The sequence below is a fragment of the Mustelus asterias genome, chromosome 18, assembly GCF_964213995.1.
Source record: "Mustelus asterias chromosome 18, sMusAst1.hap1.1, whole genome shotgun sequence".
In the NCBI taxonomy this organism is placed as follows: Eukaryota; Metazoa; Chordata; class Chondrichthyes; order Carcharhiniformes; family Triakidae; genus Mustelus; species Mustelus asterias.
The window spans coordinates 55,451,952-55,524,040 of NC_135818.1; the positions used below are offsets into that span (position 1 = coordinate 55,451,952).

General features: G+C 44.9%; 1 protein-coding gene across 1 annotated transcript; it reads right to left on the reverse strand.

Annotated features, from left to right (window-relative positions):
- Nucleotides 1–656: 656 nt before the first annotated feature.
- Nucleotides 657–39,467, reverse strand: LOC144506837 (uncharacterized). Its single transcript, XM_078233193.1, has 4 exons — nt 39,342–39,467; nt 17,971–18,001; nt 8,873–9,017; nt 657–1,168 (listed from the first exon to the last, which is right to left on the reverse strand). Exons 1-4 carry the CDS (start codon nt 39,350–39,352, stop codon nt 969–971), a joined length of 387 nt encoding a protein of 128 aa, XP_078089319.1. The 5' UTR covers nt 39,353–39,467; the 3' UTR covers nt 657–968.
- Nucleotides 39,468–72,089: the final 32,622 nt, after the last annotated feature.

Genomic DNA, 72,089 nt, shown 5'->3' on the forward strand with positions numbered 1-72,089 from the left:
TTCCCCGACTGGAAGGGAACACTCCTGCCTGGCGATTGTCGAGCAGTGTTCATTCATTCATTGTTGTAGCGTCTGCATGGTCTCCCCAATGTACCATGCCTCGGGACATCCTTTCCTGCAGCGCATCAGGTAGACAATGTTGGCTGAGTGGCAAGAGTATGTACTGTGTACCTTGTGGATAGTGTTCTCATGTGAAATGATGGCATCCGTGTCGATGATCCGGCACGTCTTGCAGAGGTTGCTGTGGCAGGGTTGTGTTGTGTGGTGTCGTGGTCACTGTTTTCCTGAAGGCTGGGTAGTTTGCTGCGGACAATGGACCATTTGGACACAACAGAATTATAGAATCCCTACAGTGCATTGTCCGCAGCAAACTACCCAGCCTTCAGGAAAACAGTGACCACGACACCACACATGCAGATACGATAGATACGATTGTGAGTTTTAAAGGGGCACCTGGACAAATACATGAATAGGATGGGAATAGAGGGATATGGTCCATGGAAGGGTAGGGGGTTTTAGTTCAGTCGGGCAGCATGATCGATGCAGGCTTGGAAGGCCGAAGGGCCTGTTCCTGTGCTTTAATTTTTTGTTCTTCACAGTAACTTCATAGTAGCGATAATGCAAGATAACTTGTGACAATAATAAATAAATAAGTTACTGCTTTAAGTGACTTTATTGTGCAGTACATTAATCAGTTTATAACACTGAACGTAGGGATCAGGTATGGATTGACTGTATGGCATTTTACTGAATCGCAATGTTTGAATAACAAAAGCAATCTAAAACAGCACTTTTACCATCCAATACTTTTGCTTATTGTCATTTCCCTTTCCTTTGCATCTTTCAACTCACTGGTTGTTAAAAGAAGTCACTTACGGCAGGCATTTCTGTATTTGCAGGTGAAGATTATTCTGCGTACGGATCCTTCCAGAGTTTGTTCTCCGTGCTCGCGACATTTGATGGATATTTTAAATTTTCCTACTCCGAGCCAACCAGCTGAAAGTCAGGTGCTTCATTTCCAGGTAACAGCTGTGGAGTTTTGACTGAAGCAGCTCGTAGAGGGATGATGCAGTCTCACTACAATACAGCAATATGAGCACCAGACTCAACAAAATGATCATCAACAAGTTGCGAAGCATTGCTGGCAAATGGGCATTACATCCGTTAGCTGGTTAAAGACAAAAAACAGATGGTCACAAAATTGTAATTCTTGTATCGTTACATCTTTGCAAATCGTATTAAAGTTCTGAATATACCTTATTTTATTAGACCATAAGATATAGGAGCCGAATTATGCCATTCGGTCCATCGAGTCTGCTCCGCCATTCAATCATGGCTGATTCTCCCACCTTTTCCCCATAACCTTTGATTCCCTTACCAAACAAGAACCTATCTATGTCTTAAATATACTCAATGAACTGGCCTCCAGCGTCTATCTCCAGGGCTCAAAATTGCTTGCAATATTCCAAATGTGGTCTGACCAGAGCCTTATTAAGCCTCAGCAGTACATCCCTGCTTTTGTATTCTAGTCCTCTCAAAAATCAATGCTAACATTGCATTTGTCTTCCTAACTACCAGGTTGTGGTGAACCATTGTTGGTTCCCACCAGGTAGTGCTGAGCCAGGGTCTGGCCAGTACTATGAGTCTGTATATATGTTACTGTTGGGGTTCGGGTTGGGCTGTTCTACCTGTAATATAGTTCTTATGGTACATCCCAGTCGGGCTCCGCCTCCTGGGAGAGGTATAAAGGTCACTGCTCTGTCTGGGACCCTTTAGTCTGGGATCCTGTATTATATATGGTAGCTCTATTGTTGTAGTCAATAAAAGCCTTTATTTCCCCGAGTACCTCTAGCCTCGTGAGTTATATCACGCATCAATTTTATTGACTACAACAATAGAGCTACCATATATAATACACGATCCCAGACTAAAGGGTCCCAGACAGAGCAGTGACCTTTATACCTCTCCCAGGAGGCGGAGCCCGACTGGGATGTACCATAATAACTATAATACAGGTAGAACAGCCCAACCCTAACCCCAACAGTAACATATATACAGACTCATAGTACTGGCCAGACCATGGCTCAGCACTACCTGGTGGGAACCAACAATGGTTCACCACACAGGTCAAGTTAACCTTAAGAGAATCCTGAAGTAGGACTCCCTTTGTGCTTCCGATTTCTGAATTCTCTCCCCATTTAGAAAATAGCCTTCGCCTGCATTCTTCCTACCAAAATGCATAACCTCACACTTTCCCACGTTGCATTCTAACATTAGTTGCATGAAGGATAAGCCAACAGTTTGATAGTGGGCAGTACAGGCGGAGACTCTGATTACTGAACCAAACAGACAGAATTCAGCGGCTGATTGCAAACCAGGGCTCATGAGTTCAGGACAGTCAATTTAATGATACTATTTGTTTTTTCATCGTCTGGTTTTAAAGTTAACTGGAAACCTGACAGGCGCACTTATTTCACTGTAGGTGCCTCCCTCCATCTCCCTCAGGAGGTGTCAGGGGAAAATTATTGTCACTGTAAAAAGTTACATTGATAACATTTGTCAATTGCATTCAATTTCAACATTGTTATTTAATATGTTCACACATTCCCATTAAAGACAACACAGCTTTGCTGAGCCATGAAGATACAGGAGAGATATACAAAGAATTGTGCCACTTTTTACACATGTTTGCAGAATTAAAACCTGGATCACCTCTGAAGAAATAGGATTCTTTCATTACAGCAGGGCAATGTAGCAATCTGAATTAGTTATTTAACGTATCTATTTTTATATATGTTGCAATACCTTTATTCAACAATTAAACAGCGGTTTAATCAGTTTCCAATCTAGTTATTTAAAGTCTATCATCAACTAACCCTGTAATTTTGGAATGCGTTTTTGGTGTCTTCTTGAATAACTAAGCAAAAAGTCTTGCATTTATACCTTTCATAACTTTAGGGTGTCCCAAAGCTCTTTACAGCAATTAAGCATTTCTGAAGTATAGTCATTGTTGTAATGTAGAGAAAGTAGCAGTCAACTTGCACACAGCAAACCCCCACAAACAGCAATGCGATAATGACCAGATAATCTGTTCTTGTGATCTTGATTGTGAACTTAGTATTGGGCAGGACACCGGGAATAACTCCCAGGATCTTCTTTGGAATATAGTATTAAACGCATTGAAAATCTCCAACCTCATCTGCGGCTGGAATTCTCCGGTGCTGCCAGAGCTTTGGCTGAGCGCCAAAGTCTCCATTCTCGGTGGCAGTGAGGACGGTCACCGACGAGGTCGGGGAATCCCACCCATGATCTTTTATGTCAACCCGAGAAGCCAGACAGGGCCTTGGTTTAATGTCATCCAAAAGAGGACAACCATGATTGTGTCGCACTCCCTCAGTACTGCACTGAAGTGTCCGCTGGAGTGGGAGTTGAACCCACAACCTCTGACTCTAAAGATACTAGGGTCGTACCCTATTGAGTAGCATTGAGACACGGCCGAAAAAGTTATATACATGTCATGATAATGCTTTTTGGGATCTTTTGCACCACTCAAACAGAAACTGGAGGGAATTTTCCCATCCTGCCCGCCATGGGAATTGTAACGGGTGGGACAGGAACATGCTAAGATCCGTTGACCTCAGGCGGGATTTTCCGGTTTTGGGACGAATGCAGCCGGAAAATCCCACCCTGGATTTTGTTTTGTCACATCTGAAAGACAAGAGGTAAAGCCAAGCTGAGAATAAAAGTAGCTGAACCAAGAAGCTATGATCTGTGCTGCATGATCCACTCTGAATTAGGTGCGACAGTTGACTGCTCTGAAGAAGAGTCACACACACTCAAAACATTAACTGAGTCACTGTCTGTGCGGAGTCTGCACATTCTCCCAGTGTTTGTGTGGATTTCCTCCAGGTGCTCCGGTTTCCTCCCACAGTCCGGGAGATGTGTTGGTTAGGTGCATCGGCCATGCTAAATTCTCCCTCAGTGTACCCGAACAGGTGCTGGAGTGTGGCGACTAGGGGATTTTCACAGTAACTTTATCCAGCGTGACTGCAGTGTTAATGTAAGCTGACTTGTGACACTAATTAATAAACTTTATCTAGAGCATAAAAACGATTCCAGTTCTAAAATGTGTATAAACCAATGGGAACCAAGGAAGGAGATACTTTGCAGAGAAGTCAGACAATCGCAGAAATGATAGCTGACTTACAGGAGAAATACGACGGTTTTGCACAGCAAGAGGAAATAAATTTTTCGCTCAGCAGTTTATTTCGCACGTATAATGACACCAAATTTAATGCGGGCGCTGTGTGCTTATGTCTTGGATATTAGCTCCAGGCCATCTGGACTGTCGCCCGTAATGAAAGCAAGTTGCCCGTTAAAATGGTATTGAGACATGAGCACAGTTACAGACAAAAATTGATAGTGGAAAGGTGCTGCATTGATTGGGCACTAGAAAGCCAGATTCATGCATCTGGAGTGCCATCATCAGAGGTCCTTTAAAAATGTAAAAAAAAAAGCAAAAGGATATAAAACGATAAAGAGTAATGTTACCCTCGAGAGGACCAAATAGATTAGTCTGGAGGAATACCCCCCTGTGGTGTAGTGAATGCCAAACGAAAATCAATAGCAAGCAGAATGTTATATCTCTTTAAAAGTTATTTAAATTGCATGGTGGAAGATTACCTCATGTTTAAGCATAATTCTTACAAGTTCCCCTTTATGCCACTCCGTTTAGAAATGTTCCCATCGCTTGCTATACTATGCACTATGTCAATTTTTTATAAACTCAATATTTTATCCTCATTATTCTCTGCATATTGCTGACCAAAGGGAGGGAATTTCCTCATCCCGCCCGCCATGGGACTCGTAGCGGGCGGGACAGGACCATGCAAAAGGTCCGTTGACTTTGGGCGGGATTTTCCAGTTTTGGGGTGAGCGCGGCCAGAAAATCCTGCCCCAGAAGTTAGAATTCCATCGGCACGGTGGCACAAATGGTTAGCACTGCTGCCTCACAGCACCAGGGACCTGGGTTCGATTCCCAGCTAGGGTCATTGTCATTGTGGAGTTTGCACATTCTCCCAGTGTCTGTGTGGGTTTCCTCTGGGTGCTCCGGTTTCCTCCCAGTCTGAAAGATGTGCAGGTTAGGTACATTGACCTGAACAGGCGCCAGAGTGTGGCAATTAGGGGAATTTCACAGTAACATCATTGCAGTGTTAATATAAGCCTTACTTGTGACTAATAAATAAACATTTTTTCTCCCCTAATCACACAGGATTAGGGGCAAGGACTGATCAGATCCATCACCAACGTCTCTCTGAAGCATGAGATTCAACCAGGGTGGATAATTGGTTACAATATGGTTAGTGCCTGTAATATCTGATTGAGAAAGGGTGTGTAATATGTTTCAGAATCAGCACAACTGGGATGCTGAAAATGTGCACGAACATCTCAGTCGCACAAACAGTTGCCTCAAGTGAAAACTGCAAAATCAAAGCGGAACTTGACCTTAGAGTTACAATACTGAAAATCTTTACGTTTCTCGAATGCCCTAATAGGGTTGCCAATCCTCCAGGATTATTCTGGACTCTCCAGGAATTAAAGATCAATCCCCAGGACACAGCTCTGAGCAATCCTTGGAGGAAAATGGTGGCACAGTGGCACAATGGTTAGCACTGCTGCCTCAGTGTCAGGGACCTGGGTTCGATTCCAGCATTGGGTGACTATCTGTGTGGAGTTTGCTCACTCCAACCTCTACTTCTGTCACTGGATTTAGTCTCTGGGGCAGAAAGATCCAAGGTGGCACAGTGGTCAACATTGCTGCCTCACAGTGCCAGGGACCAGAGTTCAATTCTGGCCGCAGGTGACCGTCTGTGTGGAGTTTGCACGTTCTCCGTGTCTAGCGCGGGTTTCCTCCGGGTGCTCCAGTTTCCTCTCTCAGTCCAAAGATGTGCGGGTTAAGTTGATTGGCCGTGCTAAATTGACCCTTCGTGTCAAGGGAATTAGGAGGGTAAATGTGTGGGGTTATGGGGATAGGACAGGATCTAGGTGTGATTATTGTTGGTGCAGGATCGATGGGCCAAATGGCTTCCTTCTGCGCTGTCAATTCTATCGAGACATTAAAAAAGATTAGGTGCGCAATCTACCTGTCGTCCACGCCACGCTCCCGCTGCAGTGAAGTCAAAGAATTTGGCATCCAGCTAAACTTCCGTTCACTGTGGCGGGATGGGAAAATTCCAGTGGTAAGATTACAGCCTGGGTTGGTTGTCCCCCCGACAGGTGGTGTGAACAGCATTTGAATTCATTTGTATCTCAGGAGTGTTCGCCAAAACAGCTGTCTGCCGCTGTCCTGTTAGGCCTTCCAATCTTGTGGCACTTCAGCGGGAAATGTTGGCGTCAAACCTAATTGCTAAAGAATGGTGTGCACAAGATGGTCCTCAGTTGGAAGTGACTTCAGCATGAGTGCAACAAAGCTTTCTGCCATAGTGCTGTGCTGTTCACCACTCTGCCAGGTCAGACTGGTTCCTGCCCTCTATCTCCATGCCAAGCTGGTCTTCATGGAGAGCACCGTGCTGCTGGACCCATGAACCCTCCTGTGTCAGTTCAGTACTGTGCCTGGAGTTGAGGAGTACAGGGGTCTCCTACCCCATCAGCCAGGATTCTCTGGCCATTCACGTTGGCCAGATTCTCTAGTCATGCAAGTGGGTCAGCCTGTGCTGGGGCACCGTGGGGTGGCTTCAATGGGAAATCCCGTTGATAGTGGCGAGACCAGAAGATCCTGCCAGCAGTAAACCAAAACCAAACTCTTCTTGCAATTCTCATCCTGTGAGAAACGTAACCACTGTCCTTCCTTGTCATGTTGGACCTCTTCCTCAGCCTTCAGCCAGTGAGAAAAATGCGGAGGAGAGACCAGAGAATCTTGCCCTTTGTCTCAAAATGGGAGAATTGCACCCAAAATCTTGGGAATCAGAGACCCAGTTAAGTGCAAGGGAATCCAGGCTGGTAATGGAGGGAAGGCCTGGGGGATCGTGTGAGGTGGGGGGAAAACAGGCTCTTGGGGGAGAGGCTGTGAGGGAAGAAGGTCCTGAGGTCACTGGGCCTTTTAGGGAGGGCAGACCCAGATAGTAGGGGATTTCTGATGCAAGTGCCCGCGACCGCATACCTCCACTTCCCACCCGAGATCTAACTTTCTTTATTTTTGGATTATCTCACGGAGGAACTTCAGCCTGCCAGCCAGCATAAAAACTGAGGCTGGGGAGGAAATGGCCCTTAAGTGGCCTCCATTATTTGGCCATTTACGGACTTCAGTTAGAGCAAGGGCAGGCTTCCTACTCGAGGCCTGGCCAGACCCAGCAGAAAATCATTGAGATCTCAAGATGGGCAGGAACCCAAAGGATCTCCCGCCATCCCTGCTAATTTCATGGCAGTTCATGCTCCACCTGCCACCTCCCAACCCCGCCCAGCCTAAAAACCTGCCAGTGGGTGGGGATCAAAAATTTCTCAGCATGTAATAGAGAAAGAGTGCGCACACCACTTAAAATAACATTGGCGATAATCACATAACAATTTCTAATGGAGCTACCAAGACATCATCTTTACCACAATGACAGCATTGCACTGAGAGGAGGGAAAGAACTATCCAATGGTCACCTGGTGTTGTCTATGTAGAGGAAGTTAACGACTAACATGGGATCTGAAAAGAATATAAAGATTCTGCTGACAGAAATAGATGCAGAGCTAAAATCATTTGGGAAAAGCCAATCAGAAGGATAATGAGATTAATGCAGCCCATCATACAGTTGACTGCTGGCTAGTGTGAGCCTAGAATCTTATTTTTTTTTGTTAGACACTTAATAAATTCACTCTCTCTTGCACCAATAATGTGTGTTAATACCTTTGCTCTTCCAATGCAGTAAATTAATCTAAAATATGTCTATAGAGTTTATGTATAAACAAATTAATACCAGCAGAGCTGTCAAAATAACAAAACTGAGAAAGTGGAATGTTTCAAATAAAAATAAATGTTCTGGAAATGGGCAGATGGACAAATATTTGAAGTAGTTCATGCTTTGACTGTCAGACCTGCTGTAAATATTTCCAGCAATCGGTTGCCATTTTAGTCGATGGAATTTGCTATGTGTACATATGAACATGGCAAGAAGGTAGAAATGAACACATAGCAGCCAAATAAAAAACAGCATAATTAATGAGCTTCCAAGAGCAGAAACAGGGACAGGATCCTGCCATTCTTGTTGGACGGGCAGGTGCTGCTGGAGTCACCCAGCACCACACTGCGGCCAGAATTCTCTGGCCGGTCACACTGGCCAGATTCTCTGGTCAGACAAGTGGATCAGACCGTGCCGTGGCTTTCCTGGCAACATGGGGCGGCTTGAATGGGAAATCCCATTGATAGCGGTGAGACCAGAGGAGCCTGCCAGCAGTGAACGGCACGCCTCCTTCAGCCAGTGAGAAAAACACTGAGGGGAGACCAGAGAATCTTGCCCTTAGTCTCAAAATGGGAGAATTGCACCCAAAGTCTTGGGAACCAGAGACCCAGTTAAGTGCAAGGGAATCCAGGCTGGTAACTTTTCTTCCAAAAGTTTAAAATTTAGAAAACTCCTATAATACAATTTGCATCGTGAGCACTATTCCCAATGGGTAATCCATTCTGTGGATCAAGCTAAGGGATCAAACTCTTATGAAATAGAGAGAGTTATTAAGCCAGAAATAGCATAAGAAAACGGCAGGGATGAAAAAAAAAGACATTTAGTTCATCGAGGCTCATCCCTTTCCCCCAACTCAATATTGTACATCTTATCCATTTGCTTCACCTTTTCATACAATGCAAAATGGTCAAAATGCAGTCAAAACGTACTGTGAAAGATGATCTCATCCAATTCGCGAAACCGAACTCTTCTTGCAGTCCTCGTTCTGTGAGAAACGTAACCATCGTCCTTCCTTGTCGTCATGTTGGATCTCTTCCTCAGTATGGACGTTGGACATTTCCGTACAGTTACCTGCTGGTTTAAAAAATATTTATCAAGCTCTCGCTGTATCTGCCATCACACTGCAAGAAGTTTAACAACACCAGGTTAAAGTCCAACAGGTTTATTTGGTAGCAAAAGCCACACAAGCTTTCGGAGCTCCAAGCCCCTTCTTCAGGTGAGTGGGAATTCTGTTCACAAACAGGGCATATAAAGACACAGACTTAATATGCATATGCCCTGTTTGTGAACAGAATTCCCACTCACCTGAAGAAGGGGCTTGGAGCTCCGAAAGCTTGTGTGGCTTTTGCTACCAAATAAACCTGTTGGACTTTAACCTGGTGTTGTTAAAACTCTTACTGTGTTTACCCCAGTCCAACACCGGCATCTCCACATCATGTCTGCCATCACAAACATACTTCTCTATTTGTGGTTGACGTGATTTAATCTAAAACAAAAAGGTACATTCTTTAAGCAAACAGCTTTAGAATATTAACTCCAATTCAGATATCGTTTTTTTTTAAAGTTGCAAGTTTATTTATTAGTCACAAGTAAGGCTTACATTAACACTGCAATGAACTGTGAAATTCCCCTAGTCGCCACATTCTGGCACCTGTTCGGGTCAATGCACCTAACCAGCACATCTTTCAGACTGTGGGAGGAAACTGGAGACCCGGAGAAACCCACACAGACACGGGGAGAATGTGCAAACTCCACACAGACGGTGACCCAAGCCGGGAATCGAACCCGGGTCCCTGGCGCTGTGAGGCAACAGTGCTAACCACTGTGCCACCGTGCCGCTCATCGTTTCACTGAATCCCCAGTTTGTCCTCTTGAAATCCATGTAAACTTGAATCGTGCCATTAAATTTTCATCAAAGCGATAACCTGCCAGGGGAAACATGGGTCAATATTGACCCTTAACTGAACTCTTGAGTTGAAAATACCTGATCCAGAAGCTAACACTACTTGGCCTGATCTGATTTTTATTTAATGATGGGTATAAATATAAATGACAACTAATCCAGTCTGTAGCCCTAGTTCATTCGCTTTAATGGCAAGATCAGGAACAAATACGAATGATCCATGGAAGCCCACGCTGACATGTTGAGTTACCTCCGGTGCGCAACACATTTTTGAAGATAACACATTTGCTTTCAGTCTTCTAGTATCTGGTGTGTTTTCAAATCTCTGCGGCAAAAGCTTATTTGAGAGATCTCAGATCTTGAGAGAAGGGACGGCAAGGTGCCACAGTGGTTAGCACTGCTGCCTCACTGCCCCGGGGACCTGGATTGGGTCACTGTCTGTGTGGAGTTTGCACATTCTCCCTGTGTCTGTGTGGGTTTCCTCCGGGTGCTCTGGTTTCCTCCCGCAGTCCAAAGATGTGCAGGTTAGGTGGGTTGGCCATGCTAAATTATCCCCCGGTGTCAGGGGGACGAGCTAGGGTAAATGCACTGGGTTATGGGGATAGTGTCTGTGTGGGGATTGTGGTCGGTGCAGACTCAAATGGCCTCCTTCTGGGATCCTATGATCTAGCAGGAGATCAGCAGCGGAATCCTGGCAGATGGCTAAATTGTAAGGTTTTAAAGAATCTAGAGGAAGTTGGTGGATATAATGCATAAAATTAGCAATGATGTTTCAAATAGAGTACACTTGGTCAGCAAACAAAAATAATGGCTGCAAAATTTGGCTCTGTGGTGGCAATTATTACTGGTGTTGCAGAGGCTGCTTTCAAACTAAAATGGCGGCCAGGGTACTTCTGTACATCTCCAACAGCTGGCAGCTGCCGCCATCTTAGTGAAGGCATTAGTGTGTGTGCCTGCGCTGGATGTACGCAACACGAGTAAATGATGATGTCAGTCAGCTACTATTGACACCACTGCTAACATCCTGGAATTCAGTGCTCCAGTTAACACCCTCTCAAACATGTACATTTGAACATGCATTTCGCGGCAGGAAGAATCTCCCTTCACCAGCATTGTTTAAAGTGATCATAGAATCCCTACTGTGCAGAAGGCGGCCATTTGATCCATCAAGCCTGCACGGACAACAATCCCACACAGGCCCTACCCCCATAACCCCACATATTTATCCTGATAATCTCCCTGACACTAGGGGGCAATTTAGCATGGCCAATACACCTAACTCGTACATCTTTGTAGTGTGGGAGGAAATCAGAGCACCCAGAGGAAACCCACACAGATACGGGGAGAACGTGCAAACTCCACACAGACAATGACCCAAGCCAGGAATTGGTCCCTGGCAGTGAGGAAGAAGTGTTAACCACTGTGCCGTCCGATCATCAACAACTTGCAGGTTACAGTTCCCGATTGCTTTCTGCCAGCTCTGTGCTGTGTGTTTGGAGATGAAATTTGCAGGGAGTGGTGCTGCAAATATGGAACAAATTGCTCCCCGTTATGGATGCTATAGTAGGGCCCCTCCTTGGACTGCAGCATGAGATGGAGATGGTATAGATGTAGCAAATAAGCAGGCCAGCTGCTCAAAGGGAGGAGGAAGAAGACGAATGGGAGGAGGGCTTCCAGCAGGAGAGCTTATCCACTGGGTGCCTTTGTGAAGTATTGATTTTATCTCAACTAAGCCGGGAATATCGTATGTGGCACCTTTGCTTCACAAAGGAGGTGTTCACAGAACTCTGCCATCTCTTACAACTAGACGTGTAGCCTTGGAGAGGGTGATGTCAGAGCTGTGAAAGTAACTGTGATCCTGAACTTCTTCATTTCAGGGTCAGGATCCTTCCAGGGGGAGAAGGCGGCTTCTATTTTGCTCTATTAGAAAGAGCAGGAGATAGACTTTGTTGTGCACTGTCTAAACAGAGAGAAGCAAGCAGAGCACACAGCTGGTTTTGCTAGGAAGGCAGTCTTCGCCATGGTACATCGACTGCTTGCACATATTTTGCAGGTACTGCATCTCAATGTTGAGATAAAGTTCACTCATTTTGCATTGGCATGTGCCATACTCAGCACATCGTTCTGGTGAATCATGCCACCCTGACAGCAGGCATGATGCATTCATTCTGCGCCAACCTGTTGTCCCATCAATCTTTTACACTTCACATCAAAGCAGAGGGTGGCTGCTGGGTAACAAATCTGCCCAACATTTGTTTAATTATTCTTCTCCACAACTGTATTTGATCAGAATGCACGCAACACGAGCTGCCAGGAGAAACATCATCAAACGTGCGATTGGGGTGCAGAATAAGAATATCACTGCATCAGCTACTTCGGAGGAGCCCTACAACACTCAGCACAGCTTGTATCTCAATTTGTGCTGTTGTATTGCACTCTCCACAATCTTGCAATCATGATTGGACTACCCGCTTGCCCACTGAGTCACCCTACCCATCTAACCCAATCACCTGCCACCCATCTACCCACTCACCTGCCAACCCACTCTCCACCTACCCATTTCCGCACCTCACTCACTTACCCATTCACCCAAGTACCCACTCATTCACTTGCTCATCCATTCACCCACCTTCATTAAAATATCGACTTTCAAATACTCAGCAGAATACGGCTGCTAGTGCCTCATAAAAAGATGTGTCCTCTCTTTCTCCCTCTCCCCAGTGCCACTCCAGTGTTACCGCGCTCCAATAAAGCTCCCTCGGAGACACTGCACTGCATATTTCTCCGGGGGGGCCGGGATCAGGAGATCCTGGGAGGAGGAGATGTGCAGCAGCATTGGGTCGAGATAATCTTCCGTCCAACATTGTCGCTGCTAGGAAGACTCAGGCCATGATAATTTAGCAATGCATAGTAATTAAATTTACAGCATACCGTGTTTTCATTCCTTTTTCTGATGGGAAAGGTCCTACAGAACCCAACTAACACTTGGGGCAGCACAGTGGTTAGCACTGCTGCCTCACAGCACCAGGGTTGGGTCACTATCTGTGTGGAATTTGCACATTCTCCGTGTGCTTCCTCTGGGTGCTCTGGTTTCCTCCCACAGTCTGAAAGACGTGCTGGTCAGGTGCATTGACCATGCTAAATTCTCCCTCAGTGTATCTGAACAAGCGTCAGAGTGTGGCGACTAGGGAATTTTCACAGTAACTTCATTGCAATGTTCATGCAAGTCTTTTTATGACACTAATAAATAAACTTTAAACTGATGAGGAAAGCTGATTCACTTAACATTGCAACTTTAAATGAAACACTTTTCAGAAACACAATTACATTTTTTTTATTCATGTGATGTGGGCATTGCTGGCTTGGCCAGCATTTATTGGCCATCCCTAATTGCCCCGAGAAGGTGGCGGTGAGCTGAGGAACTATGGCATTGAAAATCATGAAGGATTTGGGGCAGAGTAGATCAGGAGAAAACAGATTTAAGATAATAAGCAAAAGAAGCCAATGGTGACACGAGGCAAAACCTTCTCATGCAGCTTAAGGGTTTGGAAGACATTGCCTGCGAGTGTGTGGTGGAGGTATAGTCAACTGAGGCATTGAAGAGGGAATTAGATCATCATCAGCAAAAGAAGAATGTGCAAGGCTACAGAGAGAAGGTAGGAGAGTGGCACTAAGTGAATTGTTCCTTCAGAGAGCCAGCGCAGCGATGACAGGTCAAATGGTCTTCTTCTGGGCTGTAACCATTCTATGATTATATGAGTTGTATTGCAGAATTCCAAAGATGTCAAAGAAGAATAAAACTTGATGGACCAACTAGCATCAACCTAGGCACTGGATGTAACAAAGGTACACTCATCCAGTCATCCCCGAGAATGCCTCTTTACTAATATCTGGGCAGTGGTGCCAAAACTGGGAGACGTGCCCCATATACCAGTCAAACATCCTGACATAATCAGACTCTCAGAATCATACCTTTCAGCCAATGTCCCAGATTTCTCGATTGCAATCTTTGGGTATGTCCTGTCCCACTGGCAGGAATAAGTCACTGGAGGTGGTGGCACAGTGCCATACAGTTATGAGAAGGTGTTGCACTGAGACTCCTCAACATTAACTCTAGATCCCATGAAACCTCTTGGCATCAGCTCAAACATGGACAAAGAAACCTCCTGCTGATTACCACCCACCAGCCTCCCTCAGTTGACGAATTTGCATTCCTTCATGTTGTACAGCACTTCAGAGAAATAGTGGGGGTGGCACGGTGGCACAGTAGTTAGCAGTGCTGTCTCAGAGCACCAAAGACCCGGGTTCGATTCCCGGCTTGGGTCACTGTGTGTGGAGTTTGCACGTTCTCCCCATGTTTGCGTGGGTTTCCTCCGGGTGCTCTGGTTTCCCCTCTCAGTCCAAAGATGTGCGGATTAGGTTGATTGGCCATGCTAAATTGCCCCTTAGCGTCAGGACTAGTGGGGTAAATACATGGGGATACGCCCTGGATGGTTGGTGTAGACTTGATGAGCCAAATGGCCTCCTTGTGTAGTCTAGGGATTCTAAGATGAGAAGTTAGCAAGGGCAAATAATGAACTCTGGCTGGGGTTTGTCAAAGCCCATCAACAAGAGTGACTCGGTAGCATCGCCAATCCAGATGGCAAAATCTGATGGACATATCAGCCAGACTGGGCCTGCAGAAGGTGATGAGAAAAACAACTTGCAGCAAAAACCTACTTGACCGGACCCTCACCAAACTATTTGTCATAGATATACCCATCATTGGCAGATAGGACCACTGCAGTCCTTGTCAAGGCACTCATCTTCACACTGAGGCTACCCATTATCGTGTTGCGAGGCATGTTCCACACTACAGGTAAAATGGCAACATCATTGGACAGGTAAACCAGAGGCCTAGGCTCATATTCTGGGGACCAGGGTTCAAATCCCACCATGGCAGCTGATGAAATTTTCATTCAATAAAAATCTGGAATTGAAAAGCTAACCTTAGAAATGGTGACCAGGAAACCATTGCTGATTATCGTAAAAACCCATCTGGTTCACTAATGTCCTTTAGGGAAGGAAATCTGCCATCCTTGCCTGGTTTGGCCCACATGTGACTCCAGAGCCACAGTAATGTGGTTGACTCTTAACTGCCCTCTGAAATGATGGGGCAAGCCACTCAGTTTAAGGGCAATTAAGCATGGTAGACAAATGCTGGCCTTGCCAGCGATGCCAAAAGCATCACCAAGAGTAAATAAATAAACAGCAACATGCTAAGTGGTCTTGTAGCTCAGAATTGAGCATCCACGCACTGCTCCAAGTCATCATCAGCAGTATTGTATTCCACTACAATCTGTCAACTTACAGTCCAACATATGCCTCTCTCACCACTACCAACAAACCAGAGTTTGGCATCAACTTGGCCTCCTCAGCCTTGTGTGTTAGAGAATTTCACCACCCTGAGTGAAGAAGTTTCTCCTTATCTCAGTCCTAAATGGCCTACCCCGTACCCTGAGACTGCGATGGGCGGCACAGTGGCAAGCACTGCTGCCTCACAACACCAGAGACCCAGGTTCAATTCCGGACTCGGGTCACTGTCTGTGTGGAGTCTGCACGTTCTCCCCGTGTCTGCATGGGTTTCTTCCGGGTGCTCCGGTTTCCTCCCACAGTCCAGAGATGTGCGGGTTAGGTTGATTGGCCATGTTAAATTAACCCTAATGTCAGGGGGATTTGCAGGGGTAAATACGAGGGGTTACGGGGATAAGGCCTGGGGGGGATTGTGGTCGGTGCAGGCTTGATGGGTTGAATAGCCTCCTACTGCACTGTAGGGACTCTATGATCCCTTGTTTAAGAATCCCCTAGCCAGAGGGAACATCATCCCTCAATCCAGTCGATCTAGCCCTGTCAGAATGTTATATGTTTCGATGAGATCCCCTCTCAGGTAGCAGTATGACAAGCCAAGGGTAGTGGCAGAGAGGTAAAGCTAGATGCTGCTGGCTTTCATGTGGGAGACGGGCCTGTGCTAATGGATGCTGCTGATAAAGAATGAGATGCAAATGAGGGAGGGCCGAATATTGAGTATAAATTATTGTACACAACCAGAAAAATTAAGCAAATATTACCCAAGTGGGGAATAATTCCACTTTACTTATTATGAAAGCACTTAGAAATCACATAACAAAGTGCAGAAAATGTTAACTTCATATATTTCATCAACTGGAAGTAAGCAAATTGCAGGTTCTGGCATTGAGTCTTTCATTATGGTCCACAAATACATCCGAAGAGAATAGCCTCCTGCTCAATCACATTACGCCCATAGCTTGGCAATGCCACTAATAAAGTCACCAAGTTACCTGCTTTGTCGACCATTTTACATTCAGAAGTCAAGAATTCAAAGCTTTTGGTGGTACCTGGATTTTCACTGACAAACAAAGAACAATACAGCACAGGAAACGGCCCTTCGGTCCTCCAAGCCTGCGCCGATCATGATGCCTGCCTGAACTAAAATCGTTACATGGATAATATGGGTATAGAGGGATATGGGCCAAATGCGGGCAATTGGGATTAGTTTAAGGGTTTTAAAAAAAGGGCGGCATGGACAAGTTGGGCCGAAGGGCCTGTTTCCATGCTGTAAATCTCTATGACTATGAGAAGGGGGGGGGGGAAACTTCAGAAAGAATTACTTGCATTTATATCGTATCTTTCTTGACTAGCAAACATCTGAAAGTGTATGACAGCCAATGAAGTACTTTGACATGTAGTCACTGTTTTAATGTTGAAAACCCTGAGCCAATTTGCACATAGCAAATGGCAATGTGATAATGGCCAGATAATTTGTAAATATTGAGGGATAAATATTGGCCAAGATAGACAGGCTATCTCCCTTAGAGCAAGGAAGTTGCTGAGGGGCTTTAGGGTACAGCAGGTAAAGAATTTGAAGTGGATGTTGATGGAATGATAGAGAATGGAGTGTTTAAAGGTGCCAGGTTCTTTGTAAAGGCAATGTCTTTCCTATAATGGTAAGAAGTCTCACAACACCAGGTTAAAGTCCAACAGGTTTATTTGAAATCACGAGCTTTCGGAGCGCCGCTCCTTCTTCAGGTGATGAAGGAGCAGCGCTCCGAAAGCTTGTGATTCCAAATAAACCTGTTGGACTTTAACCTGGTGTTGTGAGACTTCTTACTGTATCCACTCCAGTCCAACGCTGGCATCTCCACATCTTTCCTATAATGTGTAGTGATCAGAGGATATGATAGAACATGCGGTTGAGTGAGTTGTATTCAGTGAGTGGGTAGGTATTAATGGTAATAAACTAAATTTTAGTCAGGTCCAGCATGTCTTAAATTCATCCAAGGTGAATTTCTGAATCTGGAGGGGTTTCTAGATGTTGAGACTCTTATTCAGAGGAGAACAGACATTGTGATATGTAACATGGAACAGACAGGTGGTTAGGAAACCTGTGGATTCTATCATACCTATTTATTTTTATTCTTAAACCTTGTATTCCATTCTTCATAGGGTAATTACATAATTCTTTTTTAAAGTTAAGGAAGAATGTATTGACTGCATTTGCTTTGACGTGAACACACATTTATATGACAAATCTGACACTGGAGAAGCCAAAGTTACTGCTTAGCTCTTTGCTAATTTTATTCATTTTATACTCACGCCCTTGCTGTGCACATAATGATCCAAGCATAACAACTTGCCTCTTTATCAAACTTCTCTTCCCCAACCAAAAAAAAGTTAATCTCAGAGCCTTTCTTCATAGCTTCGAATCACAATCTTGTTAACAGTCTCATCATCCCCTGAACATGTTCCAATCTCCTGGTTCTGTTGAGGGTAAGGTGTTCAGAAAATGCACAGAAATTCCAAATGAGGTATCACTAACGCCCTTTGCGAAGTAATGTTAAATATTACGAGGCTGTACTTCAAAATGTATCCTGACAGTGAAACGGCTTTAGGAAGTATCCCTAGCACTTTGTGACCCTTGCAGATACAGTTCACATCGACTTGTTACTTTCATGAACATTCACACACTCCCAGCTCTAAATTTGCTGGAGGCAGAACAAGCATAATTCTTTTGTTTAGTTTACTTGGCAGACACTGTCAGATGTTTTAAAATGATGGAAAACATACCTCCCCACTGCATTCCAAAGCAAGATGTGACCTGGAAAACAAACAGAATTTTAAAAAAGGCAGTAAGACCATTAGCCGTATTACAAATATTCATTGAATCATAGAATCCCTACAGTGCAGAAGGAGGCCATTCAGCCCATCGGAGTCTGCACCGATTCTCCGACAGAGCATCTCAACCAGGTCAACCCCTCACCCTTTCCCCATAACCCCCCTAATCTACACATCTTTGGACACTAAAGGGCAGTTCAGCATGGCCAATCCACCTAACCCGTATATCTTCGGACTGTAGGAGGAAACCGGAGCACCCGGAGGAAACCCCACACAGACACACGGAGAACGTGCAAACTCCACACAGACAGTGACCCAAGGCTGGAATCGAACCCAGGTCCCTGGTGCTGTGAGGCAGCAGTGCTAACCACTGTGCCAGTATGCTGCCCACTTTATTCAAAAATAAAACACTACAAAATAGCACTAATGGATAAAAGTGAGCAGATAACATGCTTGTTAGTTAGAATTAATCCATTGGGGTGAGTATTTGTCCAAGGATACACTTTCATCTTTAAATTAGTTGGAAACAATGCCTACTGTTTAATTCCAAGAACTAAATGTGTTCATACTTCTAATTCATATGTTCATGTGTGTGATATTCAACACCACCGAATGTTAATACCTCAGCGTGTTATAACCTGCAGATTCCTCATAATATTTCAGCTCATGCATTGAGTTGCTGAAACTCCTCTTTTTATAACCGTGATAATATTGCTGAGATGTCAAAATAGCTTTATTACTATTAGCCTATACTGTTATAAATACCTCGCTCATAGCAATATTTGAGGTAAATTTTGTTTCGGAGAAGATTGAAGTTTAGCGGTGATAATTGGCTTAACTACAGCTAAAGCAGCTTGAAGAATATTACACTAAAAATAGGGCCATGTTGACTGAGATCATTAACAGCTAGGAAGACAAACAGCAGGTTGGCTTACCGACCTGGCCAATTGGAGAAGCTGGCCGGGGTTTTATGACATCGCTCGGGCGAGGCTTATAAAATCACGCTCGAGACCAACGGAGAATTGCGTTCTGCGAGCCTCGGCCGCACCGATTCTGGGATGGGCGAGGCGGTAAAATTCCAGTCACTGTTTGAAAAATGCAGCCAGAGAGTAGTTTGACTTTGAGACTTACAGCTACGATTAATTTAAAAGCATTCAGTAAGTCCTAGAAGACTACATTGTCATGGAGATAGGTGGAACTTATGAAAGTTCTAGGGTTTCGATTAATCAGCGTGTTTGTTGGGGGAGTGGATGTTCTACAGCAGGGCAAAAGGCCAGACAGAAAAGGTGCTGCTGTCAGCAGGCTCCAGGTAGCAAGTGTTGTTGTTAGCTGGCTCTGTGTAATTGGCACACCTAAAGTGCTTCCACTGTCCTCCGGGGAATCTCCTGCTGCAACTGAGTTCTGAGGAGAGCAGTCCCTTCAGGAATCTGGTGTCAGGCGTTAGAAAGACAGCAGAGCTGGTATTGTGTGATTCGTACCTCAATGCTGGGCGTATTGGCTGGGGAGTGGATACTGCTGTTGGACGCCTTTCCTGCTGCCAGATGATTTGGAGGATCCTGCAAATAGGCCACCATAATGTGCCAGACCCACACGGGGCAGACTGAGGAGGCTCCACTGGATTGGTCTTGGCACCTGAATTTCACCTCCATGAAACTAAACAGCCTGCTAATGTTTTTTTAAAATCTATTTGTGGGACATGGGCAGCACGGCAGCACAGTGGTTAGCACTGCTGCTTCACAGCTCCAGGGACCTGGGTTCGATTCCCGGCTTGGGTCACTGTCTGTGTGGAATTTGCACATTCTCCTCGTGTCTGCGTGGGTTTCCTCCAGGTACTCTGGTTTCCTCCCACAGTCCAAAGATGTGCGGGTTAGGTTGATTGGCCATGCTAAAAATTGCCCTTAGTGTCCTGAGATGTGTAGGTTAGAGGGATTAGTGGGTAAATATGTAGGGATATGGGGGTAGGGCTTGGGTGGGATTGTGGTCGGTGCAGACTCGATGGGCCGAATGGCCTCTTTCTGTACTGTAGGGTTTCTATGAACTTCTATGATCTCTGGCTGGCCAGCATGTATTGCCCATCCCTTGGAGGATAGTTGAGAGTCAACCACATTGCTAATTGCTCTGGAGTCACATGTAGGCCAGATCAGGTAAAGAAGGCTGATTTTCTTCCCTAAAAGGACATTAGTGAACCAGATGGGTTTTTCTGACAATCGCCAATGGTTTCACAGTCATCAGTAGGTTCTTAATTCCAGATATTTATTAAATTAAAATTCCACCATCTGCTGTAGTGGAATTCAAACCTGGGTCCCCAGAACATTAGCCGAGTTCCTGGATTATCTAACGATAATACCACTAGGCCATCGCCTCCCCTCTATTTCTTGCTTGGATGGAGACATGGCAGGAATCGTACCTCTGCTCCGCTGCAGTACAAGGATTTATCACAGCTGTGAGGAGCAAGAATCCATCTCAGAAGGTGCACGGAAGTAGGAACAGCTAGCACTGTGTTTGTACGTCGGTAAGAAGTCTCACAATGCCAGGTTAAAGTCCAACGTGTTTATTTGGTAGCAAAAGCCACTAGCTTTCAAAGCGCTGCTTCTTCATCAGATGAGCGGGATTTCAGTTCACAAACAGGGCATATAAAGATACAAACTCAATTTACAAAATAATGGTTGGAATGCGAGTCTTTACAGGTAATCAAGTCTTAAAAGGTACAGACAATGTGAGTGGAGAGAGGGTTAAGCACAGGTTAAAGAGATGTGTATTGTTTCCAGCCAGGATAGTTAGTGAGATTTTGCAAGCCCAGGCAAGTCGTGGGGGTTACAGTTAGTGTGACATGAACCCAAGATCCCGGTTGAGGCCATCCTCATGTGGGCAGAACTTGGCTATCACTCTCTGCTCAGCGATTCTGTGCTGTCATGTGTCGTGTAGGCCGCCTTGGAGAACGGTTACCCGAAGATCAGAGGCCGAATGCCTGAGACCGCTGAAGTGTTCCCCAACAAGAAGAGAACACTCTTGCCTGGTGATTGTCGAGCGGTGTTCATTCATCCGTTGTTGTAGCGTCTGCATGGTCTCCCCAATGTACCATGCCTCGGGATATCCTTTCCTGCAGCATATCAGGTAGACAACGTTGGCCGAGTTGCAAGAGTATGTACCATATACCCAGTGGATGGTGTTCTCTCGTGAGATGATGGCATCCGTGTCGATGATCCGGCACGTCTTGCAGAGGTTGCTGCGGCAGGGTTGTGTGGTGTCGTGGTCACTGTTCTCCTGAAGGCTGGGTAGTTTGCTGCAGACAATGGTCTGTTTGGTTGTTTGAAGGCAAGAAGTGGGGGTGTGGGAATGGCCTTGGTGAGATGTTTGTCTTCATCAATGACGTTGAAGGCTCCGGAGAAGATGTCGTAGCTTCTCCGCTTTGGGGAAGTACTGGACGACGAAGGGTACTCTGTCTGCCGTGTCCTGTGTTTGTCTTCTGAGGAGGTCGGTGCGGTTTTTCGCTGTGGCGCGTCGGAACTGTCGATCAATGAGTTGAGCGCCATATCCTGTTCTTATGGAGGGCATCTTTCAGCGTCTGGAGGTGTCTGTTGCGATCCTCCTCATCTGAGCAGATCCTGTGTATATGGAGGGCTTGTCCATAGGGGATGGCTTCTTTAACGTGTTTAGGGTGGAAGCTGGAGAAGTGGACCTGCATGGAGCTGCATACACATGGAGCAGTTGAACCAGGAGTACGCCTCATCACAATGGATGTCTTGGCACTCAACACCAGCATCCCCCACAATGATGGCATTGCTGCAACTGCCTCAATATTCAACACCGACAACTGCCAATCTCCAGATGCAATTTTACAACTCATCCGCTTCATCCTGGACCACAATGTCTTCACCAACCAGTTCTTCATCCAGACACACAGAACAGCCATGGGGACCAAATTCACACCTCAATATGCCAACATCTTCATGCATAGGTTCGAACAAGACATCTTCACCGCACAGGACCTTCAACCGATGCGATACACTAGATACATGGATGACATTTTCTTCCTTTGGACTCATAGTGAACAATCACTGAAACAACTATATGATGACATCAACAAGTTCCATCCCACCATAGTTCCGGAACTACTCTCTGGAATCGGTTGCATTCTTGGACACACGCATCTCCATCAAGGACGGTCACCTCAGCACTTCACTGTACCACAAGCCCACGGATAACCTCACGATGCTCCACTTCGCCAGCTTCCACCCTAAGCACGTTAAGGAAGCCATCCCCTACGGACAAGCCCTCCGTATACACAGGATCTGCTCAGATGAGGAGGATCGCAACAGACACCTCCAGACGCTGAAAGATGCCTTCATAAGAACAGGATATGGCGCTCGACTCATCGATCGACAGTTCCGACGCGCCACAGTGAAAAACCGCACCGACCTCCTCAGAAGACAAACACAGGACACGGCGGACAGAGTACCCTTCATCGTCCAGTACTTCCCCGGAGCAGAGAAACTACGACATCTTCTCCGGAGCCTTCAACATGTCATTGATGAAGATGAACATCTCGCCAAGGCCATCCCCACGCCCAGACTTCTTGCCTTCAAACAACCACGCAACCTCAAACAGACCATTATCCGCAGCAAACTACCCAGCCTTCAGGAGAACAGTGACCACGACACCACACAACCCTGCCACAGCAACATCTGCAAGACGTGCCAGATCATCGACACGGATGCCATCAACTCACGTGAGAACACCATCCACCAGGTACATGGTACAGACACTTGCAACTCGGCCAACATTGTCTACCTGATACGCTGCAGGAAAGGATGTCCCGAGGCATGGTACATTGGGGAGACCATGCAGACGCTACGACAACGGATGAATGAACACCGCTCAACAATCAGGCAAGACTGATCTCTTCCTGTTGGGGAACACTTCAGCAGTCACGGGCATTCGGCCTCTGACCTTCGGGTAAGTGTTCTCCAAGGCTGCCTTCATGACACAGCAGAATTGCTGAGCAGAAACTGATAGCCAAGTTCCGCTATGAGGACGGCCTCAACTGGGATCTTGGGTTCTTGTCACACTATCTGTAACTCCCACAACTTGCCTGGGCTAGCAAAATCTCACTAACTGTCCTGGCTAGAGACAATCCACATCTCTTTAACCTGTCCTTAACCCTCTCTCTATTCACATTGTCTGTACCTTTAAGACTTGATTACCTGTAAAGACTCGCATTCCAACCATTATTTTGTAAATTGAGTTTGTGTCTTTGTATGCCCTGTTTGTGAATTGAAATCCCACGCACCTAATGAAGAAGCAGCACTTCGAAAGCTAGTGGCTTTTGCTATCAAATAAACCTGTTGGACTTTAACCTGGTGTTGAGACTTCTTACTGTGTTTACCCCAGTCCAACGCCGGTATCTCCACATCATTAGTACGTCAGCACAGTGACTGCTCTCCAAGAACCATGCGTACACCTGCAGAATCCACTTCTGATGGTCACCGGCTAGTTGCACATTGAGAGAATGGAATCCTTCCTGTTGTTGAAGGCCACTGGCTGGTCTGTGGCATCTTTAATATCCCCATGCATGCAATTGATGATACCTTGTACTGGGGCATTTAATCTATGGTCCCTGAGACAAAAGGATTCTTCTCCTGCCTGACTGTGTCAGTTGGGTAGCACACAGTCACCAGTCCTCAACTCTTTAATGCAATGATTGGCCATAGCCTTGGAGATACCAGACATATTCCAAGTGGATCTCTGGGAAGATCGGAGGTATGAAAGTTGGGAGCCACATCACAGAATGTAGTTTTCAGTCAATTTGATTCACTCCACATGATATCAAGAAGTAACTACAAGCACCAAATACAACAATGACGATGGGTCTTGACAACAACCAGCCGGAGTGCTGAACACTCATTCTTCATAGTTAGCCGTGCCTCTTGCACATCCACAACACTATCACTCAGCTGATAATGTAGAAAATTGCCCATGGATGTCGTCAGCACAAAAACAGGATCCAATCCAAACCAATTACTGCCCCATCAGCCTACTCTCAATCACCAGCAAAGTGATGGAACGGATCATTAACAGAGTTGTCAAGGAGCACTTACTCAGTAATAACTCAGTAATGTTCATTGACGCTCTGTTGGGGTTCCATTGGGATCACCCCCTCCAGAGCACATCACAGTCATGGTCCAAACATGGACAAAAGAGCTGAATTGCCCAGGTGATTTGAGAATGACTGCTCTCGAGATCAGGGCAGCATTTGAATGAGTGTAGTATCAAGGAGCCCCAGTGAAATTATAATCTATGGGAGCCAGGGGAAACCTTTCCATTGGCTGGAGCACAAAGTGAGATGGTTATGGCTATTGATGGCAAATCATCTCAGTCCCAGGACATCGCTGCAGGAATTCCACAAGGAGGTAACCTAGGCCCAACCATCTTCAGCTGCTCCACCATTGACTTCCTGTCACTGGCCATAAAGTCAGAAGTAGGGATGTCCACTGATGATTGCAACTCCTCAGATAATGAAACATAGAAAATAGGTGTAGGAGTGGGCCATTCGGCCCTGCGAGCCTGCACCACCATTCGATATGATCATGTTAATCTTGCACTTTCAGTATCCCAGTCTCGCTTTCTCTCTATACCCCTTGATCTTTTTAGCCACAAGGGCCACATCCAGCTCCCTCTTGAACATAGTTAATGAACTGGCCTCAACAGCTATCTGTGGCAGAGAATTCCACAGGTTCACAACTCTGAGTAAAAAGTTCTTCCCCATCTCAGTCCTGAATAGCTTATCCTTTATTCTTAGACCATGACCCCTAGTTATTGGGAACATTCTTCCTGCATCCAACCTGTCCAGTCCCATCAGGATTTTATAGGTTTCTATTAGTTCCCCTCAGTCTTCTAATTTCCAGTGAGTACAAGCCCAGTTGCTCTTCATATATCAGTCCTGCCATTCCAGGAATCAGTCTGGTGAACCTTCGCTGGACTCACTTAACAACAAGAATGTCCTTCTTCAGACTAGAAGACCAAAACTGCACACAATACTCAAGATGTGTCCTCAAGGCCCTGTATAACTGCAGCAAGACATCTTTACTCCTATACTCAAATCCTCTTGCTCTGAAGGCCAGCATGCCATTAGCTTTCCTCACAGCCTGCTGTACCTGCGTGCCAACCTTCAGCGACTGTTCCACCATGACACCCAGGTCACGTTGCACTTTCCCTTTAACGGCCTTCATTCAAATAATAATCTTCCTTCCTGTTTTTGCCACCAAACTGCATAACCTCACATTTATCCACATTATATTGCATTTACCAAGTATTTGCCCACTCAGCCAGCCTGTCCAAGTCATCCGGCAGCCTCCTCACAGCACATACCACCACTCAGCTTAGTGTCATCTGCAAATTTGGAGATACTGCATTCAAGTCATTCATCCAAATCATTAATGTATATTGTGAATAGCTGGAGTCCCAGCACTGAACCCTAGGATACCCCACTAGTCACTGCCTGCCACTCTGAAAAGGACCCATTTATTCCCACTCTCTGCTTCCTGTCTGCCAACCATCCATGTCAATACATTACCCCCAATACCATGAGTTTTAATTTTGCTCACTAATCTCTTGTGTGGGACTTTGTCAAAAGCCTTTTGAAGGTCCAGATACACAACATCCACTGGTTCACCCTTGTCCACTCTACTGGTTACATCCTCAAAAAATTCCAGAAGGTTTGTCAAGCATGATTTCCCATTAGTGAATCCATGCTGACTTGGACCAAACCGGTCACCGCTTTCCAAATGCTCGGTTATTGCAATTAATAGTTGACTCCAGCATTTTCCCCATTACTGATGTCAGGCTAACCGGTCTATAATTCCTAGTTTTCTCTCCCACTCCTTTTTTTAAAAAGTGGGGTCACATTAGCTACCCTCCAATCCACTGGAACTCATCCAGAGTCTATAGAATTCTGGAAAATGATCACCAATGCATCCACTATTTCTAGGGCCACTTCCTTGAGTACTCTGGGATGCAGAACATCAGGCCCTGGGAACTTAACGAATTTTAATCCCAGTAATTTCCCCAGTAAAATTTCTTGACTAATAAAGATTTCTTTTAGTTCCTCCTTTATGCTAGACCCTCTGCCCCTAGTATTTCTGGAAGGTTTTTTGTGTCTTCCTTAGTGAAGACAGATCCAAAGTATTTGTTCAGCTGGTCTGCTATCTCTTTGTTGTCCATTATGAATTCACCTGGTTCTAACTGTCAGGGACCTACATTTGTCTTCAGTCTTTTTCTCTTCACGTATCTATAGAGGCTTTTGCAGTCAATTTTTATGTTTTCTGCAAGCCTACTCTCGTATTCTATTTTCCCCTTCTGAATTAAATCCTTTGTCCTCCTCTGCTGGATTTTAAATTTCTCCCAGTCCTCAGGTTTGCTGCTTTTTCTGGCCATTTTTATGCCTCCTCTTTGACTTTAACACTATCCCTGATTTCCCTTGTTGGCCATGGATGAGCCACCTTCCCCATTTTACACTTACGCCAGACAGGGATGTACAATTGTTGTTCAACCATGCACTCTTTAATTGTCTGCTCTTGCCTGTCCACTGTCAACCCTTCATGTATCCTTTGCCAGCTTATCCCAGCCAATGCAATGTGTGCCCATATGCTGCAAGACCTGGACATTATTCATGCTTGGGCTGATAAGCAGCAAGTAACATTCATGTCAAATAACCACCATCTCCAACGAGAGAGTCTAACCACCTTCCTTTCACACATAGGCTGGGATTTTTCGGCTGCACTCATCCCAAAACTGGAAAGTCCTGCCAGAGGTCAACGGATCTCTGCATGGTCCGTCCCCCCCGCCCGCTACAATTCCCGTGGCGGGTGGGATGGGAAAATTCCCCCCACAGTCTGGAATTGAAAACTAGTCTCAGTAATGGTGACCAAACAATCATTGATTGAAAAGCCCATGTGTCCTTTAGGGAAGGAAATTGAACATCTGCACCAAGCCTGGCCGACATATGACTCTAGACCCACAGCATTGTGGTTGACTCTTAACCACTCTCAAAGGGCAATTAGGGATGGATAACAAAATGCCGGGCTTACCAGTGATTTAAAAAATTGAATCCCGCTCCATTCTCACCATTGGCCAGTATGTTAACTGGGCCAGCTATATAAATACTGTGGCTACAAAAGTAGGTCAGAGGCTGGGAATTCTGAGCAACTCACCTCCTGCCAACAAGGCACAAGTCAGGATTGCGATGGAATATTTTCCATTTTCCTAGGTGTGCAGCACCAACAACACTCAGAGTTCAATACGATTCATTAAAGCAGCCATCTTGATTCCTACCCCCAACTCCTCCCCTCCCCCCGCCCCCCAAATTAATCACCTTAAACATTCTCTCCCTCCACCACATCCAGTATGTACGATGCCCAAAATGCATCCCAACAATTCACCAATGCTTTTTTGAGATCACCCTCCAAACCTGCGACTTTGACCATCTGGAAGGACATGGTCATCAATTGTATAGGAACGCCATGAATTGCAAACTTCCCAGACTGACTTAGGAAGAAATTGCTTTCATCATCATCTCCATTGGTGGATACGGTTATGTAATGGTAATTAATATCACTGAACTAATGACCCAGACTAATGCTCTGGGGTACATGGGTTCAAAACCATGTCCCCCAGAGAAATTGGTGCAGATTACCATATGGAAATAGCTATTTCCATATTAGCAGGCCCAGGATGGCAGTCTCTGGGCCCACTAGCATCTCCCCCACCCGCCAGGAGAGGTTCCCAGCAGTGGGGTTTACAACTGCTCCCCACCAATGGGGAACTGGCATGCTCACCCGCTGCTGGGGGCAGAGGCCATTGAGGCCCACCCCGGGAGGTCGGGGCAATGGTGGGGGGGGGGGGTGCCCATTGGGCAGTGCCAGCCTTGCACCCTGACACTGCCCAAGGAGCAGCCCACCGGGCACCAGGCAGCACCAAGGGGGCAGAGCCAGGGGGAGGCCCCACCCCCCACTTTCTGGCGTGAATACTTCTGAGACAGACTGCGATTCAGAGTGCCAGAGATGTGTTCAGGTAAATACGCCCAAAAAACGGGTGGGAAAATCTCCCACTTCCCCGCCTGTTGCGCACTTAGTTTTTTTTTGGAATAATCCTGGCCCACATATTTTGTGAAGCCATTGTATAATTTGTTACTGGACACATTAGGGGGAATGTAAAGATAATTTGTGTTCCTACAGGCTAGGGAGTGGCCATGACAATAGAAACGTCAAGCAGAGAATTGTGGCTGCGATGCTGTCACCCATTCCCTAATTCAGGATGGCTTCCTTGCTGGGAACGCAGGATTATTCCTTACACTGGCACGCTTAGGAATGTTGGTAATGGTTATACACATGCTGGTAACTGCATACTGCTTGGCATTGAGAACAATTTGATGATGGAATATATAAGTGGCACAAGGGCCTTCCACTTGGCATGCTGGCTACAATGATCCCCGTTTTGCTGGAATTATTCTCATCAAATAAACAAATTAATTTTCCTCACATGTGAATGAGATGGTGCTGATATTACTATCACTGAAAATTGGCTATATTTCATTTGAAAAAGTTTCACATCCGATTGGTACAGGCTAACTAACAAAAACATTATCAATAAATAAACACTAAGCCTAATGTTTCCTGTTCAACAGAGGAAGGATATCTGATCTCTCCATGATAACGGTTGGTTTATCTTTACAGAACATGTGTTAAATTATTTAATCACAAGAACAGCATGTTCAGCCCTACTAAGTTGTTTGCTTTCTATCTGTAGCATAAGTTTTATTACTGAGAAGCAATCTCAAAATGGTCAGGAACGGCACATACATTTCATACCTAAAACTGATCTGTAATTGTGTGGCATGGTGGCACAGTGGGCAGCACTGCTGCCTCACAGTACCAGGGACCTGGGTTCGATTCCCGGTTTGGGTCACTGTCTGTGTGGAGTTTGCAGGTTGTCCCAGTGTCTGCGTGGGTTTCCTCCGTGCGCTCTGGTTTCCTCCCACAGTCCAATGATGTGTGGGTTAGGTTGATTGGCCACTGTAAATTGCCCCATAGTGTCAGGGGATTAGCAGGGTAAATGCATGGGGTTACGGGCATAGGGCATGGGTGGGATTATGGTCGGTGCAGACTCGATGGGCTGAATGGCCTCCTTCTGCACTGTAGGGATTCTATGATTGTATATACATTATTCTCTTTAACGAAGACATTTCACAAAATTTAAAAGAATGAGTTTGACCCACAAGACCACAAGACATAGGAGCAGAATTAGGTCACTCAGCCCATCGAGTCTGCTCCGCCATTCAATCATGGCTGATATTTTTCTCATCCCCATTGTCCTGCCTTTTCCCCATAACCCCTGGCCCTCTTATTAATCAAGAACCTATCTATCCCTGTCTTAAAGACACTCAATGACCTGTCCTCCACAGCCCTCTGCGGCAAAGGGCTCCACAGATTCACCACTCTCTGGCTGAAGAAATTCCTCCTCATTTCTCTTTTAAAGGAAACATCCTCTCCATGTCCACTCTATCCAGGCCTCGCAGTATCCTGTAAGTTTCAATAAGATCCCCCCTCATCCTTCTAAACTCCAATGAGTACAGACCCAGAGTCCTCAACCATTCCTCATATGGCAAGCTCTTCATTGCAGAGAGCATTCTTGTGAACCTCCTCTGGACCCTTTCCGAGGGCAGCACATCCTTCCTTAGATATGGGGCCCAAAACTGCTCACAATACTCCAAATGGAGTCTGACCAGAGCCTCATACAGCCTCAGAAGTACATCCCGCTCTTGTATTCTAGCCCTCTCGACATGAATGCTAACATTGATTTGCCTTCCTAACTGCCGACTGAACCTGACCCATGCCTCTTCTGTATTAGCTGAAGGTGCAAACACACAGTTTCAGAATCTCCTCATACAGGCTATATGCACAAAAAACAATACTTCCTGCAGAATTGTTTATCATGCCTGTATATCTTTTTTTTTTTAAAGTGTAGCTATTTGAAATAAAGAAGTGAATATCTGTATTGAAAAGATGCTGAGAAAGTTCGTCTTTATCAGGGAACAGCAACAGTCAGAAATTACTCAACAAGAACAAGGCAAACATGAATTATGATGTGAAGCTATTTCCAGATACTCTTCTGATAAAGGTCATGACCCCTACAAAGATAGCATACAGCAACTTAAAAAGCTTGAGTACCCGACCAGGAATCAAATAAATTGGTGCACAGACACATGGATCTGCTTTCAACATTTTGTTGATGTTCTTCTGGAGATTTTAAAAATCTTTCTTGCTATAGAAAGCAAGATTATAACTGGTTTACTGAGCGATAGGTGCAAACTATTTCATATATTGTTTAGCAAAACTTTGCAAAGTAGTACAGAGTGATGTTAATAACTGTCGACTTAAGGAGGGTGAAAGAGTCAGAGACAGGGCAGATGAAGTTCAATGCTGAGAAATTGGAAGTAATAGCTTTTGGGAGACTAATAGGAGGTGACAGTACATTATTCATATCATGATTTTAACAAATATATATGAACATAGAATCCAAAGAGTGCAGAAGGAGGCCATTCAGCCCATCAAGCCTGCACCGACAACAATCCCACCCAGGCCCTATCCCTGTAACCCCACGTATTAACTCTGCTAATCCCCCTGACACTAAGAGACAATTTAGCATGGCCAATCCACCTAACCTGCACATCTTTGGACTGTGGGAGGAAACCGGTGGGCCTTGGGGGGAAATCCATGCAGGCAGTCACACAGTCACCCAAGGCTGGAATCAAACCTGGAGCTGTGAGGCAGCAGTGCAAAGCACCGTGCCAACAGGGGGATCTTGAGGTAATACATGGAAATCTTTAAAAGATGGCAGGGCAAGTTGGTAAGGTGGTTAAAATCAAAATCCTGCGGGCGTTAGCAATCTGAAATAAAAACAGAAAATGCGGAAAATACTCAGTCGGTCAGGCAGCATCTGAGGAGAGAGAACCAGAGTTAACATTTCAGGTTGATGCGCTTACATTAGAACTGGTTAAAACTAGAATAAAACATGTGGGTTATTTGAGTTTATAAATGGAGGTATAGAATACAGAAAACAAAGGGCTCATGTTATAATTTTATAAATTACTGGCTAAGTCTTAGCTGGGTTTTGTGAACAATTCTGGGTCCATTACTGCAGGAAATACGTCAAGGTATTAGAAATGGTACAAAGGAGGTTTAGCGGGATGTTAGCAGAGATGAAGAAATTCAAGTCTAAGGAAAAGGTGGAAATGTTCAGACTGCCTTTCAATATGGAGAAGCTTTAGAGGTGATCTAACTGAAGCCTTTGGAGGATGAGAGGCTTGGTTGGAGCTGATGTTCTCACTAATGGGTCAATACCCGGGCAAATGGGATCAAAGGTTATGGGAAAAAAGCAGGATTAGGCTATTGAGTTGGATGATCAGCCATGATCGTAATGAATGGTAGAGCAGGCTCGAAGGGCCAAATGGCCTCCTCCTATCTTCTACGTTAACCAGAGGTCATAGTTACAAAATCACTTGTAAAGGATTCAGAAAGGAAATGAGGAGAACCTCCTCTCCCTCAGTTTAACTGTCAGGATGCCTTCGCTGAAAAGGTGGCACAACAAATGGCCTCCTCTTGGGCTGTAACCATTCTCGGAATCTAAATCATTTTCACACATCATTTCAAAAACAGGTTTCAAAGATACTTGAGGATGAAGAATTTACAAGGGTTACGGATAAAGGGTGTGGGTTTGAACATGACTGCTCTTTCAAACAGCCAGCGAGACTCTCTGGCCTCCCCTCAGTGTTTGTCTTGGTGGCGGGAGGTGGTACGTGTTTGTTGGCGGCAGGATCTTCCGGACCAGAGAATCCCACCAGCGTGAATCGCCAGAGAATTTCAGCCCATTGGCTGACAGGTCTCCTTCCTGATTTACGATTCTAATACCTCGTCTTTGTCATCAGGGTACATTGATGTTTAGTGTCAGTGCAGTATATTGATCACTGTAACAATGCTGAACGTACAACACGGTGTTCAGATTCTACTTCACACTCAGCGCTGGCAGCAAGACACATAAAAATGACCCTCAACCCTTGGTGCTGTGCAACAGTCAGATGAAAGTTCTTCCGAAAATCTGATGTGGTCCATTACACTGGCCTTCAATTTACATTGACTATAGAACTGATTATTTTTTTGGCATGTTTATGAACATGTAAGTGGGATTATTTTCACTGGAGCACAGAAGAGTGAGGACCAGAATTCTCCGACCACGCCTGTAGCTGGGATTTTGCGGCCTCATTGGCAGCGGTGAGACCGGGGAATTCTGGCCGAGGTGGCTTACCAGAGATTTTTTTAAATTATCATCATGGAGCCAATTATTTGGAGTCAGTTGATGAAAGAAAGAACTAGTTTCTCAAATTTTGATGTTTCTTAAATATTATAGGGGTATGGTAGCCTGTGGAAGTTGAGAAGGTGGGGGAGGTGGCATTGGGATGCAGGCAGAACAAGAGTTAATAAAAGCAAAATACAGCAGATGCTGGAAATCTGAAACAAAAACAGAAAATGCTGGAAAAACTCAGCGGGTCTGGCAGCACCTGGGCAGAGAGAAACAGAGTAAATGTTTCGAGTCCATATGGCCCTTCTTCAGAACTCTGAAGAAAAAGTAAAAGGGAAGTTCTATGATAGGGTGAAGGGTAGGAGAGATTAAATAACGAAACAATTCATGCTTGAAATAGTCAAGGGGAACATTAATGGAGTAAAGAGACAAACATTGTGTCCAGATGTGGTCCATAGTTACCACCTGAATGCAACATGAAGAGACCAAGCCACCAAGACAAATAACAAGAAATAAGCACATAGAACAAGTAGAATGCAGAGGTTATGATCTAAAGTTTTGCAATTCAATGTTGAGTCCAGAAGTCCATAGAGAATCAAGTTGACCCAAGTAAAATTGCGACCTGGAAGAAGGGCAGCAGGGAGACCACCCAGATAATTTTATGGGCCTCTGTCTCCCTCTGGCCAGTACGGGTCTGGTAAAGTTGGCCCGGAGTTTCCATGTTAATTATGTTTAGCTCTTGAATACACTGCCAGAAAGAGTGATGGAAGCAGTTTCAATAGTAACTTTCAAAGGGTGTTGGATCCCCACTTCAGAATGACATATTTGCAGGACTATAAGGAATGACCAGGTGAGAGGGACTGAAGAATGGTGGGAGAGTCCAGAACTAAGTTTGAGGATAAGGGGCAAACCTTTTAGAACTGAGGTGAGGAGAAATTTCTTCACCCAGAGAGGGTGAATCTGTGCAATTCACTACCACCGAATGTAGCTGAGGCCAAAGCATTGTCGGATTTCAAGAAGAAATTAGATCTAGATTTTGGGGCTAAAGGGATCAAGGGATATGGGAGGAAGGGGGGGCATCAGGGTATCAAATTTGATGATCATCCATGATTAAGATGAATGGTGGAGCAGGTTCGAAGGGCCGAATGGCCTACTCTTGCTTCTGTCTGTGTGGAGTTTGCACATTCTCCTCGTGTCTGCGTGGGTTTCCTCCAGGTGCTCCGGTTTCCTCCCATAGTCCAAAGATGTGTGGATTAGGTTGATTGGCCATGCCAAAATTGCCCAGTAGTGTCCTAGATGCGTAGGTTAGAGGGGTTAGCGGGTAAATATGTAGGGATATGGGGGTAGGGTCTGGGTGGGATTGTGGTCAGTGCAGACTCGATGGGCCAAATGGCCTCTTTCTGCACTGTAGGGTTTCTATGATTCTATGTACATGGGTTGATTTGTTTGTCTGCTATATTTTTTCCTCTTCTGAAGGTATTAGCTCCTTGCCTGGATATAGTTCCATAGCCTCCATCTGTCCCTTCTATTGGGTTCCCTATGACATGAAAAGAAATCCAGAACTTTATTCCATTGCTATTTAAGGAAAAAAATAAATTTTCTGCTGAACCAAAAAAAGGCTGCCACAGGTCACATGACCAGCCCTTTGTTCTAAGAGCCACCAAGAGGGATTACAGGAACAAAGTAATTATTTTCACAGCCTGTAGAATCTCACATCTCATTGGACAGACCCCTTTCAATCACATAACCAAGAGACTCTCAAATTGAACTTCATTATGCTGGCAGAGCTGCCAGCAGACACATTGGACTGTCCAGGTCCAATTCAAAAGGGAACCAAGGGAAGTCATTTGTATCTAATAAGCTAACCCTTCTAGTGGATTCAGAAGATATGTCTAGACAATGGCTTCCCAACAACAGACCCTCAATGTGGATGGTTAGTCTTTCAACAGCTAAAGATTGGGTCATTATCAGTCCTGAAATCAAAACCAGTTTCAGACACTGGATAAATATCCCTATTGAAGTCACTGTAGGAGAAAAAAAGATTGCATGATTCGAGTGACTATTTTGAAATCTCTATATGCCTTTGAGAGCAGAGAAATCCTCAAACTGTTGTTTTAATGTCAATCGGAAAGGACTCCAGTTGCCTAGCCGAACAATTTCAATGATTTTATGTCGTCTTCTCAAACCAAAACTTTTTGGAACTGAAGTTAGCCATAAAGGAAACACCCTCACATGAACCAAGATTCATTTCCGTGAACCTTGTATTGTTACTATCCATCGTTCGAAAGCTCCATGTGTGTGTGTGTGTGTATATATGTGCCTTTGTGGATCGGTCGGTCTGTGAGTCCGCACGTGTTTGTCAGAGTGGTCCCAGCTCTTGAATGTGCAATAAGTAATCTTCTGAGTTAATCTTACTGCGAGTTTGCTGGGGATTATTAGTAAATTGGATCTGACAAACTGAGGGTTTGTGTGAAAACAAGTCACTCATACATAGAAAAGAATTCAAAATATCTGCTTTTGGACAGGGAGTGAGAGAAATTAAATCCAGTCTGTCTCTCTCCTGTCGCTAACCGTTGTCAATGTGGCCATTATTCATGCAGGGTGCCAAAAGACTATTCAACTGCAGGGTGAACACAGCAAAGCTATCATTATCTACCCGCCTTTGATGTTGTTTGAGGGATAACTATTTGCAAAGACATCCTAAGTCCCTGCTTTTCTTCAAATAATGCCACGGGATCTTTTTGTTCAGCTGAACTGACAAATCATAGAATCCCTACAGGGCAGAAGGAGGCCATTCAGCCCATCAAGTCTGTACCGACTCTGAGGATCTTACCCAGGCCCTCTCCCCCACCCTATCCCCATAACCCCACACATTCACCATGACTAATCCATCTAACCTACACATCTTGATACACTAAGGGGCAATTCAGCATGGCCAATCCACCTAAACCCTCACATCCTTTGACTGTGGGAGAAAACTGGAGCACCCATAGAGGAAACCCACACAGACACAGGGAGAACGTGCAAATTCCACACAATCAGTCACGCCAAGGTCGGAATTGAACACAGGTCCCTGACGCTGTGAGGCAGCGGTGCTAACCACTGTGCCAGCGTGGCCTCAGTTTAACATCTGTACAGAACAGCATCCCTGACAGCGTAACACTTGCTCAGTACTGCTGAAGCATCAAACTAGATTGTGTGCTCAAACCTTGGAGTGAGGCTTTTTGGAAATTGGCAATAAGAACTTCTGTTTTATATAAATATGTCAAATAATATCCAATCCTGTCGGTCTCATTTAAACAACGTGTTACATCCACTGCAAAAGAATACTTCATTCATATTCCCTTGTCAATATTTTACACACAATCCCTTTCAACATCCACGATTATTCTTTTACTCTTCCATTGACATATACCTCCTGATTTCCACATGTTAAAGCCAGGAGGATTTAATCTGATACTGCTGTATAAATTATTTAGAAACTGAGCACATTCTTTCCTACACTTGACATTTGTTGGCTTTATCTAGCCAATTATGCCTGCATTCTATAAGATGCAGTACATTACAAAACTGTATAAGAACATCCTTTTAGTATACTACTGGCAATACTGAATGCACCAAATACAACAACAAAATAGATCAATTTAACCTGGGGTTACTCTCTGCACCTTGCTTCATATAGTTGGTATCTTTCCCTGTCCTTGTGATGTACATATATACATTTAGTATGTTGGGGTATGGAGTGTGGACTGCCCCTTTAAGAGCGTGGGTCAGATGACTCCTGGGCAATTAGCTCCTCCCTGTGTGGGACCTGGTTGGTCAGTCTTAAATCTGACTGTGGATCAGTGCAGATCTTTGCTAAAGAGCTCCCAGTGTTCAAGTTATTAAGCCTACCTCATGATTCCTGATGCAGCCTAAGTCCGTAGGGGCATATTCAACACTCCTCTTTTCCAGTTTCCCCCTCCTACCTTGAAAATGGCAAGACAACATGGGGTACATTGCTACAGGCTGCAGCCAGCCCACTCTGATGTGGATCACATCTGGATTCCTTGTGCTTAGTGAGCATCATTATTAGCAAGCTCGTTAACTTCATAGTCAATTCAAATCTGTTCAAAACACATGCACACTCTCAACAGGGCTCAGCACATTGGTTCTCTGTCCTGATCACTTCAGCAACTTTCCCCTCCCCCAGTACTTTGGGACATCTTTTATTGTCCAACCAAACAAACTAACTCAAGGACAACTGAAAAGGGGCAGCTCCCAAAAGGAGGGCAGCCGCCCAAAACAAAAGGCAAAGCGGAAAGGAAACTTAAAGCATCAAAAATAATGCACCCCAGTTTCTGCGGTGCCCAGTGGGCACGGAACCCCCAGTACTTTGAGACATTATAACACCCTGAATACCTGCCTGACTGAGACCAACTAATTCAGCACAAAACAACAATTACAACTGGGAGACTTTCTACTCCTTTGCTCATTGTTGAATCACATGTGCGATTTACCAAGACATTGTTCAACTTTATATGGTTTTATCCCTCTGACATTTCTACCTTGGCAATCCAACTTTCGTGATCAAATCTGCTTCATAATTATTCTCTGATCAACTTGGAACAATTCAAAAGTATATTTTTTTCAAGTAAGTGGAACAGAGGGTTAAGAGAACACGTATACAGCCTAATGAAACAAATAGCTTTCATCGTTGGAGAACAGTATAGGTCATTCAGTATTCAAAACACTGAAATAGTTTAGACATGAAGAAATCCTGTTTTAATTGATTGACCATAACTGTGATAAATATATTTAATAAGTTCTGGCCAATTTAACTTTCAGCTAGGCTCATCACATCAAAAGGAAGTCAAACAATTTCAATCAATGATCCTATTTATTCCAAAAGTTGTCCAACTTAAGTACTTTAGTCAGTCTTTAGTGCTTGAGTACTTAAATAAAACCAAAGAAACAATAGATGTCATTGGTAACCTGATTATTGCTAATCAAGTTTAAAGTTTTAAAGTTTAAAGTTTATTTATTAGTGTCACAAGTCGGCTTACATTAACACTACAATGAATTTACTGTGAAAATCCCCTCGTGGCCACATTCCAGCGCCTGTTCGGGTACAGTGAGGGAGAATTTAACATAGTCAATGCATCTAACCAGCACAACTTTCGGACTGTGGGAGGGAACCTGGAGGAAACCCACGCAGACACGTGGAGAGTGTGCAGACTCCCACACAGACAGTTACCCAAGCCGGGAATCAACCCGGGTCTCTGATGCTGTGAGGCAGCAGTGCTAACCACTGTGCCGCCCACCCAAGTTCAAGAAACAAACAAATTGTATCTCATTGGCAATGCTCAAAGAATGGAGGCTAAGCAGAGGAGTCCCAAAGGATAGGGCAGAGTAGCTGATGGGGCAGATACCTGCGGTGAAATGAGTAAGGAGCAATCTTGTATCAAAACTGAAATACGAAGCAGGTTAGGCAGCATCTGTGGTGGGAGAAATAGAGTTAATGGGCAGGATTTTCCAGCTGAGTTTGCCCCAAGACCGGAAAATCCTGCCCGAGGTCAACGGACCTTTGCATGGTCCGTGTCCCGCCCACTACGCTTTCCGGGCAGGACGGGAAAATTCCGCTCAATGCTTTAGGTTTGATGAATTCTGATGTATCAAACCAGTCTCCCATCCATTGACTCTGTCTACACTTCCCGCTGCCTTGGCAAAACAGCCAGCATAATTAAGGACCCCACGCACCCCGCACATTCTCTCTTCCACCTTCTTCCATCGGGAAGAGATACAAAAGTCTGAGGTCACATACCAAACGACTCAAGAATAACTTCTTCCCTACTGCCATCAGATTTTTGAATGGACCTACCTTGCATTACGTTGGTCTTTCTCTAGACCCTAGCTATGACTGCAACACTACATTCCGCACTCTCTTGTTTCCTTCTCTATGAACGGTATGCCTTGTCTGTAAAGCGCACAAGAAATAATGCTTTTCACTGTATACTAATACATGTGACAATAAATCAAATCAAAATATATGGTCATCAACCTGAAAAGTGTTAACTCTGTTTCTCTCTCCACAGATGCTGCCTGACCTGCCAGCATTTTCTGTTTTTATTTCAAACTTCCAGCATCCACAATATTTTATTAAAGTGCCGATAATCTGGTACTAAAGAAATGGATGCTATGTGTAGATATGTCTGGCTGGAGAAGCTGAGAAGATCGGGAGGTCCGAGGTGATAAAGTGAGTGAAGCTGAAGATTTTAAAGCCAATTCTCAGACATGAAAAACCGATGGAAATTGATGTCAGTTAAGGGCACTGTATGGGTGATGGCATGAGCTGTATTTTATACATAAACTGGTGTTTGTGGAGGACAGGGAGAAGAGGCCAGGAAAGAGAATATAGGAAAAATAACATTCTTGAAATAAATAATGGCGCCATTATATTGTAGCTAGCAGTTTGACACTGCGCTAGCCAGCAATTACGCTGCTGGCTCTCCACTGCTCTATATGCATACAAAGCAGAACTGTGAACATTAAATGCTCAAATAAAGCTCTACTCATTAATTCCAGTTAATATTAGTCAAAAAGCAATGATTTTCACCAACATTAAACTGAGATCCTTATTGACAAGGATTAAAACAATAGCTTAGTACTTGAAGCTCAACTGCAAGAATCCCAAACAGAATAAGACCTCTGAAGTGGTTTTTCTGCTGGATATGTACTTGGTGCAAACTCAAACTCGAGTTATGCTGTGTTCTTCGCATCAGCTCAAACACAGTCATATCAAAGCAGAAACTGCAATTTAACCAAACCAAATTGCATTGTTACTTATGTTTGTAAAGGCAGCAATATAACAACTGAATCAGATTGGCCCGATGGAATCTTAATGAACGATATCTCCACCTTGCCAGTAGCAATCGAATAACAAACTCCACAAGATTAAAGCATGAAGGTACATGCTGTTCTTTCAGCCTTACCTGTTGCTCATGATGCAGAGTTTGGGTCAGTTTCTGATAACCTTTGGCAACGTTGGGCCTGTGTGGAAGACTTTTCACCGGAGTTCCAACTTTCTCCTTCATCTGTAGCTGTTACAAACCACCATCAAACGAAGACGTCACCAAGGCCTGTTCTCAGCTGGTAGGAAAAAAAGATGCCAAAGATTGGCATATTGCCACTTTAGATAAACACTAAGGGTTCAAGTAAAAATGGCAGGAAAGGGCACTGTGCTTAATAAATAATGATGCAGTGTTTGCTGCTTGGAATTCAGTTTGATCGTACAATATCTGAAACAGCTGGAGGACACTGAGCAGATATCCCGTCGCTTAAATGCCACACAAAACAGTTTGTGTTGGTGGGCAGTATTAAACAAGTGCTCAACTTATTGATTAGAACCATAGAACCATAGACCCCTACAGTGCAGAAAGAGGCCATTTGGCCCATCGAGTCTGCACCGACCACGATCCCACCCAGGCCCTACCCCCATATCACTACATATTTTACCCACTAATCCCTCTAACCTATGATTCTCAGGACACTAAGGGGCAATTTTAGCATGGCCAATCAACCTAATCGCACATCTTTGGACTGTGGGAGGAAACTGGAGCACCCGGAGGAAACCCACGCACACACGAGGAGAATGTGCAAACTCCACACAGACAGTGACCCGAGCCGGGAATCGAACCCAGGTCCCTGGAGCTGTGAAGCAGCAGTGCTAACCACTGTGCTACCATGCCGCCCAATTAGGTGGATTGGCTGTGCTAAATTGCCCCTTAGTGTCAGGGGGACTGGCTAGGGTAAATGCATAGGGTTATGGGGATAGGGCCTGGATGGGATTGTGCTTGGTGCAGACTCAATGGGCCAAATAGCCTCCTTCTGCACTGTAGGGATTCTATGATTGAAACAGTTAAGGAAATGCAGTCCTGTTTTATGCTTCATCAAGAACCCAGTAGAAAGACCTACCTGGCAAACGGGCAGGTAAATTTTTGGGTGCTATCACTGAGGCCAGATAACATCAGTCCCCAGTAGTTAACTAACTCTTTGGAGGAGAAATGTCACGTGTCAGGGCAGGAGAAGGGAATCTTGGGGCAGGAAAGCTGCAAGTTTTCCTTTGGGGAAAATCGGAGCAGCAACACTCCTGTAGCCCACAAAAGGAACAATAATAAAAGTTCCCTCCCACTCAGCCACCTCTGGCCAAAGATCAGCTTTCTGCCTGCCAAGTTGGCCTGGTGGGGAAGCCATTGTGGTTTACCAGCACAGGCCTCCGGCTGAGATTACAGTCAGGCTTCATGACCTAATCGGAGGCAAAGTTCCACATTTAAAGAAGGAATATTTGGTGCCTATTGCTTGGTTCCCACTTGTCTACTCAAAAAAAAAATAGAATTGCAACCCACAGGTTTCTGTGGCTATTATAACTATTTAAGATTATGTTAAGGGTTAAAATTGGGCCTTACATTTCAGTGAAGGCCCATCTGAAAATTTAGCTTCCCTTACAGTGCATGCAGGAAGTGAGAGAACACTGGAATCATCACAAAAGTCATATAACCAGTAGAAAGTCTCCTCTAAACCCTATTGTTGTAATAAAACCCGTGGAACACATGGAAGCACCTTCCTCCCCCGTTCTTGAGCAAAGCAGAGAAAATCTACTGATAAGGCTTCTAAAGTTGCTAGGATTTTCTGGCCAGTCACATTCCACCAAATATGGGTAACAATTTGCTAAACTTCTACTGAAATAAAATTTATATGGAGTGTTTCCTTCCAAAAAAAAAGAGACTGAATACATGTGAGTGAGACACAAAATAAAAACTCACAACACATTTTTGTGTTGACAGGCAGAATACGAGAGAGAGAGAGAAATGGGGACAGAGACAAGAGAAAAATTTTCCTGCTCTAATGCTGCCTCTGGCTAATATCTACAACCGATCACTTCTCATTTGTTCATAGTGCGTAGCTCCCTCCCTATACCCACTCAGTCTGCTCTCTCAAGGCTTTGTTCTGTTTGATCTACATTTTACAAAAACCTTACAGATGCTTAAGTCGGCTTAAAGTTTTGCTGATTCTGTTCTTTAACTATATTTTATGGGACTATACTTTGGTTTGGTTTGCTGAACATGTTTCCAAACTTGATTCCCTATTTTGCTTATCAGCCTCCCCTCTTCCTAGCTTTCATTGGCCATTTCTCACCCATTCCCTCCCTCTCCCATTCAGTCTATTACCTCAACTGTCTCTCCTTCCCTTATGATTTCAGTCATTTAGTCACTTATTGGAGCTCTAGCTCCATTTCAATGACCAATCAGCCTTTGATTCTGTCCTACTTCTCCTCCTCGTCATCTTCTCCCACCTCGAATTCTCTTCTAGCCACTTAGAGTGCTCTATCTTCCTCTTCAGCCACACCCAACTCTGTTTAATCTTCTCTTCCTGGCCTCTAACTTTGTTCTACATTTTTACCCAGGTCTCTAACCCAATCCTATTTATCCCTTCTCTACTTTTACCTTCTTTTATCCTCCATCATTACCATCCTTGGTCAGCTCTGGTCCAGTTACTCTCTAACCCTCCTTACGCTGTGGAGTCCAGTATCTGGGCTCCCTTGTTCAATGCCATAATGCCATGAGAGATGAACTGACAAATTAAACATTTAATTACTCTGTGCACTGTACCTACACATTTATTGTATATCCTTTGTCAGACTAGTATAATGGAAAGAGGAGGTGATGGCCTAGTGGTATTCTTGCTAGACTATTAATCCAGATACTCAGCTAATGTTCTGGGAACTCGGGTTTGAATCCCGCCACGGCAGATAGTGGAATTTGAATTCAATAAAAAACATCTGGAATTAAGAATCTACTGTTAACCATTGTTGAATGTCAGAAAAACCCATTTGGTTCACTAATGTCCTTTCGGGAAGGAAATCTACCATCCTTACCCAGTCTGGCCTACATGTGACTCCAGAGCCTCAGCAATGTGGTTGACTCTCAACTGCCCTCTGAAATGGCCGAGCAAGCCACTCAGTTGCATCAATTACTCAAGAAGGCAGCTCACCACCACCTTCTCAAGGGCAACTAGGGATGGGTAATAGATACTGGCCAGCCCGCGACGCCCATGCCCCATGAATCAATTAAAAAATTAAATTAAATTCTGTGTGTGTGAAGATTTCAGGATGGGAAACCTCTGTTTTGAAAGCAGTTAATCTAAGTAAAGTTTCTGAGGTTACCAGGAGTGAATTAGGCACGGAAAAAAAACTAACTATAAGTGGTTAGTAAATTTTAAATGAAGTACAATTAACTTTAGCATCAGAAGTATTAAATGTCCTCTTTAAGTCATTGTTTGGAATCTAGGTCAAATGGTCATAGAAAAGATGACAAAATATAAAACTGCACCTGGTACAATTTATGAAATTCTCAACCCAGTTCATAACCAACGGATGTATTGAAACTGAGTGACACTAGAATTTTTAAAAATACTAAAGTGTAAAATGCAGCAATGAAAAGCAAACGCATTTCTTCCAGAATATAAATGATAAATTCAGAGCGTACTACACTAGATGCATGCAAAATAAGAAACTTACCGAATTTCTCCTTCTCTGCAGTCAGGTTGATCAAAGCTGCTCTGGAGTAGGTTTTTTAGTGTGACCAAACTGCAGAGATCAGTTAGCTGTTTATTTAAGTGTCAAGTTCTTTAACCCTGGTGTGACTTGTTACAAACTTAAAAATAAACTCTACTCATTAACTGACAATCTACCGATACTTTTCTCTGCATACACACATTGGTGCTTTTCACTGTTTACATAAATGTATAATGTTGTTCCCTTAAATTAATTAACTTTGTAAAACTATACGTAATTCCTGTTTTTAGACAGGCCACGACACTGTTTCCGACATGACCTTTAGCTTCATGGAGGAGGCTTGGGCAGCAGGGAAGAGAAAGGGACGGAGAGAGGAAAGCAGAGCACAAAAAAGAGAGATTGGGAGAGGAAGAGAAAATGAATTTTTACGGGCTACAGGGCGGCATGGTGGCACAGTGTTTAGCATTGCTGCCTCACAGTGCCACTGGTTACAGTGCCAAGGACCCCCGGTTGAATTCCTGCCTTGGGTGACTCCCAACACTTGTCAATTTCCCTGGGCATCACCTCCTGACCCGACCTTGAGACCCCCACATTTACCTGGTCCTCAACTCCTGGTACTTTGACTCTGGACATTGCTTCTGTCCTAGTCCTGTCAATGTGATTCTGGCACTGCTGATCCTAGAGAGCTGCCAGCCACAGTGCTGTGAGGCAGGACTTGCTCCTGATTGAGGGTTGGAAGCTTCATCTCCAGTCAATTGATGCTCATTGGAGGATTAAATAGCTGAAGGGCGCTAGTATTGATGGGGATGTGTTGGCCACCAACCTTTTGGATGGTGGGAAAAGAAACCTCACCATCCCAAAAATTCTGACCCTGGTGTATTTAGGAGGAAGCCAAGCTCCCTGCAAAAAAAACAAGCTTTCTGTTTGATAGTAAGAAGAAAAATAGAATGTCTGAAGCTCTTGGGGAAGTGGTGTGTGACCAAGCTAACAGTAACTGAATCTTAAATATTGTATTGCTCTACAATATTTCCTTGTCCCTAATTTAAATACAATAATAATCTCTTATTTTTGATCTGTGCATTGAACATGGTCTGAGTAATCAATGTATTATTCATTATTAATAAGCTCTGAAAGATGCTCTAATATATTGATCAGCATGGAAATGGATAATAGCCAAACTATTTCATGATGACATTAGGTTTTATTACGCCAATAGAATTGAAGAATCAAAGGCAAGTTCAATAATGGTCCAAATGAACAGAACTTCTAGCGGTTTTTCTCCTTCACGCCACCCCCCAACCCCCCTCCACCCCCTCAGCTCTTGGCTAAAGCCCTCTGAGCTTTTAATATTTATACTTCTGTCTCATTGTTCCTGAATTGCATCCATTCACATTGTCCTTTCATTATATTGTGGTTGACTTCTTAAAGTTAATTCAGGTCTTCACATCAGTCCTGGAAGACTATGCCCAGACAAACATACCTCCACTAATGTAATTTTGGTCGGATAATGTAAGTAATCTATCAAATAGAGTCAGAGAGTTGGGGGGAGATGTAGGGGGGAGTTTTCCCGTCCCGCCTGCCACAGGAATTGTAGCTAGCGGGGGTTAAGGTGGAGGGGGCCGGACCATGCAAAGGTCTGCTGACCTCAGGTGGGATTTTCCGGTTTTGGAGCGAGCGCGGCCAGAAAATGCCACCCATAGTGTAAAGTAAAAGTACTAAAGTTAAAGTTTGTTTATTAGCCACAAATAGGCTTACATTAACACTGCAATGAAGTGACTGTGAAAATCCCCTAGTTGCCACACTCCGGTGCCTGTTTGGGTACACTGAGGGAGAACTTAGCATGGCCAATGCGCCTAACTAGCATGTCTTTTGGACTGTGGGAGGAAACCGGAGCACCCGGGGGAAACCCACGCAGACATGGGGAGAATGTGCAAACTCCACACAGACAGTGACCCAAGCTGGGAATCAAACACTGGTCCCTGGCGCTGTGAGGCAGCAGTGCTAACCACTGTGCCACCGTGGGTTAATGTTAAAACTTTGAACAGATCATCTACGTCATCATTGACGTAAGATCACATGTCGACGGAATTGATTGAGGGTTAGTTCTGTCTGAACCTCTTGCCAAGCCTTATCCAGTATATAGTTAGAAGGGTGTTTAATAAAAGGTAGAATTTGCCTACAGCCTTGTCTCCAACAGTCTCTATCGATCCAAACTATAAGCTAAATTAAATTAACTCAAGTTAAGACCCATAATGATGATAACAGCACTTCCATCGATGTATAATGGTCACTGCACTATTTTTGTTCCTTTGTTATTTAGCAGCTTTTATCAGCTCTGCATTTTGATCGTCCATTCGTCTTTACAAGTTTGCGTAGCAGTCCACGTGTAGATAAAAAGAAAAGGAGCAGAGACAAGAGAATGGAAAATGTTTACTTACACCTCTCATCTGAATCTCAATTAACTGTACGTGTCCAGGATTATGCTGATTGAAAGAAAATGAAATATGACTCACTAATGCTTTTAGTTAAGAAGCAACAAATTAAAAAAAACAAAATATTCAATGATACAAGGTTAATGCCTTCTGGAGAGGAACAGCAAAGGGAATGTATAAAAAAAGCTTCATTTATAGAATCCATCGCTTATTGCCAATGGGAATATCTATAGCTGAATGCCTTGTTTATGCTATATATAGCCACTTAGTACCATGTCCAATGAATGTAATGTTCTGCAGAGACAATATGAACGAGCAATTGTTTAAACAGCAGACTAAAAGTCAATTTGTCTCCTTCACCTTTGATTAATGTCCTGATTGCTCATGTTTCCCAACTGTGCTGCCCTGATTGGTGTAATTTGTACGTCTGAGCTGCGAATACAACTCCAAAGCCTTGAATTCTTTGACTTGACGTGGTTAATCAGTCTTAAATGCTCAAGAATAATGAGACATAATAATCATCTTCCATGAACTGTTTCAATTACTATACAAATTTAAAGTCGTTTTCGACGTAGATCAGACACTATAACTGCAAGAGGATATCAATTAAAATGAACATATTCCTGATGTACCAACTAGCACACTTAAAACAGTTAATAAAAACTTTATTATTAGTCATATTGGATTGCAAATCTGAAATGCACGCATTCATCACTTGTAGAAAAGATAAATTATGAGTCAACAAAGCCTCAGAACAAATGTCTCAGGTGGAAGATAAATGGCAGGTTCTTTATAAAATTCTACATATATAAATGCGTTAGATTTTCCATCAACCGATTGTGGATGTGAAAAAAGCCTTAGCTTTATATTTGATTGTCCAAATCAAATGCCTAATTCATGATGCGTTCTTACCTTGTGGTCTAGTAATTAATGTAATTATTCTTAACTTCAAATCTCAACGTATGCTGAATGGTCATGGCAGTACATGGTCATAAATTACTTTTTGGACATTTTGAATTTCTCTTGTAGATTCCAGTGCAGCTTCCCTTGCATTATTTATGGACAGTTAGGTGCTGGATTGAATTAGTGGGGTGGGGAATGCATTAGTCAGAAGGGGGAATGGACAACGTAGTTGGGCAGTGACGAAGATGTGTGGACCGGTGTACCGAACATGTATCCAGGCCATTATTAACACCACCTATTTCTACCTCCATCAAGCCTGTCTCAGTTCAACTGCTGCTGAAACCTTTATGGTCCTTGTTACCTCTAGACTTGACTACTGCTGGCTGGTCTCTTACATTTTACCCTCTGTAAACCTGAGGGAATCTGAAACTCTACTGCGTACATTCCTTACTGAAACCAAGTCCTGTTTACCCATCTCTGACCAATACTGGCTTCCGGTCAAGGGTGAAATCTACCTATAACTTCACCAGCTAACCAAAAACAAATTGAACTGTTTCAAGTGGACCTGTTTTTATTAAATAAAAAGAAATGGCACTGACCAAAGATGGCTGTTACCAGTCACCTGACGTCTGGTTGTAAATTGACCACCTTTCTGGAAAGTTCCTACATGGATTGCACTGCAGACCTGCCCTGACATGTTGCATGGAATTGCACAACTTGGGAGTGTCGTGAGTCCACTTAAAACAGGGATTCTTGAAAGGAAGGCAATAAAAGTGTAACGTTGACATTGATCAACTGGAATTTTGTCAAGACAATGGGAGCTGCTAACCAACCAGATACCCAATAGACATTCAAAACCCCATGTGGATGATGAAATGACTTCATTTCCTATTTGTTTTCTATTATCTTGAAATGTGTCAGAAGTTTCTGAGATGGAAGATCAGAAATGTGATTATGTGCTCTACAACACTGACTGCAATGGGCCAGAATTTCCTGGCTATTCATGCCCGCAGGATCTTCTGGTCCCGCCGATGGTACAAGCCCAATGTCGGTTTCCAGCAGCGTGGGGTGCAGTTATTGGGAAATCCCATTGACAGTGGCGAGAGCAGAAAATCCCAGTGCCGGCGAACAGTGCATCGCTTCCCACCATGACAAACATACCATGGGGAGGCCCGAAAATCTACCCCCTTCCCCTCCCCATCCCGGTAATCAAATTCCTTCTTGGAATATATGGACCGGAGGTTTAAGAACTTGTTTTGCCAAGCCAGAAGCAGATAGAAGACATCTGGAAAAGCTGCTGTAAGAGACAGTAACAAATCTCTCTCTTCCCTCCCTCTCTGTCTGAATCTGAAATTGACTCCAGAAAAATGCAGATACCTAAACTTCGATTCAACTCCAGGATTATAAAGAAAACCTACTACCTTCAATTGGCTGCTGTGTTTAACAATCTAAACCTCAAGGACACGACAAGGGCTTATTTATATATTCTTTTAACTTTTGATTGGATTCCAACTTTTCTTACTTCTGAGATTTACGCATATCTATCATCATGTCTTTATTATTTTTTCTCTTGGGTTTACTTAATCTGAGTTTGGTGCAATAAAACGTGATTAATTATTAAAAAGTAAGTACATTTGGATTGGAAAAGTCATCTGCGGGGAAACAAAATGTTAAAAGGTCTTTGTTGCAACCGACTGACTAAAGGGGAGCCAGTTCATCTCGCCTCACCTCGTCATAGCAATCGCATGAGAAGAAGTTTGGAGAAGATTCACTTGACTCATTCCAGTGATGAAGGGGTAACCTTATGAGGAAAAGTTGGACAGGCTGGGCCTGTATCCATCGGAGTTTAGAAGAATGAGAGGGGACATCATTGAAACATACAAGATCCTGAGGGGACAGGGCAGATTTGGTGCTGAGAGGGTCTTTCCCCTTATAAGAAATAGGAGAAGGAGTGATTTGAAAATAAGGGGTCTTACATTTAAGACAGAGACAAAGAAAATTTATTTCTCTTAGAGGGTTGTTTATCTTGGAATTCTCTATCCTAGGGATCAGTGGAGGCAGAGTCATTGAATATCTTAAAGACTGAGTTAAATAGATTCTTCACTGGCCTGGGTAGACAGGAAAGGGGCGTTAAGGCCATGATCTTATCAATTGGCAGAGCACGCTTGAGGGGCCAAATGGCCTACACCTGCTCTTAATTCATATGTTTGTATTCCATTCCAGTGGTTAGCACTGCTGCCTCACAGCTCCAGGGACCCGGGTTCAATTCCAGCCTTGGGTGACTGCCTGTGTGGAGTTTGCACGTTCTCCCCGTGTCTGCATGGGTTTCCTCCGGGTGCTTCAGTTTCCTCCCACAGTCCAAAGATGTGCAGGTTGGATGGATTGGCCATGCTAAATTGCCCCTGAGTGTCCCAGGATGTGTGGGTTAGGGGGATTAGTGGGGTAAGTATGTGGGGTTACAGGGATAGGGCATGGGTGAGATGCTCTTTCAGAGAGTCGGTATGGACTTGATGGGCTGAACGGCCTCTTTCTGCACTGTATGGATTCTATGATTCAACTGTATGGGCCCTAAGTTCTGGAATTCCCTCTCCAAACCTCTCTGACTGTCTCCCTCTCTTACTTGCTTTAAGATGCTCTTTGAAACTTAACTTTTTGGCTAAGCTTTTGGCCATCTGCCCTAATATTGCCTTATGTGGTTCGGTGTCTCACATTGCTTTATAATACTTCTGTGACATGCCTTGGAAAGTTTAAATTAGGTTATAAATAACCAAGAAACTGCAGTGCACTGACCAACACTGCTTTCCAAAATGCCATAAATGTTGCTATTTGATTATAAATATTAATATTACATCAAAGTATTGTATAAAAATGTGGACAGAATGTATGACTTATACACCGTGGTAAAATTATCCCACAATTCTGCGTCACCTGAAGGTTGCATTTGGTCCAGACTCTGTATATAACATGACAAGAGATCAACCACTAATACATTAAAATCAGTCCGTGGTTAGCACAGCCCATTTTAGAGACTTACAGTCAAGTATTCAAACATCATCTATTGGCTTTTGCTATGATTGAATATAAACAGTTACTATTCCCAATTGCATGCCCTGTAGGTGGCCCCTCAGTAGAATTTCCCTTTATAAAGTAAGTAGCACCTTCTGGTTCCAGTCATTCCAGCAAGGCCCATTCCAGCACTAGATGGTGCTTCAGAGCCTACATATTCCAAACTGCAACTAGGGTTACAACCCCTCTTCCGGGACACAGAGGCTTTCTTCCGGTTTAATCCAGCGGCTCATCATCAGATCCCAACCTGGTCTTCAGCAGCCCTCCGAGTGTCAGAGACCTCAGCTGTCTCTGCCTGTTGTGGACACGTGTCTGTGAGATGATCACCAGATCGTGACCCCGAGCCTATTCTAGAATGAGGACCACCGAGGTGCATGTATCTGTGCTGCTGGAGGGTGTGGGTAAACACATTAATGGGTCTTCATCCAATGGTTCCTCTGCCTCCCCATCCGAGGTGACCTGGGGGATGAGACTGAGGTGCTTACTGGAGCTCTTCCTCTGTTTCTTCTTGCTGGTAACTGGAATAAAGAAAAGAGATAATCAGTGATTGGGAAGACAGGCTGTGACATTATAGCTCACTCACAATCATGGTGTGCACATTGTTGATGTATACTGGTTGGGCGCTCACTAGCTCGTTGGGGGAGGCTGGTCTGTTCTGCACAGGAACAACTAGCTCTGCAGCCTACTCCTCATGGGAGGAGAATTTGCTCAGCTTTAGTATTCCCCAGTCCAGTCTTCGCCCTCTCCGATCTGTTGTGGGAGCTCTTGCCCTGCATTAAGACAGGTGGATTGACTGCGAGCATGAGGGATGAAAGAACAGTTCAGAATGCATGCATGCCTATTGTGTCTGCTGAGCCAACCCCTCCCCCCCACCAACCCCCCCCCCCCCCCCCCCCCCGCCGCCGCCCAGTAAGGGCTTTAAAGTGGCTGCCAGACATGCAGTGCTGATGATCCATCTGCTTGGTCATGTGTGACACCCCTGTGACTTTAATCCTTAGACAGCTTGATGCCTTTATGAGGGTGTGAGCTTGGAGTGAGTGGGAATTTCATTTACCCCGGTGGAGTGCGTCTTTTCCTCCACTACAGGGTGGTTCTTTGCTGTTGACCATGGATGCTGGCTTCCCTGGTGACCTCCTCCTAGGTCAACATGGTCAGGTTGGAGGACCTCCTGCTCCCATCCTGAGGAAAGAGGACCTGTTGTCTTTGCTGAACAGCCTGGAGGGGATTCCTCAGGGAGGTCTCACTGAACTGTGGAGGGTTCTGCCCTTTTGTGAGCCAGGGTGAAGCAGAACTTTACTACGGATCTGACCTGCAGTGAGTGAATGTTTATATGGGTGCCACGTAACCATGGTGCCAGGATCTTCAACCCCGTGAGGTAATGGTGAAACAGATGAATTCCTGCGCGCCCGACCAAGAAATTCAACGAGCTCCTAGCAGATGCACAATTAATGAGCGAGAAATCGGGTGGATAAATCCGATTCGCTGCCTCACAGGAAGCACACCAGCTTTCCTGCCCACCACCGTACTTTGTCTCCAGAATGGGAAATTCCACCCAACGTTTCCCCTTTCCCAGTTAATCTCACCCTCCCTACTGAACTGATCAGGGGCGATTCTCCCAAAACAATTCTACGTGTCGAATTCACGTAAAAATTGGAGTAAATCATGCGATTTTTATCAGTGGAAGTTTCAAAGTGAATCTCCGACACTCTGTGCAATGCAGAGTGTTTCAGCATGAATCAGTCTAAAAAAAACACTGGACAAGGCCTATTCCCATTCTAGAGGCCGACAGCATAGCGCTAAGTGGCCCACTGCGCGTGCACTGACCTGTCAACACTGCGACCGGAGCAGCTCAATCACTGGCCAGCCCCTCGAACCCCGCCATGGCCCAATTACTGGCCCCCCCAAACATGTCCAGGCCCAGCCTCGTCCCCCTTGCCCCACCCCCAGCCTGCCTCGATGTTTCCTCCCTCCACCTGCCCTAATCCCCCAATATCCCCACCTGCAGCCCAACCACCCCCCCACCCCCAACAGGCTGACACCCCCCCCCACCCCAATAAGTAGCCCTGATTGCTGGCTTCCCTCCCTCTGTCACCCAGCCCAAATGCAGAGTGACAGTGGGACCCCCCCCCCACTCCCAATGATTCCCCCCTGCAGGCCCTGCCCCATTAGGCCCTAAACCCTTGGCACTGCCCAATGCCTGGTGGGCAGTGCCAAGATGCCCCCTGGACTTAACTGTTCCTTGGGCAGAGCTGGGGATCCAGGCTGGCACTGCCAAGGTGGCAATGCCCAGGTGGCACCCCCAGCGCCTGACCTTCAGGGGGGCCTCGATTGCCCTTCCTTCACTCCAGTGGGGTCAGGCTGCCAGCACCCTGCAAGTGGGGAGCAATACTAAACCCCACTGGAGTGAGATACTGCTGGCGTGTGTTGGGGGAGAGGCTAGCGGACCCAGAGACCTCAGTCCCGGGCCTGCTAATGTTATTAACATGATGTGGAGATGCTAATTTAAATAAATTTCTGGAGTAGAACTGACGGCACCGGAAATCCGGCACTGGGCGGAGGCCATGGTGCCCAGTGGGAAGCCGGTGGAACGGCCTCCACTCGGGTTTCCTGACCCGCTGCGCTACAGAGGCAGCGCAGCAGGATGGGAGAATCGCCCCCATCATAATGATCAGCTTGGATCAGTTAGCAGAGGATGTCTCCCTCAGTTTCCCTTCCTGTGTACAAATGGAAATTTTCCTGACAGTATTATTCATGGATAACTGCTAATTCTGAAATGAGAATAACAGATTGCCTGTCGTGGAAAATATTTCACCCTCAGTCAGCACGACTCAAACAGATTAACTGGCTATTTCTGCATTGTTGTTAGTGGGACCATGTGATGCACATATTGGCTGCCATGTTGCTGCTCGTTACAACAGCGAATACAGGTTAGAGAACTTACTGTAAAATACTTTCTGATAACCTGAATGCTGCTGCATGAATTCAAGTCTTCGTTTTATTTCTTCGAAAACCTAAAGCGCGAGATCTTACAGACATCTTACAGTTCATGCTGTGAACCCGCTGCAGTGAGGTTGGAAAATTTGGCGCTCAGCCAAATCTCCGTTCACTGCAGCGGAATGGGAAAATCCCGCCGGGTGAACGGTGGTAACATTCCGGCCAAGGTATTTTTTTTTGGCGTGAAAACGATTCTAGTTTGCTGACAAATCACCCAGCGAAAGTCGAAATTGCAGAGGCAAACCCGAAAGAATCTATTATCTTTTCTTTGTCGAAACAGAAAATAAATCATGATGCGGTATAAAATGTTCTTAATCTGTTCCGCTTAAATTCCGATTGATATCGGTCAGAAAGTGAATAACTAGTTTCCGCACGTTTGGCATTTCAGACTCAGCTGGAAGAGTTTATTTCGATGGGGTGTTGAGCCAGTGGGCAGGACTGTGAACATAGCAAATTGTGCACATCTGACACAATTGGAACACCTTATTTAACTGGCATAATCAGCAGTTGTCACAGCAGGAACTAATAGCAGCTAACCCTCATTCAATGAACATGGGCAAAAGAAACATTACTTGCCTAAAAGCTACTTTCTGGATCATTAAACCTATTAGAATGTATTACTAACTAAACGGCACTGATAGTGAACACTGCTTCATTGTTATATTTTTGTTAGATTTACATCTTCACAATCATTGTATTATGAATTCCCGTCAAACTCACGTGCACCTAACGATTCCCAAATTAATTGTGTAGTCAAAAAATGCTGCTAAAGAATGACTTTTGATTGATGGAATGCCAATATGATACGCTAAACACATATTAAAGTTTATTTATTAGTGTCACAAGTAGGCTTACATTAACACTGCAATGAAGTTACTGTGAAAATCTCCTAGTCGCCACGCTCCACACTGAGGGAGAATTTAGCATGGCCAATGCACCTAACCAGCACGTCTTCCGGACTGTGGGAGGAAACCGGAGCTCTCAGAGGAAACCCACACAGACACGTGCAGACTCCGCACAGACAGTGACCCAAGCCGGGAATTGAACCTGAGGTCCTGGTGCTATGAGGCAGCAGTGCTAATTACACTACTCGAAGCATATTACATCAAAAACAGATGAATATTGCTGAAAAGGGAGACATGTTGCCAGTGCAAGAATGCCAAATTTCCAGCAATCACAGCATGGCTCATTTATGCTTGCTAGGAGCTGCATACGTTTATGCCCATGGACCACTTCCCCTCAAACTAAAGGAATATATTCAAGTCTTGTGTATTTTTTAAATTACTAGGGAGCTTGACAAACCTCTAGTTCTCCGTTGTTTTCACCATGGCAACTCCTTGACCAATCAGAGTCGACTTGCCGACAAATGCCGGGGCGGCATGGTGGCACAGTGGTTAGCACTGCTGCCCCACAGCGCCAGGGAGCCAGGTTCAATTCCGGCCTCGGGTGTCTGTGTGGAGTTTTCACATTCTTCCTGTGTCTGTGTGGGTTTCCTCTGGGTGCTCCGCTTTCCTCCCACAGTCCAAAGATGTGTGTGTTAGGTGGGTTGGCCATGCTAAATTGCTGTTAGTGTCAGGGTACTAGCTAGGGTAAATAAATGGGGTTATGGGGATAGGATCTGGGTGGGATTGTGGTCGGTGCAGACTCAATGGGCCAAATGGTCTCCTTCTTCACTATATGATTCTATGATTCTATAAAATCAACACCCTTTTCACTGGGGATATAAATTGTTATGATTGTTTGAAATTTGGCATTCTTGTGTTTGTCCTGATGAGTGTTGTTCCACTGTTGACCTGTGCCTGAGTATTATCCCACAGCGTTCCAAACTGCCAGTTAGGAAGGACACAAAATTTCCCTTTTCACAGCGGCATTACTGAGAGCAGATATATGGCTCCAAATGGAAATTCAAATCAGTATTGTAGCCACATATTGGTGCTCAACATGCCGGTGATGATTCTCCAGCCCCGCACGCTCAAGGGACAGATCGTGCTGGGACTGTGCTGAGTCTAAGAATCATGGGGGAGGGGCCATAGCATATTTAGCACCGGGGAGAACCCCCTTCGGGATTCTCACCATCCCCACGCCCTGACGCCCCCACGAGGGCGTGAACCAGGTTAGCATTTTTAATTATCATTTAAAAAGGTTGTTCAGGAACAGATGCAGGCAGCACTGGCAAGATCAATATTCATCTCTCATCGCCCCTGAGAAGGGAATGGTGAGCTGTGGTCTTAAACTGCTGCAGCTCATTTGGTTAAGGTATTTCCACTGTACTGTTAGGAAGGATGTCCCAGGATTTTAGACCAGCAATACAGCATTCTTTTATTGAATTCCTTTATTTTGGTATTCTTGTGAATTGTCCTGATGTGTGCAAGATGAAAAGCTTCGACAAGTACTTCCTTTTTCAGCAATACCCAAGCTCTGTGCTACCAAATGGGTAGAAGGAGTGCTCCAGTGTATGGACCTTACATGCCTCTCTGTTGGAACATTTTTGTAACAGGCATTTCTCTTCTTGTACCAAAAACATATATGTTTACACTGTATTAAAATTAATAATTTGCACATTACTATCTTTTCTCAATATACATTGTTCCTTGCTTCTTTTCCTTTTTGCTTCTAAAATCATGCTGAACAACACTCAAATCATTGGCATCCGTTGGACAATGAGTAAAAAAAAAGATTTAGGCTAGAATTCTCTGGCCATTCACGTCCTGTCAGCGAGGATGGAGAATTTGGCGCTCAGCCAAATCTTCATTCACTGCAGCAGGACCAGAGAATCCCGCTGCCATAAATAGCCGGAGAATCCCGCCTCTGGTTTCATTAGGTTGCCTGGTGGTGTTCCAGAGCAGAGGCACTTGTTCTGTTTCGGGAACAGCTCCAGGAACTGGCCCATCATGTCCTCAGAAATGATGACAAGATCTGTGCCTTTATCATCTAATATATCCTTGATGCATGATAGTGAATGACACCTAAAAGTGCGGAGAGACAGCTATTATAAAGGGGACGTTGATCCCCTCTCTGAGAGCTGACACCTAACCACTCAAAGAGGAGTACCTTGCTGTATAATCTGTTAAAAGTTGTGAGAAGGGATAATATCGGCACTTCAGCAACTTATAGTGGTTAAATCAAAATAACTACCTGAGACTCTCTCTGTAAAATCACCAAGTAACACTTTTATTTATCTAACTAACAGTGAACAGGTTAACTAAACTATTAACAAACCAAATAAAACACTCTTCTAATGGAATGTTGTTTAGATAAATACAATTCCCACTTATTAACAAACAAAATAGAATTTTTTAGTCTCTCTCGAAATTTCAATCAGGTTTGTCGTCTTCCGAATCTTCTGTCTTCTTTCTTCTTTGCTATCTTCACTCGTGAGATTAGGCTTTCTTTTAAGACATAAATGTGATGTGTCAGAGAGCAGTTGCTGACTGTCTGTCTGCCTCTCTCTCTCTCTCTCTCTAAAGCTGTGAGGCAGAGGCAGTGGCTGACTGTCTGGCTCATGCTGAGAGCTATCTCTTATACCCCTGATGACGTACCAACATCCCCACAATACGATTGGTTCTCAGGTTACCAAAATATCAAATTCAAATCTGATAGGCTGCTGTTATTCAAATGTCTAGTTTAAACTGATTGGGCAAAATTCAAAAACAGCCTGTTGTCTTGGCAACACTGCTGCCTGGCCTCTTGCTACAATGTTTCAGTCTGTGTACTGCATGTACCTGCACCTCCCCGTACGGAACTCCACGTTCCGTTACGTTAAACTCGTACGTTAAACTCCACGTACGGAAAAAAAACTAGCTTTAAAACAGACAATTTTACAAAAACCTACTTCGCAACACAGCATAAAAGGATTTTTTTCCTCACACGCGACACAATCAGTCTACGCTCAAACGTCATCCATTGAACTCCTTCCTGTACAGTATTGGTCACTCCTTGTGGTCTTATGATTTTTCTTTTGGGAGAGTTGTTTTGTTTGAAGGTGATATAAGGTGGCATCTTTGTCCCATCACAATGTGCCCTGAGCATTACAGTGAAACGGTGTTTTACATTGCCAACTGACTTTCCTGTGAGCAACTTTCTCCTTTGATAGCCCTGCAGAACCTGATTGGGCTGAACAGAATGTCACAAATGAGGGGTGTCTAATCCACATTGGCAACATGGGGTACCGTACCAACACCGTACTGGTGTTGCTTTTGTCGCCTACATCGTGAATGGGAGGCACATAGCTTGTTGTTATGACCATGTTAGGAGGAGTGAAATGACTCCCCTATTTTCCCACTTCATATCTGACTATAACAGGGATTTCATTGTGAATTTAGAGAGGATGTGTGTTACCAATACTTCAGCAGACCCACTATTTATACTTTCAGTTTGTAAAGGATTAGTCAGATAAGATATATTTATCGAAACTATTTCCCAAACTTAAAAAAAACACAACCATCATTCATAGATCGCACACATTCTCCTGAGCCCACACACATACACCAGTATAGCCATATGAGAAGTTAGGCTTAAGGATTTTTTACAGTCCATGATGAAGATTAAAGACAGGAGTATACAGTTAACTGCTCCTTGGCTGGGTTCAATGCAGTAATTCAATGTTGCGCCCATTTTGTCTTCCTGGGTGTAGTTGTACACTCGGGATCTTGGGTTCATGTCACACTTTCTGTAACCCCCATGACTTGCCTGGGCTTGCAAAATCTCACTAATTGTCCTGGCTGGAGACAATACACATCTCTTTAACCTGTGCTTAACCCTCTCTCCACTCACACTGTCTGTATCTGTAAAGACTCGCATTTCAACCATTATCGTGTAAATTGAGTTTGTGTCTATATATGCCCTGTTTGTGAACACAACTCCTCACTCACTTGAAGAAGGAGTGACACTCCAAAAACTTGTGCGACCAAATAAACCTGCTGGACTTAAACCTGGTGTTGTGAGACTTCTTACTGTAGTACAGAGCAGATGTCCATGTTTTCTTGCCAAAAGATCTTAGTTTGCAATACATTTCTCTTCTCAGTGTGGTTACTTTACAAATCCATCACAATACTTCTGAGAGAAAGAGAGAGAGAAGGAAAACAGCTTCAACAATCTGCTTCAGCGCAGCATTATCCTGGCCTCCCTCTTGCTTGGTAAACAGTTCCTTAAAGTACTCTTCTGGAGCAATTCTATAAATCATGGTATAAATTACATAAATTCATGGTTACTGCAGTTATTGGGCCCTATTTTACTATTGCGTTGTGCCCGTTTTCGGGCACGAAAAAGTGGTAAAGTCGGGCGTGAGGCCATTAACATGATCCGCGCCCGCGCAGATGGCCACTTTACTGAGACCCAGGAATGGCCGCAATCTGATTCATGCCCAAAACGGCGCAGTGGTGATTTAAATGCATTTGCATTTATGAGTTGGCATGGTTGGGGCATAAGGAGGACCTTTTCATCTTTCCTTTCTGTGGTGGACCTCAGTTGTGCCTTTGTCCTATATGGACCACCGTTGTGTGTGTTTGTCATACCTGGACACATCCCCTTCCAGTTTGGTTCCTCCCCTCGGCACCTAGTATAAAGGTGGCTGTCTCCTCCCCCTTGTTCAGTCCAGGTTGGTTATTTGTTGGGATCTGCTCCTGATTCTGTTGTGAATAAAAGCCTACACTTGTATTGGCACACCGGTAGTCTTTCGCCTTATTGATAGCGCATCACTTTCAAAAGGTTCCCTCATGCAGATGCTGGTTCAAGACACCTCTAAGGTATTGTGAACGCTTTGAAAATCTGGCCTGACTGCATGAAAATTGCAGAGGAATAGGACATGCCTTTTCCTGCAATGGAGCCCGCCAGGTTGGAAGTTACAGGATTGGGGCTCGCGACACGATACAACCCGTGATGTAAAAATGCACTCCTGAAATCAGAAACCCCAGAAATGAGGGGAAATCCCAGAATTGGGACCCAGCAGCCATTTGCATCCCTCCATGGAGTCTTCCAACTCCATGAAAATCCAACACATTGACTTTTCTTCTCTCTCCAGATGTTGTCTGACCAGCTGAATATTTCTAGCATTTTCTAAGATTACAATTGGATCCTTTACATTTATAATGTTAATTGTTAGGGATTAATAAACTTACTTGCCCAAAGAATTTCAATTCTAAAACAATCTCTTTCTTTTACTTTGTGAAAGAGGATTCCAGTCATGATTTTGTTCATATGGATGGGTAATTCCAGTAGCAGAATGCACGGTCAAGTGATTTTGCCTTCAGTAACTCATTGTAAATGTCATTATTTTAACCGACGTGAGGATATGAATTGCATTAATACCCTAATAATATCTACCACTTCCTCCTTGGAGATGACTGGGTAATGTTCTTGCACCTTCATCATACTCTCCGCCATCTTTAACAGTAACAACATTTTCACAGGGGAAATCTCCAGATTCCACTCCCAAGAACACGTCTTTTACATTTATGAAGGTGGGGTCCTCAGAATCTGTTTCAGAATCATTCATCAAAGAAAAACAGCTTTCCCATTCAAGCAGAGGGAACTAGATTTTCCGTACAGCCTGCATTAGGGAGGGCACTCATTTCCCTTCCTGGCTGATGCTCGACCGGTATGGTGGCACAGTGGTTAGCACTGCTGCCTCACAGCACCAGGGACCTGGGTTCGATTCCCGGCTTGGGTCACTGTCTGCGTGGAGTTTGCATGTTCTCTGTGTGGGTTTCCTCCGGGTGCTCTGGTTTCCTCCCACAGTCCGAACGATGTGTTGGTTAAGTGCATTGACCATGTTAAATTCTCCCTCAGTGTACCCGAACAGTGTGGCGAATAGGGGATTTTCACAGTAACTTCATTGCAGTGGTAATGTAAGCTTACTTGTGACTAATAAATAAACTTTACTTTACTTGACATGTTTTTATCCAAATCCCCTTTCTGCCTCAAACTTCCTTTTGCATCCAAATTGCCGTAAGCTGTCAAAACATTGACTCGATGTTAGTGTGTGAAATAAACCACCAAATTTATTCAGAGCACAACCGCATTGTGAAGGTTGATTATTTCAGTGTGACTGTCACCCCAGCCGCCTGTCATTCGGCCTGTTCGGGTGAACACCTGAGTCTACCACTCTATCCCTCAACATATTAAGGTCACTGCTCAATTCTGTAAACTCCTTCTCGGTCAGCCACCAACATCTGCTTTCACAATCCAAATGGAAACAATTTGCATATTTTCAGGCAAGGATCAAGGTCTCAGATGATGGTGACTGCTTATTGCAGTCTTCTCCTTCACTGTGCTAATTGTTCCAGTCTGGGTCTCTGAGAGGCTGCTAATCGACGTCGACATCTCCTGGTGGCTGGAGCCATCTCTGGGTTACAGACACCGGTTACAAATGGTCCAAGCAGATAGCTCACCGGTCGCTATTTACTTATACCAGCCCTCAGAGCCTGGGTAATTTTGGCCATGTTTCCCACATATTTTTTATTCATTCATAGGACATGGGTGTTGCTGGCTGGCCAGCATTTATTGCCCGTCCCTAGAGAGTCAATCACATTGCTGTGGCTCTGGAGTCCCATGTAGACCAGACCAGGTAAGGATGGCAGATTTCCTTCCCTAAAGGGCATTAGTGAACCAGATGGGGTTTTCCGACAATTGACAATGGTTTCATGGTATTCAGTAGATTCTTAATTCCAGATATTTTTTATTGAATTCAAAGTCCACCATCTGCCACGGCAGGATTCAAACCTGGGTCCCCAGAACATTGGCTGAGTTTCAGGATTAATAATCTAGTGATAATATCACTAGGCCATTGCCTCCCCCATCATCTCTCTTCTGCAAAGTCTGATCTCAGTAACCGTGTGTTCCCACACTCTCTGCTTTGCCTGCCAAGGCAAATCTCTTACCCCAGCCAGTGAGATTTATTTCCCCTGTGGGTTTTTTTATAAAACAGCATCTAGCTGCACCCTGTCAGTTAGGGGAAGAAAGGTTGTTAAATAAGCAATAAAAATAGAAAAAATATTAATGCTGCTAGTCAGGGGCAGAGAGAGGGCAGCTGGGGTGAGGGAGTAATGTGGAGAGAGGAGTGAGGGAGAGATGGAGTGAGGGAGAGATGGGGTGAGGGAGCGATGCGGAGGGTGGAGTGAGGGAGAGATGGAGTGATGGGGTGAGGGAGTGATGTGGAGAGAGGCGTGAAGGAGAGATGGAGTGAGGGAGCAATGCGGAGAGTGGAGTGAGGGAGAGATGGGGTGAGGGAGCGATGCGGAGAGTGGAGTGAGGGAGAGATGGAGTGAGGGAGAGATAGGGTGAGGGAGCGATGCGGAGGGTGGAGTGAGGGAGAGATGGAGTGAGGGAGAGATGGGGTGAGGGAGCGATGCGGAGGGTGGAGTGAGGGAGAGATGGAGTGAGGGAGAGATGGGCTGAGGGAGCGATGCGGAGGGTGGAGTGAGGGAGAGATGGAGTGAGGGAGAGATGGGCTGAGGGAGCGATGTGGAGAGAGTAGTGAGGGAGAGATGGGGTTCGAGTGTTATGAAGCAGGGTTTGGGGAGAGAGAAGGTGAGCTAAAGAGGGTGAACGAGGGAAGGTGACAGAGGAAGATTGAGTGGGGATGGATGTGAGAGAGGGTTGATGGAGGGTGAGAGAGGGGGAGCGATGGGGTGGGTGAGAGGGAGAGGGTGAGAAAGGGTAAGGAGTGTTGAGAGGAGTGAGAGTGAGTCAGTAGGTGAGAGAGGGAGAGTGGTGAGTGAGGTAGTGGGTGGAAGGGTGAGATAATGTGCTTTGGAGGTGGGGGGGCGGTGCCTTGAGAGAGTCGAGCCAGTGTTGATGTTTTTTCTCTCTCTCTTTCATTCATTCTCTGAGGCTTTCACCTGGTGTTGTGAGACTTCTTACTGTGCTCAGACATCACTCAGAGTCGTGCCCGCGCCTGCTCTGTGCCACTTCTGGCACTGCATTTCCTCAGTCATGACTAACTCAGGACACTATCACATGACAGATCAGTTGACCCGGGTTTTGGTGCGCAGTTTTGTTTTGGGTTTTTGGAAGTTACATTTGAACACTGTCAGGATTTGGCACAAAGCAACAAACCCTGGAGCTTATAACATTTAACGTCATCTTAAATTATCTTTAAACTGATAAATAACACAACAGTTAAGAAAATCAACAATTTTCATGTTAATATTTAATGTGCTGAATATTTTCTGCTCAGTAAGAAACAAAGGCTGGAATTCTCCGGTCTTGTCCGCCCCGCCACCGCTGCCAGTGAGAATGGAGAATTTGGAGCACTGCAGCGGGACTGGAGAATTCAGGCCAAACCTTTCATATAACTCAGTTGTTTGAATAGGTTTAGAGTCAAGTAGCCTTTAAGCAGATCACCTCATATAACATTCAATGCTTTTTCAATAAATTCCTAAGTTTTAAGATTGCCTTGCCATTATAGGATTGTTAATTTTAGGTGCAACAGAACAGCTAACTTACTGAATGCAATGCCAATGACAAGAAATTCCTGCATTTTTATAGCACCTTTCACAATCTTGGCATGCTCCAAAGAGCTTTACAGCTAGTTCCGCACTTTTTGAAAAGTACTTGCTATTCAGTGGGGCTGAATTTTCTGCTCTGGAGACTAAGGGGGAGATCTTACCAAAAATGTTCAAATGCTGAATGAGCATGAAAATGGAAGAGAATCGCGTCGATTCTTTGGGCAAGCTCTCAGTTGCAATCATACGGCACTTAAACAAAAAAGAGCCAGGATGTGATTCTTGCCAGTAGGGGGGGGGGGGGGGGGGGGGGGGGAGAGGAGGAGGCGTGGAACTTATTCTTGTTGGTGAAGCCAGCTGCGGAGCTCTAGGGGCGCCATTGTACATGCTCCCCGATCTCCCCGACAGATCTCCTGTCACTCCCCCCACCCCATCCATGGACATAGATATCATAGAAATCATAGAAACCCTACAGTACAGAAAGAGACCATTCGGCCCATCGAGTCTGCACCGACCACAATCCCACCCAGGCCCTACCCCCATATCCCTACATATTTTACCCACTAATCCCTCTAAACTACTCATCTCAGGACACTAAGGGGCAATTTTTTTAGCATGGCCAATCAACCTAACCCGCACATCTTTGGACTGTGGGAGGAAACCGGAGCACCCGGAGGAAACCCACGCAGACACGAGGAGAATGTGCAAACTCCACACAGACAGTGACCCGAGCCGGGAATCGAACCCAGGTCCCTGGAGCTGTGAAGCAGCAGTGCTAACCACTGTGCTACCGTGCCACCCTGGACCTGCTGGAGAGACCCCTGGAGCACATCTGGACCTGCCGCCGATTGCTCACTGCGCCGATCTCCCCACCCTCCCATCCCACGGACATTGCCTTCCCACATCCTCCTCCCCCCCGCGCCAATCGCCACCCCAGCTGATTAAACCCCCAGTGGCCCTGCTTGCTGCCCAGGCCAATCAGCCCTCCCTCCCGATCGCCATCCTGGCTGATATCCCATCCCCCGATCACAGAAATCCCCCCTCTTTGAGCCTCTCAGTTGTAGTTCAGTAAAAGAGGCAAGAGTTCAGCTTCTTCATTAACTAGCTTTAATTCTTTGATCCAACTGCACACACAATTCTCCTTCAACAAACAATGCCACCTGTGGGTCCTTTCTATAGCAGTGATTTCTATTGAATAATTGACAACAAATTAGGACTTAATTAGAAGGTCAGTTAACCCATTCCTAACACCTCCTACCCTCCTCCATCTCAGCGCTCCTCCTCTGCTTCCACCTGATATAGACCTACCCCCTCAGGCCCTTCCCCATCAGGCCCCATTCCTTTGGCACTGCCTGGTGTCTGGTGGGCAGTGCCAGGGTGCCAGGCTGGCACTGCTAGGTTGGCACTGCCCAAGGGGTACTGCTCAGCCCTGGGGGGCTTCAATGGCCTTCTTTCCCACCGCAAGGCCATACGTGATCCTCGTTGGTGAGGATCTTGACCAGCGAGGAGATAAGGGCAAGTGAGCCCAGACGATAGTGTCCAGAAGTCACAAAGTGCTGGAAGCTGATTTTGCCGGCAAAACAGTACATAACATATTAACATATCTTGCCTGATCTTATCGGCTTGCCTCACCAATCGACCGGCAGGATGAGCCGGTCAGATCACCCCTAAGGCCACAGTTTTGTATCCACATTTGCCGTGGGTGCAAAATCTTGGGAGAGTTGGAAAACGAGAATATCACTGGCGAGATACCCAGTGAGATGCCGGTGACATAACACGGTTCCTGCCCAGAAAGGTTAGCAACCTAATTTAAATAAATTAGGATCTGATAAAGGGGTTTTGCTGCCATATGTTCCCTCCACATTGGTATCTCCACCCTCACTGATGTGATGTCATGTTGGCGAGATTTACAACAGGTTTTCAAAAATGGGAACCAGACAGAGGAACCCACTGGGAGCGTACAGTTAGTATAGCCCCCAGGGGGATGGGGCATGCCTGGCCAGTACCCTGGCACTGCCATCTAGCGCTGCCCCGGGTTCTCTTTAAACCTGGGGAAAAAACTGGCCTAAGCTCTCAGTGAGAATTAAAACAACACACTGTCTGATGGACTACTTTGCCTGACAGGCCATCTAGTCTATGCTGGGTAAAAAATATGACTATCTGCTCCACAGTTCCAATAAAGATGGTTGGCTGAGTTTCAAATGCTATAAAAGCATTTACCTCAGGAGGCGGTGACTGAGTTAACTTTTTATTGACAGTTTAAACAAGCTATTACAGGATTAGCTGTCTTTTATGAGACTACTGAACAGAAACGTGTTTGCTTTTATAACAGATTAACCACTTGAGGGGATTTAAAAGCTTTGAATAGGTTTCATTAATTGATTTTTTCCCAATCAATTGTGTATGCATGAGAGCTATATTAGATTTGTAGAAGTTTATCTTTTCATCTCCACATGGGTTCTGAGATCAGTCCATGGTGGATATTGAGTGCGTAGCTGACGTGGTGGTATGGGGAATGAGGGGGTTTAGAGTTGGGGGGGAGGGGTGAGGGCTTGAGGGTCTAACAGCTTTGAAAACAACATGGTCAGAGTCCTAGAGAGACGAGGTAGGCCTTCTAACCAGCCTACCTTGGCAGTCATCAGTCCTCATGACTGTCTGATCTGCTTCTGGGATCAACGGACTTGACCCCACTTCCCTGAAGCAAAAATTGGGCTCAGCAGGGCCCTTTAAACTGAGGTGGGTTTGCCAGGTCAGAAATTGTTTCCGACTCTAGTCACCCACCTCGGAAGCAAAATTCCGGCCGGATATATTGGCACGTCATTCAAAACCTTTTAGTGTCGTAATGAATGTATCAGATCTTCAAAAGTAATTGCCACAGCGAGCAAAATTGCCGCTATGGATATCTAACATTATTGCTTCCATTAAATTTCCTGTTTAACTGTTCTTGGCAGCTTGCAGATAGCATTCTAATCATTATAATGCAGCTATTAGTAGGTGCTGAGATGAGGATGGGAAGTTCAAGAATTTGATTAGAACAATTTCTTTCATTTTTGTCTTTAGGCTTTGTAATCATTAGAATGATTTAAAATCTTTTACTTCCATTGGCAGCCATTTCCACACTTGTTTACAGCTTACTTCACCCCAAAGCATCTATTAAGAACATTACTAATGGCACCACATACAGTTGGGATGTGCATTTTGACAAAATAAATCCATCCATAGACTTGCATTCATGGCAATTATTACATTCTATAATTCTTATATCAGCTGAAGTGCATTTTATTTTTGTCCGACAGGAATTCCAGGTGAAGATTTTAAAAGTTTAAATGATTTTGGAACAGTTGCTGTAAATGTTTCAGCAGGTCTGGCAGCATCTGTAAGGAGAGAAAAGAGCTGACGTTTCGACTCCAGATGACCCTTTGTCAAAGCTTTTCTCTTTTGGTTTCAGATTCCAGCATCCGCAGTAATTTGCTTTTATGCTGTAAATGTTTAATTTGTATTTTCTCTCTCTCAGTCAATGACGAGTTTTTATTAAATGCTGATGATTGGTTTTTCCACCCAGATCATTAATTCCTTTACAGATTTAGTTTTACAGGTTTCTGTTTTTATTTCAGATTCCCAGTACTGTAGGTTTCTTTATTTTTTTTCATTCATTCGTGGGGCATAGGCGTCGCTGGCTGGCCAATATTTATTGCCCATCCCTAGTTTCCCTTGAGAAGGTGGTGGTGAGCTGCCTTCTTGAAACGTTGCAGTCCACGTGCTGTGGGTTGACCCACAGTGCGGTTAGGGAGGGAATTCTGGGATCCAGCAATTGGAAAGGAACGGCAATATATTTCCAAGTCAGGATGGTGGGTGGCTTGGAGGGAAACTTGCAGGGGATGGTGTTCAGATGCATCTGCTGCCCTTGTCCTTCTAGATGGAAGTGACCGTGATTTTGGAAGGTCCTGTCTAGGGATTTTTGGTGAATTTCTGCAATGCATCTTGTAGATAGTACACACTGCTGCGACGAGGGAGTGGACGTTTGTGGACGTTTGTGCCTGAATGGTGTCGAGCTTCTTGAGTATTGTTAGAGCTGCACTCATCCAAGCAAGTGGGAAGTATTCCATCACACTCCTGACTTGTGCCTTGTAAATGGTGGACAGGCTTTGGGCAGTCAGGAGATGAGTTACTCTCCGCAGTATTCCTAGCCTCTGACCTGCTTTTGTAGCCACTGTATTGTGCATGTTTAGTTACCAAGGTGTTATGTGCAATCGGCAATCACTTTTCAGTCCTCCCAGTGTCATGAATCACATACTCTGTCTCAGTGAACATGGTGCTCGAACTCTCCCCATGCACTTTGACCTTGCTGCATTCTCTGACAATTTCAAGCACACCGTCTTCCTTCAATACATCACTTCCATTTTCTGGTTCAAAGAGTTGTGTCCACTTGGTTTTACTTTCAACAGTCTTAATAGCCAGAGCATTGCCAGGAATGGTTCCTCTTGCCACCAGTAACTTTGGAGATCCCCCTCTTCCTTTACCGTATGTTGCACCTTTGAGATGAATTTTCAGGTTGCTTGTTCAGTACCCAGTTTCAGATCAGCCACAATCTCTTTCAGTTCAATCTGGATTAAATCTGTTATCTTCAGCGCTCACAAACTCTGCACTCTGGCCACTGGGTTGAAGTCGGGGACCAGACTGCAATATCGGCTTCCTTATCAATCCTGTGTTGAGCTTCCGAACCTGTATCCTCTCCATCACGAAGACCATGGGTGGGATTCTCCCGTCTCGTCCGTGGTGGGACCCATTGCCGGTGAGATTTTGAAATTTGGCACTCCAGCCAAAACTTTCAGCGGCACCGGAAAAGGAGGAGGGAAGGTTTTGGTCCATGTGACATTCCGTTGCCGATGGCTGGGTGGGATTTTCAGGCCTTGCCAGTGATAGTCATCATCGTAGATAGAACAAAGAACAAAGAATATTACAGCATAGGAACAGCCCCTTCAGCCCTCCAAGCCTGCATCGGCCATGCTGCCCGTCTGAATTAAAACCCGCTACACTTCCAGGGACTGTATCCCTCTATTCTCATCCTATTCGTGTATTTGTCCAGACGCTCCTTAAAAGTCCCAAAAGACATAGGACAAGAAAATTTGGAGAGCAGCCAAAAACCCAATTCCCCAATACCTCAGATTGAAAGTTCTTACTCTCTTGTGTGTGTTCTGTGGCCTTGCTCCTCTCTTGCTCTGTAATCTGCTTTAATCATAGAAACCCTACAGTCTAGAAAGAGGCCATTCAACCCATCGAGTCTACATCGACCACAATCCTACCCAGGCCCTACCCCCATATCCCTCCACCCTTACCCACTAATCCCTCTAACCTACCCATCTCAGGGCACGAAGGGGCAATTTTAGCATGGCCAATCAACCTAACCCGCACATCTTTGGACTGTGGGAGGAAACCGGAGCACCCGGAGGAAACCCACGCAGACACGAGGAGAATGTGCAAACTCCACACAGACAGTGACCCAAGCCGGGAATCGAACCCAGGTCCCTGGAGCTGTGAAGCAGCCGTGCTAACCACTGTGCTACCGTGCCGCCAACGTGCAATAGCAACAGTGAAAGTGTGATGAGTTAAACTCGGATGACACAACATTCCGGTTATGTGGAAGTCATCAACCATTCCTGGCAGAAGAATAACAAATCCCATAATAAACCAGAATTCTGCACTGCCTACTGCGGATTGGCCGACCTGGTTGAAGGTTATATGACTGCACTGACCGATTAGAGCAGAGTTAGACCACACAACAGCGCGAAATCATGGGACACTGGGCAAGCCATCAGTTGGCATTGAGATCTCCCTGTGTGTGCAGTTAAACCTGTGAGAAAGTTAAAAGTGTTGGCGATGAGAGAGGGAGGAGTGCCAGATTTTTACCACCTTGCCCGCCCGAGGCTCACAAGATCCCGCCCGAGGCCAACGGAGAATGCCGTTCTGCGAGCCCCGCCCGCCCTATTTCCAGGGCGGGCGTGCCGGTAAAATTCCGGCTGAGAAGGTGAAGGTGCTGCAACCCGGTGGTGAGGAAAGGGGACACTGAAACATTGAAAACATGTTTGATTGCATTGACGACATTGTGGGCTGCATCGCGCAGGTCCGAAGACAGCATGTTAAGCAGAATAAGATGATGGAGATTTGCTGGATCTAATTCTTGACATGTTTCAATGCAAAGCTCCAGCCTCTTACTGGTCAGGCCAGTATAAGGTGCGAACAAATTGAATAAAGACTTTTTCACACATTTACTGATGCAGTGTTTTCATTTGGCATTCAAACCTGTTGTTTCTGACATCGACAACAGTTATAGACACATTGGGTCAGGTAGAGGAGTATTTGTGTGGGAACGGGGCCTTCTCGGCTATCAGGAAACTCAGCTCATCACTAATTCGCTGGTGGATCGCCTGGGATTTGTTCATTGGGATTTTATATTTATATTACATATTTAACACAGGAACACGTCCCAAAGCACTTCATAGTAATGTCATCGAACAAAAGTTGACTCTGAGCCACATGAGTTGATATTGGGCGGCATGGTGGCATAGTGGCTAATGGTTAACCATTGTCAAGACTCCACTCTTCATCACTGGCTCCATGACCGACTGTCATGGCGTCCTTCCTGTCATGCAGTAAGCAGAACTGCCCAAGACATTCCAGATGGGAATGAATTGATGCACATTGTTTACTCAATCTAACAGCTTGTGAACCTTAGAATAGAATCACAGAATCCCTACAGTGCAGAAAGTGGCCATTCAGCCCATCGAGTCTGCACCGACTCTCCGACAGAGCATCCCACAAAAGCCCACTGCCACCCACCCCACTTGTCCTGCCCTGACTTGCCCTATCACTGTAACCCCACATATTTATCCCACTAATCCCCCAAATCTGAGTGGCACAGTGGCACTGCTATCTCACAGTGACAGGGACCCAGGTTTGATTCTGGTCTTAGGTGACTGTTTGCGTGGAATCTGCATGTTCTCCCCATGTCTGCGTGGGCTTTCTCTGGGTGCTCCAGTTTCCTCCCACAGTCTGAAAGACGTTCTGGTTAAGGTGCATTGGCCATGCTAAATTCTCCTTCAGTGAAACCGAACAGGCGCCAGAGTGTGGCGACTAGGGGATTTTCACAGTAACTTCATTGCAGTGTTAATGTAAGCCTACTTGTGACACTAATAAATAAAGTTAAAATTTTATTGGGACAGATAACCAAAGGTTTGGTCAAAGAGATCAGCTATAAGAAGCATCTTAGAGGAAAGGGATCTTAAGAGGTTTAGAGAGGATAAGGTGGAGCAATTACATTAAAGATGCTCAAGGGGCTAGGAGTATTGGAGATGTCTCAGAGGATTACAGAGCTGGAAGAGATTAAAAAGAGGCACAAAGCAATGAAGGGATCTAAAAATCAGAATAAGAATTGTAAATTCTAAAAAATAGAATTGGACTATCATGATACTCTGAGCTTGATTTTCAATCCGGGGTCAGGAGCCTGCTGCCTGGATAATGTTGTGTCCTGGCTCTGCACCGTATCTCAGTTTCAGGAATCACTGCAGGAGTTCCCCAGGGTAGTGTCCTAGGCCCAACCATCTTCAGCTGCTTCATCAATGACCTTCCCTCCATCATAAGGTCAGAAGCGGGGATGTTCACTGATGATTGCACAATGTTCAACACCATTTGGGAATCCTCAGATACTGAAGCAGTTCATATTCAAATGCAGCAAGACCTGAACATTATCCAGGCTTGGATTGACAAGTGGCAAGTAACATTCACAACAAACAAGTGTCAGGCAATGACCATCTCCAACAAGAATGAATCTAACTATCATCCCTTGACATTGAATGGTATTACCATCGCTGAGTCACCTGCTATCAACATCCTGGGGGTTTACCATTGACCAGAGATTGAATTGGACCAGCCATATGTGGCTACACAAGCAAGTCAGATGTTGGGACTTCTGTGACGAGTAACTCACTTCCTGACTCCCCAAAGCCTGTCCACCATCCACGTGGCACAAGTCAGGAGTGTGATGAAATACTTTTTACTTGCCTGGATGAGTGCAGCTTCAACAACACTCGAGAAGCTTGACACCCCTAAAGCAGCCTACTTGATTGGCATCCCATCCACAACCATTCACACCCTCCACTGCTGATGCACAGTGGCAGCCGTGTGTACCATTTACAAGTTGTTCTGCAGGAATTCACCAAGGTTCCATAGACAGCACCTTCCAAACCCATGGCCACTACTATTGTGACATTGTCTGTATACCAATGTAGATAATGACATGTACCTTTAAGAAGCTGCATCGTGACATCCCTTTGGCATCACCATGTGTAAGGCTGGAGCATATAAGTACAGTTTCCATGTTAGGTATTCATTAATGCCTGTAATCCCGACTGAAGATGTTCACTACATTCTGCGACTCTACAATAATAAGACTTCGTTTATACCGTAAGTCAAGCACATAGTCAAGTAATCAACCAATGTTATGACCCAGGCTAGATCAAGGCCTCTGCAAAGCTATAAATAGTTGTTGCTAGTAATAAACATCACGTAATTGTGTTCAATCAGAACCCTCATCATTCTCATTGTCTTGTTTAGCAATGATAGCGTGGAGACAGATTCCTTGAGGTCCACATCGAAACCCTCAACATATATGGTGGCAAAAGACCATAAGACACCACAACAGATACCATCTAAAAGGATAAGGGTAGCACACATTTGGGAATGCCATCATTTGGACATTCCCCTCCAAGCCACTCACCATCCTGACTTGGAAATACATCGCCGTTCCTTTACTGTCGCTGGATCAAAATCCTGGAGCTCCTTTCCTAACAGCACTGTGGGTGTACCTACACCACATGGACTGCAGCAGTTCAAGAAGGCAGCTCATCACCGCATTCTCAGAGGAAATTAAGGATGGGCTATAAATATTGGCCGAGTCAGCGATGCCCACATCCCATTAATACATATTAGAAAAAGATCTGTGTCACTCATACAACACAATCTTCAAATGTAGGTGCCCTAATTTGGCTGCCAGCAAGCTTTGTGCCTCGTTCGTGGGACTGATCATTACCAGAAGAAGGGAGCTGCCTCCAAAGCACGAGAGGCAAAGGCAGATGGCAGCCATGATGGGGCCTGGCAATTCCTCATGGAGGAGAGGAGGTAGCACCTTGGAGGGCTCACAGCTTCACCACATACAAACACGGTGAAATGACCAACTATAGGGTACTGAGCCCAATCTGGAACAGAAACTTCGTGGGAAAATTTCTCCATCATTATAAAAAAAGTTACTTGTTCCCCGCCATTGAACCCAACAGCTGCTGTGCACTGATGTTTCAGATTTGATTTGATTTATTATTGTCATATATATTAGTATAAGCATTGGCCAGCAGGATTAAGGAAAATCCCAAGGCCTTTTACACATATATAAAGAGCAAGAGGGTAGCCAGGGAGAGGGTTGGTCCACTCAAGGACAAGGGAGGAAATCTATGTGTGGAGCCAGAGGAAATAGGTGAGGTATTAAATGAGTACTTGGTGTCAGTATTCACCAAAGAGAAGGACTTGGTGGATGATGAGTCTGGGAAAGGATGTGTAGATAGTTTGAGTCATGTTGAGATTAAAAAGGAGGAGGTATTGGGGTTCTTGAGAAATATCAAGGTAGACAAGTCTCCAGGGCCTGATGGGATATACCCCAGAATACTGAAAGAGGCAAGAGAGGAAATTGCTGAGGCCTTGAGAGAAATCTTTGTATCCTCACTGGCTACAGGGGAGGTCCCAGAGGATTGGCGAATAGCCAATGTTGTTCCTTTGTTTAAGAAGGGTAGCAAGAATAATCCAGGTAATTACAGGCCAGTGAGCCTTACATCAGTGGTAGGGAAATTATTGGAGAGGATTCTTCGAGACAGGATTTATTCCCACTTGGAAATAAGTGGACGTATTAGTGAGAGGCAACATGGTTTTGTGAAGGGGAGGTCGTGTCTCATGAACTTGAGCGAGTTTTTCGAGGAAGTGACGAAGATGATTGATGAGGGTAGGGCAGTGGATGTTGTTTACATGGACATCAATAAGGCCTTTGACAAGGTCCCTCATGGCAGACTGGTGCAGAAGGTGAAGTCGCATGGGATCAGAGGTGAGCTGACAAGGTGGATACAAAACTGGCTCGGTCAAAGAAGACAGAGGGTGACAGTGGAAGGGTGCGTTTCTGAATGGTGGGCTGTGACAAGTGGTGTTCCTCAGGGATCAGTGCTGGGACCTTTGCTGTTTATAATATATATAAATGATTTGGAGGAAAATGTAACTGGATTGATTAGTAAGTTT

Coding starts and splice junctions, on each gene's coding strand:
- LOC144506837 (XM_078233193.1), bottom strand. Junction 9,018..17,970: donor CTTTGGAATGCAGTGGGGAG/GTATGTTTTCCA, acceptor TTTTTAAACCAG/CAGGTAACTGTACGGAAATG. Junction 1,169..8,872: donor GGATGAGATCATCTTTCACA/GTACGTTTTGAC, acceptor GTCTTTAACCAG/CTAACGGATGTAATGCCCAT.